The sequence below is a fragment of the Centroberyx gerrardi genome, chromosome 10 (genome assembly GCF_048128805.1).
Source record: "Centroberyx gerrardi isolate f3 chromosome 10, fCenGer3.hap1.cur.20231027, whole genome shotgun sequence".
Lineage (NCBI taxonomy): Eukaryota > Metazoa > Chordata > Actinopteri > Beryciformes > Berycidae > Centroberyx > Centroberyx gerrardi.
This window is the reverse complement of record NC_136006.1, coordinates 4,467,437-4,532,813: the sequence shown is the minus strand read 5'-3', so window position 1 is coordinate 4,532,813 and position 65,377 is coordinate 4,467,437. Positions and strand designations below refer to the sequence as shown.

General features: G+C 43.5%; 5 protein-coding genes and 1 long non-coding RNA gene across 7 annotated transcripts in view; 3 read left to right on the top strand and 3 right to left on the bottom strand.

Moving 5' to 3' along the window:
* Positions 1-4,750: 4,750 nt before the first annotated feature.
* On the bottom strand, positions 4,751-9,141 carry popdc2 (popeye domain cAMP effector 2). The gene is made up of 3 exons (XM_071904080.2): positions 8,645-9,141; positions 5,947-6,055; positions 4,751-5,332 (listed from the first exon to the last, which is right to left on the bottom strand). The coding sequence occupies exons 1-3, from the start codon at positions 9,139-9,141 to the stop codon at positions 4,751-4,753; spliced, it is 1,188 nt and encodes a 395-aa protein (XP_071760181.2).
* A 4,515-nt stretch (positions 9,142-13,656) lies between these two features.
* Positions 13,657-15,859, bottom strand: cox17 (cytochrome c oxidase copper chaperone COX17). Its single transcript, XM_071904079.2, has 4 exons — positions 15,788-15,859; positions 14,920-15,052; positions 14,668-14,782; positions 13,657-13,865 (listed from the first exon to the last, which is right to left on the bottom strand). The coding sequence occupies exons 2-3, from the start codon at positions 15,036-15,038 to the stop codon at positions 14,698-14,700; spliced, it is 204 nt and encodes a 67-aa protein (XP_071760180.1). The 5' UTR covers positions 15,039-15,052; positions 15,788-15,859; the 3' UTR covers positions 13,657-13,865; positions 14,668-14,697.
* An 11,573-nt stretch (positions 15,860-27,432) lies between these two features.
* Positions 27,433-35,988, top strand: hcn5 (hyperpolarization activated cyclic nucleotide-gated potassium channel 5). The gene is made up of 10 exons (XM_071904066.2): positions 27,433-27,617; positions 28,409-28,598; positions 29,252-29,356; positions 29,664-29,801; positions 30,980-31,141; positions 31,680-31,773; positions 31,909-32,036; positions 33,040-33,186; positions 34,491-34,728; positions 35,810-35,988. The coding sequence occupies exons 1-10, from the start codon at positions 27,433-27,435 to the stop codon at positions 35,986-35,988; spliced, it is 1,566 nt and encodes a 521-aa protein (XP_071760167.1).
* Positions 35,989-46,127: 10,139 nt separating this feature from the next.
* On the top strand, positions 46,128-53,890 carry ska3 (spindle and kinetochore associated complex subunit 3). Its single transcript, XM_071904075.2, has 11 exons — positions 46,128-46,297; positions 46,392-46,453; positions 47,096-47,267; positions 47,718-48,171; positions 48,303-48,364; positions 48,881-49,080; positions 49,671-49,874; positions 50,942-51,130; positions 51,371-51,447; positions 51,985-52,115; positions 53,733-53,890. Exons 1-11 carry the CDS (start codon positions 46,186-46,188, stop codon positions 53,888-53,890), a joined length of 1,821 nt encoding a protein of 606 aa, XP_071760176.2. The 5' UTR covers positions 46,128-46,185.
* Positions 53,891-54,571: 681 nt separating this feature from the next.
* Positions 54,572-57,155, bottom strand: LOC139915429 (uncharacterized). The gene is made up of 4 exons (XR_013505139.1): positions 57,021-57,155; positions 56,213-56,320; positions 55,729-55,854; positions 54,572-55,339 (listed from the first exon to the last, which is right to left on the bottom strand). It is a non-coding gene; the product is annotated as an uncharacterized LOC139915429 (long non-coding RNA).
* Positions 57,156-65,375: 8,220 nt separating this feature from the next.
* Positions 65,376-65,377, top strand: part of lats2 (large tumor suppressor kinase 2) — a 33,260-nt gene continuing 33,258 nt past the window's right edge. For both annotated transcript variants that reach the window (XM_071904069.2, XM_078286003.1), the window contains exon 1: positions 65,376-65,377. This exon is cut by the window's right edge and continues 168 nt beyond it. The gene's annotated coding sequence lies outside the window, so the exon portion shown is untranslated.

Below are 65,377 nucleotides of genomic sequence, written 5' to 3'. Positions count from 1 at the left end.
TAAACATTGTCAAGTTTAACGCTGAATCGAACCGTGTGAAGTCCGAGTCCAAATCATATGATAATAGTTCCAACATCAAGTACGGGTGAGATAAAAACAGACATTTCAGATCAGTGTTGTAATAGTAAGTTACACGGTGGAGGTCGGGGTGCTGTCCCTCTTTCCTCAGTGTTTCAGTGCTACAAGGTGGTGGATAAATATGATTTAAATTAGGGTTCGACTGATACTGGCCTTTTATTAAATATCAGATATCGGCCGGTCAGTGTCGTCCTCCTCTATTATGATGGAGGTTCCTCCTGATCACAGATACAGAAAAACCTGACTTTTAACCTAAATTTTACTTTCTTTGCACATTTTATTCATTTATTCAATTGTTCAAAATATATTTTAAAGTAATTCTTCATTTAAAGGCAGTAATTTATCCCAGAGTTTCTCTACCATTGAATAGGTGTGGTGGGTCCCTCTGCCTTAAAGAGCTGCTGACACTAAAAGAATTTCATCAGTCTGGGTTTCAGTGGAGAGTTTTAGTGTCCCATGATGCTCTGAATGCTGTTTCAGAAGAAGAAAATTCTGCTTGTATCGCCGGATCCTTGTAATGTTTTAGCATAAAAATTGTCAAATTTAAAGGTATTGAGCATTAGCACAAAATACCAGCAATTGGCGACTTCCGTCTAAAAGTATCGGTGCCTTCAAAAACCCATCGATCAAACTGTAAGTGAAATAGAAAAAAGAAGGTATACTCCATGTAGTTGTGAAGACTCTCAAGTAACTCTAATTAGGGCCGGGCGATAATTCAATATTATTGTTTATTGTCTTTCAGCGGAATAATATTCTGATGATAAAGTGATTTTGGGATATCGTGACGCACAATTTTGCTGTCGCAGCTGATGACAACAAGCTAATTTTATTGTTAAAAACTGACAAAATGAGGCCTTTTTAATGCCTATTATTTGAAAATTTCAGTTTTGTTTGACATCTCACCTAACATTACCATTCAGTTCAGTGGGATGAAGATAAATTTGATTATTTAACGTGTGATTTTGCACACGAGTCATATCGTGATATATATCGATATCGAAAAAAATCCTTATAAATATCGTGATACTGATTTCAACCATATCGCCCGGCCCTAACCCTCATGTTTCAGACGTAAGAGGAAGTGAGGAGAGGTGAGAACTAGGAGAAAGAAGCAGGAGGAGACAGTGACATCACAGCCAGTCAGGCCTGCTGTTTCCTCCATTCTGACTGTCTGGAACCGTCATTCTGTCTCCTCCTGGGGTGAGAGAGAGAGAGACGGAGGTGTAGATGTGTCAGTGTGGGACTCTTAATGGAAAGACCTGCTGCAGATTAAATTAAAAGAAGTGTTTGTCAGTCTGTTGCTCCAGCAGAGACGGTTCTCACAGTCTGGGGGTGTCAGTGGGAGCCAGCGGAGCTCGGCCCCTCTGGAACCGAGGAGGAACACTCCCAGCACTACCGCCTCCTGTGGAGACAACATGGAAAACTATTAGGAAGAAGAAGAAGAAGAAACTTTATTAGTATAGCACTTTTCATGCAGATATTGTAGCCCAAAGTGCTTCAGATAATAATAAACAAAATAATAAAGGAAATGAAATAAACCAGAGTTGCAAGCAGTAAAATAGTTGATGCAAAATAAAAGAGTAAAACAGATTATTAAGACTAAAAGAATGAGAAAAAAGAGGAATATGAACATAAAATACATAGAATGTACATAGAATAACCTTAATTATATGTCTTTAACTTAATGCCATGATCACAAAGAAAACATTTTTAAAACAACCGGGACAGTTTCTTTTAGATGTTCAGTTTTTCAAGTTGTTCTCTGAAGCAGCGGCTTTTTCTACACCGGACGTCCTGATAACATGTTTAAGGAAAACCTCTGAAATCTTTACAAATGCCACCATTCAGTGCTGCTGTGCCACACCAGACTACATTACATTTTCTCATGTGAAACAGATACAGATCTGAATACAGATGTAAGAATCACAAAAAAGTTCAGTTTTTATACTTTTTCTGCACTGCGGCTGCACTGTCTCTCCTCCACCAAGAAGAAGTGTTAGCTGTGCTATACCCAAAAATTAAACTTGTCTGCAAAATTGAGCAAAAACTGGATAATTTACCAATTCCTGCCTATGTACTTTTGAAATTTTACAACGCACCATCAATGGGTTTGACAAAGGGTCATGAGAGAAACAATGGTCAGTTGTCAATAACAGTGAAATATAAATGGTAAAACTGGAGGTCCAGAATTTCTGCAAGACACTGATATGCGATCCGATGATATATGATACGATATATAACACAATATGTTCTCAGAAAACCCAATCCCATATATCAGCATGCCTGATAGACCAACTGCACAACAGGTGGAGTCGGACACAGCACTCCAGTCAGGCTTTTAACATTTAAAGGGGTAAATCTGCAAGCTCCATGTTTTTATTCAGTCTCCATCTTTGTCCCTCAGCCTCACTGTGGTGTTTCTGCACTGCACTTCCCACAGATCACCTGTCAATCAAACAGTGTGGGCGGAGCTTGGATTTTCTGTTGATGCAGTTTGAGTTTCTCTTTTCTCTGTCTGTTCAGCCATGGCGGCTATCACTGCTCATGCTAACTACCCAGTTCTTCTTCTTCTGTTTATTCCAAACAAACCGGAAACGTAAAACGCATCACTTCCTGTGCAGCAGAGGATTTTTCCCAGGAAAGAGCTACCAGACTCCGGCTGTTTAGAACAGACAGTGGAGAAGATTTATGAACTGGATATAGGCTGGATCACTGTTGGGTTAGAGCAATTGGTGAAAGAGAGCAACAAAACAAACATTTATTTATATGAAAATGTCACAGACTATTACTTTAAAGGAAAAATCCTCCCTCAGATCCTCTAACAATTTTAGATATCATCAATCTGTGACTGTGGTTGAATTCCAGAAGTTATTTTGTGATGAAGTATTGTCATTTACTTTTTTGTTCCCACAGTACCCACTTTCCCTCTTGATTTCGTTTCCCAGAATGCTTTACAACATCCCCTAGAAAACGGACCTGAACTTGTTGTATTCAGTATAGTGTGGGTAGAGACAGCAATAGCATAGTAAGTTTTTCCAGTCTCACCCCTTACTCAAAACACAACATTGCATTCTGGTCTCTCTCCTGCTCCTGTGGTGGAGAAACCGGTCTCTCTCCTCTTCTACGATGGATTTCTCCCTGTATGATTGTTGAACGTCTCTCGGTGCAAAATGGCGGCTCTAGAAAGAAGAAGCCCTCGCTCTTTGATTCTGAGGGACTGACGCCAAAACCTGACGTTTACCGCTGATGTTTTACATCCTGAAACATTTTCTCCAAAAACTCTATTGTAGCTACACTGCACATATCACAATGTGACGTCATATCGTCTATGATTGGCCAGTTATCTACATGAAGAAGAAAAAATACACCAAAATGGACCCAGAAATGCAAGGTACCAATGGCTGATTTTAACAGTATTAAAGTGTTGTAGGGTGGATTTTTCCTTTAAGGGTGGATTTTTCCGAGGATTTTTCCGGGAAATAGTTGGCATGTTGCACAGATCTCTGATTGCTTGAGCGCGAGCTAAGCTTGTCTTTCTCCCTGTTGTCCAATCTCAGCCGCTCGCCACCCGAAAGGCTGAACTCTGAAGGTCAGCTTGTACTGATGTGATAGATACGGCCCGCCGGCCCGCAGACGGCCTGGAATCCAAACCCCGCTCCGACCTCCCCAAAGCTGAAATGTGATCCTCCACCTGTGATTGGCCGAGGGCTGCTCATGGCGGCGGATGAGCAGACGGACAGCAGAGGGGCGGGCCCGCTGGATTAATAGCATGGCACTGGATTTTTTTGGATATCCCCTAAGTTTCCAAGCTCTAATCCTCATCAGACACAAACACACAGCTGCTGCCCAGCCGACCTCACCGCTGCTCTCTCACCAGTCTCACTGTAGAAACCCCCCGCTGCCACACACACACACACACACACACACACACACACACACACACACACATACACACAGACGCAGGGCCCAATCAACACTGAGCACACACTGCGCTCATTTGCTGATAAAGTGTTTTCACTGAGCAGAATATGTCTTTCATGTGTGGAAGCCCGAGTGCAGCCGGATAAAATTCACTAACAAACTAAATTCAGCTACTGTACCAAAGAAGAGTGTAAGCTGCTGACCAGCAGGCGAGTCGGGCACTAATGCAGAGCATTAGGCTGGGAGGGAATTTTAATCTCAGTGTAGAAAATATGGATTGAAAATAGGATGATAATCCAGATATCACCACAGCTGAGAAGGCTAGCAGGATGAACGCTGGCTGGCAGTCAGTGCTGATCCATCCAGACAAATATCTTGCTGCAGTGCAGTCACAAGTCTGATTGAACTTGGAAATGGGCAATATCAGTGTTTCTTTTCTTTGAAGTGCAAAAGATGAAGCAGCCAGAGTGTGACATCACAAGATAAATGGAATAAGAGCACAAGAGTCAAAAATAAAGATAAAACAAAACATTAAAGAACAAATGACAGTATTAATCTGGTTGCTCCTCACTAAACAGAGTCTCAGTCCAAAGCCAGGTTAGTAAGAATTGTGGACCGCACGCTATCCATGCACACACACCCACCCCACACACACACACACACCCTCCACCCCCCCACTCCCCGCCCAGGTGAGGTACTTACATGTATCTTAAGTGGTGACCCAGTGTGTTAGCTCCAGCACCCCGCCCCTCTACCTCAAATAACCCGTCTCACTCCCATAATCCATCAGTGAGCCCGCCACGTCAGCAAAGTCCTCCAGGACCAGGCTGGTGGAGTCCTCACCGGAGGGCAGCTCCGCGTCCGGCGCCCAGGGGTGCTGGTAGCGCTCGTGCCCGCCGGGTGCCCGGGGCTCGGCCGGGGGAGGGGGGGTCTTCCTCGGTGCCTGCTGAGGGGGCTGAGGCCGGGCCTGGTCGGACGTCCTGTAGGCCGGCGCTGGGTCTTCGCCCGCCGAGCCCCGCTGCTGGTTCTGCTGCTCCCCCGCGGCGCCCGGCTCCTTGGCGTTCCCGCCGCTACCGCTCCCGCTCCCGCTCCCGGCCTCGCTGCCCTGCGAGGCGGGGGCGAGCACGTGGTACAGGCTGGGCAGGCGGATGTCCAGGCGCACGCCGCTCTTGATGTACAGCTTGTCGTTGAGGGAGTAGAGTTTCTCGGCGATGTCGTAGCCCAGCATGACGGAGAAGAGGCGGGCGATGTAGCGCTCCCTCGACAGCAGCAGGTAGAGGCGGCGGCGGCGCCACGAGATGTAGCGCGAGTCTTCCTCCGCCGTCAGCGTCACCTGGGGATTCATCAAGAAACACCTGAATCTCTGTCAGCTCTCCTCATGGAATTGCAAACCCTTATAAACTAGAATATGTACAGGAAAATCTGTTATGTTGTCACTGTGTGTTGAGGTCTTATGGTGTATGATGTATTTATTAAGTAAGTAGTAATTGTTCAGCTCTAATTTAGACTACTGCAATTCCCATAGTATGTGAGTGTGATTTGCTTCCCAGAGTTTGATCCATGCTTTCCTGTTTGAACCCCCTGTAGCTTCTAGTTATGACTGAAGATGAAACCTGAATATCCAACATGACCTCCGGCCTTTGTTTGACTTTAGCTAAACTAATCTGAAGCAACAGGATAGGTGAAAGGCAAGAGGACAACTGTTTTCCCCTGTTCACTTTATCAGTCAGATGCCGAGTCGGATAAGAGGCAACAAAAGGCAACTGGATATCCATCCTCGGTTTCTCCTTCCAAATCCTTCAATTGCAGCTCTTTGAATTAGCTTAACAGTTTACTGCCGCACTTAGGACTTCCTTCCTCGTATCCAGTCATTTTATCTAGTTTGATTTGAAGTGGAAAATGCATCAGCGTCTACTGAAGTAAACCAACAGAGAAGAAGTCCTGTACCTGGAACTTCCCCTCCTCGTTGGGCCGGAGGGACTCCCACTCTGGAGAGTCCAGAAACTGGTGGCGGTGGATGTAATGCAGGAACTGGCCCTCCAAAGACACGTTGATCCTGAGACACGGGGTTAAAGAGAGAGAGAGGGATTAGGAAGTGATAATGATAGAGGAGAGAGAGCTGGAGGTCACTTTGCAGCCCAATGTAGGGCCTGGAAGTTAGTGTGAATATCTGCTATGGACAGAGTGAACAGTATATACGACTTTCTATATACAAAGCAAAAAATGGCAAGTCCAGTGATTTTATCTTGTCTCCAGACCTATCAAGCTCATTTCATGATATTTTCAGTCAGATTATCTCACTGCTCTGGCAGATAATCTTGCTGGTTTCAATTAATTTCACTTGATCCAATAAGCCAATATGACTTCTTTCAAGAAATCGTCATAAAACAATGAAGAACATCTTGAAACAAGAAACTTTCTCTAAGACAATTTCAATTTCACCAAGTAAATGTCCTGAAACAAGTTACATTCTCCTGGAAAAAAGTCAAATTTGTTGAAACCGGTAAAATGATCTGCCAGTGCAGTAAGATGATTTCACTAAAAAATGATAAGTCTGGATACAAGAGAAAGTAACTTAACAATTTGTCAGTTTTCCAGTTAAAGGATAACACCAGTGTTTTTTTAAGTTTGTGCCAATCGTCTCAGTTTCCCCTCTCCTTTATTTTCTTCCTGGTTTTTCTGCACACAGTCAGCATAGTTGCAGATATCAGTGCTTCTTTTCCTCCTTCAGAAGAAGTCGTTTAGCCATTTATTTATTCCAGTATGAAAAACAAACTTCCACAGAGCGAGAGAATCCATCACAGGAAACATGAAGCCAAACGTTCTGTTTTCTCCTCATTTCATTGAGCTGAGTCGAGTGTTTTCATCTCAGCGCTGCGTTACGCTCCGCTCTGCTTCCTGTCAGTCAGCTGACACCACAGGAAGAGATGGAGTCTCCTCCAGGAAGTAATCCTCAAAACACTTTACTGTCACATCCACCGCTTTTTATTTAAGGGGTGATGAAATGGACAGAAAATGCCTTTGGAGTTATGGGTGGTAACTTGATGATGGATGAATGTAAAATACCCACTAGCACCACATCATTTCGGCAATATTTTTTACACCGCTACTTGGCGTCAAAAAGCTGGGATTTGCACATAAAATCCAGGAAAACTATTGTTTAGATTACAAGGATCTTTTTTCAGCTGTTAATCAGGCTGAACATTGATTAACAGCTGGAAAAAGAGAGCTCATCTCCCTTTTAGGGCGTCTTTGTTAGCCGGGACAGCAGTTTATTTCAAGCTAGGTTTTACACCGCAAAGTTGCAGTTTAAAATCAATCAAAACGAGTAAATGTTAAATAGTCTTAATTGCATATGCCAATCATTGCAAAAATTAGTGGGTAAAGGTAAACTAGACTTAGACAATAAATGGGCTGAAACTCTAAAAGACGACGGTGTTCTCCTTTAATAAGTATTGATTTTTCAGTGACAATTGAATGAATGAAGCTTTGTTCGCTCATAGAGCTGATGTGGCTCTGTGGCGGCTGTTCAAATCTATCTAAAAAATAATCTAAAATCTAAAACTGTTAAATTAACTCTGATGGATGTGTGAGTTGATTTTTACATGATTTTTATAGCGATTTTGCTGTGTATCATGACATTAAGTCTGCGAGGCCCTAATTCTGCCAGGTTATGTGTTCCCACTGGGCCTCCCATGCTGTAAATGTATGCACTCACAGCACTGCTACTGCGCTGTGGATTATAGAGGCATATGTCATGTAATACCTAATAGGAGACTATCTATGAATTGAGTTTTCTGGCCTCTATCTGACTCAAACTGAAATAAAATCCATTAGGCTAATCCACTAAAAATTAATGATGATTACGTAAGAGTAATATGCTAATCTTTAGACTTGGAACAATTTACCTAGGGCAGCCTGTCAGACGGTTACATAAGGATGAACCAGAATCTAACATGTCAGACATGTCCAAACGGCCACCGCTTCAGATTTGTGAAAAATCATTATCACATGAAGCTGTTTGTGTTCTAAATTTGTCCCGTACGCTCAGATCTGTCGACGCTGTGAGGAGAGAGCGGCAGTTCACAATGTCAGGGTCCACTCCTGTCCCAAGTATAAAGATATCACTTAGCCAGTTGGCACCCTGCAGAGGGACGGCACGTGGTGAGTCACTGACAGAAATACTCTGTTTACAACATTTCTCTTTGAAGTCTGTGAGATCTAATGCAACTCTGCTTTTATTGAACAACTAACAGAAGATCTTTAGATGAAGAGATTTCCTGTGGAGGCAACATGCTGCCAACAGACGGAAGAAACAGAAGTAGGAGTTTTGTTTCTGGAAGACCTCATGGAAACGTATACTGATTTCTTCATAACAACTGTTATTAGTATTTTTTACATCATTATAACTGGCATCCCAACAATATAGCTATATATATATTTGGTCACACTGTGCTACAGCTCTGTGAAAGCCGTCTCTTTTGGTCTTGGGTGTGAATTCAGTGATCAAATGGAGTAGGCTACTATTATCTAAGAGAAATAAAGGAAATATTATATAAATAGGAAAATGTAGAGGTTTCTGGTCACGAAATTCCCTTGGAAACAATACCAGACACACACACACACACACACACACACTCCCCACCTCCCGGACAGCAGGAAGGAGAGCTGGTCGATGGGCGTCTTGCCCTCCACAGCGTACGTCTCCCCGGCCTTCAGCTCCACCACCTTGCTCTCGAAGGCGCCTGCGATCTCCTTGAAGACGTGGACGGGCACGCCGAGCGGCAGGTAGACCGCCTGGTACAGGCCGCTCAGCTCCTCGCCGGCCAGGCCCTCCCGGTGCAGCCGGTAGACCAGGTGGCAGATCTGAGCCAGGCACAGCAGCAGCAGCAGCAGGTTCCAGGTGAAGACGTCCAGGCCGCACACGGTCAGCCAGCCCCACAGCGTCAGGCACAGGAAGGACGGGGCCATGAAGCCGAAGATGAACAGGCACCCGTACGCCCCGCTGCCGCCCATGTAGCCCAGGAACAGGATGGTGTTGCCCAGGTGGTAGATGGCTCCCTCGGTGTTGTTGGTCCAGCCGTCGCACATCGGCCGGCCGTACAGCACGCTCTCCAGCACGGTGGCATTGTCTGCGCTCATGACGGAAACTCTTCAAATAACAGTTCAGGAGAAAGTTTTGATGGACAATACCTAAAAAAGACCAAAGGAACCGAATGCTTTGCTGCAAAAACAACTTATCCACTCCAATGTGTTATTACTGTCCCATCTGAAGAGGGTCAACTAGATTCTCTGTATGGAAACACACAGCTAATACTGGCCAAAAAAAAAAAAGTCCAGAGGAAAGTTTTGTTCCCTTGGTGTGCAGCTGAAGGTTCTTCAATGTGAAGAAGTTCTCACGGCTCTGGAAAAGCAGCTGGAATGGGTTTCGCCTCTTCCTCTCTCCTCCGGCCTCTCGCCCCGTCTCTCCCCTCTGTGTCTTCCTGTTGTCTTGTCTCTTGCTTTTCTGTCGGTTCCTCTCACCCACTGGCCTGCTCCGGAGAGCTAACAGCTGGCAACTCAGGGACAGAAAGAGAGAGAGAGAGAGAGAGAGAGAGGCAGGGGGGAGAGAGAGGGATGCGGGGGGTTGATAGAGCCCTAGAAGGATAACCATGTTTGGAATTGAAACCCAAGGAGGAGAGAGTCGCAGACAGAAAGCAGGCCCGCTACTTAACATAACAGAAAGAGGGAGGGAGGGAGGGAGGGAGGGATGATAACGAGTAACAGAGGGAGTAAGAGTGACTGCACCCCCCAGAATGTCACAGAAAAAAAAAGAAATCCCATTTCCTCCAGAGCTTCAACACAGGATCTCCTAAACAAAATGGACACCCAAACTTCACCGGCCCACTCTGCTGCCAAGAGAGGGGCTTTGCCTGAGCATATTTAGAGACACTGAAGGAGGTAGAATGACAGAGCAGGTCAGGTTTCAGACATGAACTGCCTACCCCCCCCCCCCCCCCCCCTCCCCACCCCACCCCACCCCACCCCACACACACACACACACACACACACACACACCCAGTGGCACTCAGCAGAGGTGGGCACATGACTTGGACTCAACTCACAACTTTAATTGCTTGAGACTTGACTTGCTGCATGAAGAGAAGACTTGAGACTTGACTTGACTTGAGATCTTGTGTTTGTGTAAATGACTCAGATTGAAAGTGATGAGATTTGTTCCAGCGGACGACTGAATTTAAATTCTGTGTTCTGAATTTGTATGGAATGATTGAATTTATTGAAGTTGAAACTGATTATAGAAATCAAACTCATGATGCTCTTACCAAGTTTTTATCCTATTAAAACCATATTGCATTGAAAAGTCCGAGATATTTAGTTTTCTTTAAGATATTAAATTGAAACTGGACTCTTGATTTGTTCCGACTTGACTTGCTGTTCTACATTTAGACTTGAGACTTGACTTGAGACTTGGGACTCTTCCTTGCTGACTGACTGTGCACTGTGAATGGATCCACAATTTGTCAGTTTACGTTGATCCAGTTTCTGCTGATGGAAAGACACAAAATCTGTTCTGTAATGGATGGGATTTAAAATGTAGCGCAATACTTCTGTAAAAATGTACTCAAATAAAAGTAAAATTACTGACTTAAAAAAAATACTCAAAGTACAAGTACACAAAAAAGCTGCTCAATTACAGTAACGTGAGTAAATGTAATTAGTGACTTCCACTCTTATATATAATAACTTACACTCCTGGACCCTTGTCCATGTGTCTTGTCCTGTGCACACACATATTGGCAATAATGCTGGTCAGAGGTGAGTCTGTCCATGGAACAAACAGTCAGATAAACCCCCTCGTTGCTTTTTTTGTAACTGCATATTACAATAATATGACAGTAAGTGAAACGATGCGTCTTCCACAAGGCTGACACAAAGCTAGATCCTCAGTTTGAATGATTTACGGTATTTGTGCAAACCTCCATGACGACCTTCAAATACTTTATCCTGCTATCATGAAGAGAGATAGATCATGGCCTCTAGTACTGGAACATGCCAAATATAAAATATTCTTCTGTTATTCTCAGAAATAAACTCTGTTTACATGGACAGCAATAATCTGATATTAACCCGATTAAGACAACAGTCTGAATAAGAAACTGCCTGGAAACAACAGCATGTTCTGATTACCTTAACCTGAATAAGGTCACAGTTGGAGCCAAAGTGCGTCAGTGGTAAGCCAATATAATAAAGGCTTTTTAATAAATATTTTTCACTGCTTTGGTATTATTTTTTATTCTTGATTTCCAATACTAGAGGCCATGATCTATCTCTTCATGCTCTAACTTCCTGGTTTCTAAGAGCACCTTTTTCATTCTTTCATTCATTTTTTACAGACAGTGCAGCGCTCTTTCTCCCGTGTCTGTGTGCAGAGATAACACAGCAACCAGAAGCAGCACTCGGATACTCGTGGAGAGGTGTGAAAGGTCACAGAACCGTCATCACAACCATACAAGGATCTGGACCAGACTAAACCAACACCGTGGATATGAATTAACCAGAACATTCCTTCACAGCAGACGGGAGGTGAAGCATCCTCACCTCTCCAGACAGTTTCATTTCAACTGAGAAACGTCCCTTTGCCACACTTAAAGCAGCAATGAGCGGCATACACAAAGAATAAACTAGTCTATTTAATTTGTGAAAAACACTAGCGCTCGATCATTGTAATCTAGGGTTTGAGTTGGGTTTTTCGCAGTGGAGTTTGAGGTTTTATGAAAGCGTTTAACTAGCCGTTCACTGCCAGGCTCCCTTCAGAAACAGTGGCACACTACAGAGGGAAGAATGCAGATATGTGAAGTATTGACTGTAGCGGGGGCAGAAGTTATTTTAAGCCTAAGTGCATACCGACCGGACAGCAACTGTGGCAAGCAACGCCTTTTCACAGGGAGAAGAAAGGACCTTCAATCCAGGAGGCTTTTAACACCATTATCGACTCCGTTTACATGGACAGCAAGAATCTGATATGAACCCGATTAAGACAAGAGTCTGAATAAGAAACTGCCATGTAAACAGCATGTTCTGATTACCTTAACCCGAATAGGGTCGCAGTCGGAGTAAGCAGAACAGCATTAATACAAGTGGAGTATTCTGATTTTAGTCGCATTATTGAATTGATTTTAGACATTTTACACTACCAGTAAAAAGTCTGGACACACCTGATTGAATGTACTATGTTTTTCATTCTCTTAAAGGATAAGGCCGGTGTTTTTTAATGCATTGCTTACCGTCAACAAATCCTATGAAAATAACAAAATCAACAATGCGTTTGCTCTACTCCCGTTACTTTCTGACTTCCCATGTACCGTTTTTAGCCGTCAACCCGGAAGTCATTGGCTCCAATTGTAAGCTAAAAACCTTTAAATACAGCTCACAAAGACATAGTTTCCATTTTAAAAATCGCTAACTGTTACCATGAAAAGTCAGGCTGTTGTAGTTATTACCAAATCAAATGGGAACAAATTCTTCAGGGGGCTATTTTCGGTGCTACGGAACTACTTTCCTGAGATTGCAAAGTGTTTACAGCCGACTTATTAAGTTGTTTGAGGAAAAAGTCGGCCGGCCCGGTGCATCGTGATGATGAAATATGTTGCCCAGAGCAACGGCATGGCTCTGTGACGGGTTTTTTTTTTTTTTTTTTTAATACAATGGAGGTCAATGGCTGCTGAGACATGGGGCGGCATTGGGCACCGGCTACATGGACAAGACTTGTTGGCAAAACAAAATCATTGCTGATTTTGTTATTTTCATAGTTGACGGTAAGCAATGCATTAAAAAACACCAGCCTTATCCTTTTAAGCCATTTTGATCTAAAGGCTTCTGCTTAAATGCTTGAAATTAGTTTCTAATAAATATAAATAGTGAAGTTGATCCTATGTATGAATTTCTTTCCAAAGCCTTTGCCTTTCCATCAAGGCAAAGGGCGGCTGCTTTAAAGAATCTAAAATATAAGATAGTTTTGATTTAACACTTTTTTGGTCGCTGCATAATTCCATTTGTGTTATTTCATAGTTTTGATGTTTTGACGATTATTCTAAAATGTGGAAAATAGTAAAAACAAATGTGGTGTATGCAAACTTTTTACTGGTAGCGTATGCACCTTAATCCAACTATCTCTCCATCGGAGGATGTGCAGCTTCTGACTGCTTGGCGACGCTCGCTCTGCCTTCCAGCGGTTTGCAAACTTGTTTCCAGAGGAAAAAGACACTGACAGCAGAAAAAAAGGAAACTGAAACTGTCAGCATGCTCAGGATTTAGAGGGAAATGGATATCATGAAGTTTTCGAAAACTGTCCGTGTCTCCAGTGATTCTCTTTTGTCCTGTTGATCGGACTTTGCTCCGCAGCATGTAAACAGGAATATGAATGGAATAGTTCTATAAGAAACACATGGAAACAGCTTAATCAGGATATTGTCTTATTTACGCTAAGGCCAAACCTCAGGTTATTGCTGTCCATGTAAACTTACTCATCGAGATGAACACACTTGTCAATAAACTATTCCATAACTCTTATATAAGGCCGTTTCAAGTCCCATAAATACAAAAGTTTTACCCACTCACTAAAACAGTTTTATTCTGAGAATTACAAAGACGTGTGAATCTTATTGCATAGGCTTTTTATTTAATTCCAATCAGCATTTTAAGATATTCACATATTTCTCAAATTCTACAGACAAACATTTTCCACTCAGCATCAACTACCAGTGTCAGACGCATTTCCATTGAGGTTAAAGGTATAAATAAAAATACACAAAAAAAGAAAAAAAATATATTCAGGATCCTCTTCCACTCTTTCAGACAGCAACACACTGCAAGAGGAGAGATCAGAAAACACAATGAGGCTTTCACACTGCGACAAGCAGACTGTGACTGACACACACAGCATTTAAAACATTTAAGACTGAACACTTTAATTCTCTTCTGCAATACTTTCTGGGTCAATTCAAAATCACAATACCCCACACTCAGAAACAAGACCAGGATGGTGGAGCTGCACCCGTCCCCCCCCCCCCCAACCACCCCCACTGTCTCCCATTACATGATGTTCTCGTCTGGTAATGCAGCCAGCACACAACAATGGATGAATCAACAGCAGCCAGGGGATACAGATGACCCAGCATGAGCGAGTTTAGGCTGGAAAGCAGCAGTTCTAAACTGTGTTGGCTTGTGAGCCCTGAAACAAAGTGATGCCTCCTCCTGACCCCGTTTACAGGCATCATTATGCAGCCGAACAGTGCAACCAAAAAAACATTTTCCCTTTTCCAGGTTGTTTCATCTCATTAATTTCCAGAGGAGGCCTAGAGGCTTAAAACTACTCAATATTTCACAAGAAAAAAACAAAAAATTACAGAAAAAAATAGCCATAATAATGAATTTGCATACTAGAAATGTTTTTTTCCTCTACCATAAATCATTAATCATCACCCGACCCCTTTAAAATGATCTCGCGACCCCCTGGGAGGTCTCGGCCCCCAGGTTGAGAGCCACTGCTGTAAACAATCTTATACAACTAAAAAGAAGATGACCAGTGTGAGTGGGTGTGCATGCGATGTGGGTGTGCATGTGATGTGGGTGTGCATGTGATGTGTATCATTAGGAGCTGATACTTACCAAACATGAACACACACACAAATGAAGCAGTTAAATCTTGAATCCAAGCGCCCTCATACAATCTTTATGAGCCTCAATTAAGTCTGTGCAATTTTCTTCTCCCTTTTCAATGATGCTGGGGGGGAAAAAACAAAAACATGGTGCATCATTAAACATTGAAGCTCAGTGTCGACACATGGCACACCTACTGCCCTTCAGCCATTCATCAGTCTGTCAGGAGGAGAGTGTCTGTTGCCCCAGCCCGGTCCTTACCAGGCGTCCCTGACTTTCTTGGTGTCGGGACAGGCGCAGCAGGGCTTCAGCGGCTTCTTCTGCTCGCAGCCCTCGATGGCAGCAGCCGGCTCCACGCTGGCAGCAGATATGGTGGACATGTTCAGGCTTGAAGCTGAATATGAGGAGAAACACAGAAGAAGAGAAGAGGTCATGAGCAGCAGCACTGGTCGGATGAGAGGGGCTGTCACCATGCAACACTACAGATCACACACTGAACAAGACAGTTTACTCTTAACTAATGAGTCTTCAACTATGGCAGCTAAAGCAGCAATCAATTAAAAGAAGCGGTGGCGATTGGAAAAGCAGTAAATTGAATTATTTAAATTGCTTGTGAATAAATAAATGCCATGGCGACAGAATGCAATAAGATGATTTGTAAAGAATTTAATTTATAATTCCATCACTATGTAATCATTTAATTTGGTAGTGTTGAAACACTTCAATATTTAAATTTAATCTTAAGCCTGTTTGATGCAACATTTATATGATTTATATTTTATTCAATCCACCATTTAATCTAATAGCCATTTAATCACTTTAGTGTTTAATTTATTATTTTTCTTACTTCCCACCCCTTATATTCAGCATGTTAAAGTAACGAAATGTTTAAGGCTTTAACAAAATCTACCCACCATGTGTTTCACTCTGCTGGAGCTAGCTAACGCTGTTACACAACGTCCTTGCTAACTACCGTAGCTAAGTTAGCTAACCTTGCTCACATTAGCCCCTGCAGCTTCTCTGTAAAGCTGGTTAAACCCGTGCTATAATGCCACATAAACAAACCGATGAAACAAAAGAGAGAAAACCAGCAGCTAGGAAGCGGAGCAGCTCACATTATGTAACTTACTTGTATGGAGGCCGGCTAACGTTAGCTGCTGCTGCGGCTTCAAGATCAACACGGGGAGAAGTGACTCACATGGACGCTTCCTTATATTATGCTCACGTGATCAGAAAAGTACACGGAGATTTCTGGGAAATGTAGTCTTTTTTTATATAATAATTTCGTCTTTTCATTTCAAGGTCATGAAACAATGAATAACGTAGGGAACAAATAAGGTAGACGAATAAGAAAGAGAGCATAGGGTTTACATTATAAATATACACCATATGTTTCAAAATGAACAAGCATTGGACAAAAAATTGACCTGTACATATAGATGACATTCATTTGAAATACGTTATATTTTTTTTTATTTCCTATGTGCATTATATAGCCAACTTGCAGGTATCAAGCCTTACTGATATTTTGGCCACTCATATGCAGTGAGTATGTAAGAATGTAAGCTTGTTAAAATCATATAAGAAACTCAATTAAAGTTTTTGTACTTCTTACAGTTAAATACTTGTGATGCACTTATTTTTCTCAATCATTGGTGGGGGTTTTTTTAATCGATTTAAATCAGTTACATTAGAAAATAGGCTCTATCAATATTTCAGTCATACAAACAAAATACGACACAATGTACAAAGGTCTATTACTCTATAATAAATTCAAAATGTGTCACCAAAGATAATCTCCACTTAGCTTTCTTATGAATAACAAATTTCACACCATCAAAACTTTAAAGTTGGGCTTTACATCACACATTTCATTTGGTGAATGTAGTATTTTCCAAAGAACAAAAATAGGCTAATAATGAACATTTAATCTCATAAAATCACCTTCAGACATACAAAGACACATATTTACATTAGGTTTCTCATTCTAAAACATTACCAACTCATGCCAAAATACAGATGTGTAAGGACATTCAAAAACAAGGGGGTTCAATAGTGATAAGTAGTAACTTATATGTAAGTATAAATGATGACATTTAATGAATTATAATTATTTTTTTCCTCAATAATAACGCTTTTGATCAAAAGCTAGCTGCTACCCATCATGGCTGGAACAGAGAGAAAACAGTTTGGAACTTCTGGTTGCTAGGTAGACTGGCGGTTTCAGTTTAATTTTTATCAAAGAGCAAGCTAGCTAATTAGAAAATCAGCTAACTGTAGGTAGGTTGGAAAACGGACTAGCTAGAGGGCTATCCACCAACAGCAGTTAACATGGAAAAGGATTAGAGCTCCAACAGGTAGTAACGGGTGTAGGGAGGAAGGCCCTAGTTCTGATAACGTTAACGAGGAGTCGTTGTATCCGGCAGAGAGGCAGCTGAACGGGACGGGAGTCTGGGTGATTCATCCCCTGAGCGAATTAAGGTAACGGTAACGGCAGTTTACCGGTTTTCTTTTGCTAGCAACCGAGGTAGCTAAAGCAGTAACTAGATAACATAAAACCGCCATGCAGCTAAAGCAACTAACTGTTAGTTAACTTACCGCTAGCTAACGTCTCTTTTGAGTGTTCAGTTATCATTGGCATGAACACTTAGCCTAGTTACTGATGATGACCTATGTTGCAGACACACAGGACCATCTTTTTATAGAGTATTTCAAAAATATTTAAGATATAACATTAGCAAGATATGGTAAGATATATAGGAGATAAGATAAAATGTATTGTAACGTTATTGCAAGGTGTTGATGGATTGAGAGTTTAAGTCATCAAAAGCAAGTTGATGTAAAATTAAAAGCAAAAATGGGAGTAAGTAGCCAGGTGAAGTGTGACTCACCCATCAACAGTTGAAATGTAATTTATACTTGCTACCAGTTGATAATTACAAATTGCCACTTTATCCTAAACTCACAACAGCTAAATGTGACATCAAACTATTTTCTTGTGCTGACTGTTATTGGTGGTAAAGTGTTCATCCACAGACAATACTACTTAATATTCATGGTCTTCATCACATTTGAGAATCTCATACAAATTCCTCTGGAAATTGGCTTTACCCAAGATCAACTCAATGAACCTGGCTGTATGATGGGCTTCAGCATCTTCTCAGAAGTCATGATCCTCATTGACATTTGGATGAACTTTTTTTTTTTCACCTTTATTTATTCTGGGGGAGTTTCACTGAGAGCAGTGCTCTCTTTTTCAGGAACGCCCAGATCACATTCACACCTGGAAGCTGACCAGTACAACCACAGTCTGATCTGCTGCCACTGAGCAGCTCCACTGGAGCGGTTGGGGTTAAGGGCCTTGCTCAAGGGCACCTCAGTGGTGGTAATGAGGGAGGGGCAAGCGCTGCTTTTTTTTCACTTTTCCCACCCAGATATCCTGCCGGTCCGGGGGATTGAACCGACGATCTTCCGGTCACAAGCTCGCTTCTCTAACCTTTAGGCCACCACTGCCCAACTTCAGAATGGGCATGCTGAGTGACGACAGCGAGGTGAGATGTTTGCTGTAGCAGTGGTTCATTTTGATATGGGTTTATTGGTGCTTCTAATGACATAAACCCATACATTTGCATTTCATTTGTAACATGTACTAATCTACAGGATCTAATGTAACTATCTCTTGTGCTATTTTGGAGTGAGCACCTATGTAGAAACCTAGCTTTGATGTTAGAGGAAAGGCAGGTGGGTGAGAGATCACAGATGTTTTAATTAGGCCCATGGCGGTAAGAAATGGTAAATTTTTTATGGTGTTGACTGAATCTGTCTCCATCAGTTTGTCCATTTGTTTGATTGTTCAGTGACTGTCATCTGCAATATCTCCGTTTCAACAGTTCAACAGTTTTTATGAAACTTGAGGGAGTGGCGCACCTTGTCACTTACTTCCGGCATTTACGAAATTGCACTGGTTGGCCCGAGGGGAGCCCAACATCATCTGTTCGTTCGTCCATCATGTGCAATATTTCAGCCACCGCTGGTCTGATTTTGACAGAGAATGGGAAAATTATACAAAATTTACAGAAAGATACTGATTGGCCAAAGGGGGGCACTACAATTACATGTCAAAATAAAAAAAACAATAGAAAGATATATCTCTCACATAGAAGATCGATTGATGTGAAATTTGGTGCATACCCAGCTATTCTTGCTTTCCAGATTTGCCCCTTGGACCAACAATATATGTCATATTGGATTTCATGAAAAAAAAAAATTCTACTAATATTTTTTCATTTTTGACCTATGAACACCAAACTGGATACTGTATACACATATGTATACCATTAAGGGGGTTTAATAATGCTGCTTGATTATAATAGTTACTGATTGAAATCATGCGGATCCTGATGTTTGTGCGTATCATCAGTTTGATCCGTCTACTCCGAGTCTCCAGGCTTGTGAGGTTCTTCAGTGTTTTACAGAGGGTAAGCTTGAAGTGACTACGCAGGCACATTAATTTTTTAGGGTTATCACTCATGAAAGGGGTGAAAGGCAAATGACAGATCTTGCAGTCTCAGGTCAGTTCAAGTCAGATTTTACAACAGTATTACGTGGCTCTCAGGTGAAAACCAAGAATATATACATAAGGACAATTATAAAATATACTGTTGTTACTAGGCTACATACCGTTGATACTCCACATTCTGCTGCACAGTACATTCCTCTATCATTCATGGTTGTTCATTGTTTTACCTTTTGGTTTTATTGTAACACTAAACACAAATGTAACGTCATTCTTATTCCTTCCAGGTGTCAAATGCCGACCTGGAGGTTTTGCATGTGTTCTACAGAATCGTACATCTTGTGCTGATGATGTTCCTCCTGTGCCCCTGGAACGGCTGCCTCCAGGTCTTTGTCCCCATGGTGCAGGACTTCCCAGAAGACTGCTGGGTCCAGACCGAAAACCTGCTGGTAAAGCGCAAGCCATCAACAATGACATAATCAGCCCCAGTGGTTTCTGTTGAGCTGTGATGACCACACAGTTGCAAAATTGCCGTCTGAGCTAGAAAATGTAATTACAGTGGAAATTCATCATGTTATTGCTCAAAATCGAAGTTGCAATTAGAGCAGCCTTTTATCATAAGCATGTGTCAAAGGGCTTAACATATCATATCTATATATCATATGTATCATATATACATACTACATCACTATATACCATACTACATCATACACATACTACAAATATGTCATATACATCATATAGGCCTACATACTACATGTAAGTCATATACTACATCATATACATACTATACATGTCATACTACATCATATACATACTACACATATGTCTTACTACATCATATACATACTACATATATGTCATACTACAGCATATACACACTACATGTCATCAACTACTTCATATAGTTATCCATATATCATGATATAAAAATCAGAATAAGAGCCATTCTTCCTATTGGAACTTCTATTGGAATGGACCCAGGAGTGTAGCAGGGTTTATATCCAGAAACTGGCGGCACAGAAAAACAGTTGACTGTACACAGATTATAGAAAACCCTCACTCTTTATTTCACAAACACTGTCATCAGGACTAATGCTACCCCCCTAGATTTCAATAACTATATCTGTTTGGCATCCTCTGATTTTGAATTATTTTTCAAATTAAACTTTATATCTGCATTTTCCCTTCACTTTCCTCTCAGATGAAATTGAGATATGGGTCACCATTAGCAGCGTGGTCTCTGGAGCCGTGGTGTTCACTCTGCTGGTAGCCAACTTTTCAGGCCATGATGGCTGAAGCCGACGTGTCGGTCAAAGCCTACAAGAGCAAGGTGGGAGGGCGGATGAAGTAAAGAGTGCATGGGCTAATTTTGGGTTCAGTATTCATATTAAGTGGGGTTTGAGTAGCTCTCTAAAATGAGGTATCCACCATTTGTAAAGTGAAACCTGCTCTTACAAAATGATTGAGAGCATCATTAAAACAAATGATTTTGAAAGGATAGTAGGTAACTTAAATCTTTGGTTAACAAAATGATAGCAGACTTAACAGACTTAATCCATTATGTTTTTTGAGACACTGACTGGTGAACAAAATGTATATATAGCATTTTAGAATAGAACTGATATTCTTACATATGCTGCTTGGTGGAGGCTATTATCCAAAGCAGCTCACAGCACTGTGAGAGCTTACATTTTCTGTGTGGGTGTCCCCAGTAGGACCTGAACCCCTACTACTGGCAGTGTGATGCTGTAGACCAGTTCAGTTCACAACCCCCCTAAACCAAAGTGATGCCTACTTGCAACCCCTTGTTGTAGGTGTGAATTTGCCACCAAACGATGATGATGACTTTTATTTTGCCCTCTTTTTACCTGAATAATTAAGGAAACTTTTTTTTTTATAATAAATATTAAATACCTTTATAATAAATTTGCATACTGAAGATTTACTTTTTCAGATTTCATGAATCATCTTACGAAGGCCTGGGGGTTCTGACCTCCGGCTGAAAACCACTGCTTTACCCGATGAGCAACACGCTCTAGAGATCACTGCATCCTCTCTCAGTTTCAAGAGATCACTCCAACTCAGAGTTAATTTGCTGCTTTAGTGGTTTACCAGTCTGATATCCTGACAGGCTGTCTTCCTGTTCTTGTCTTTTGGGCTACAGGTGGATCAGGTGGAAGCCTGGATGTCGTACAGGAAGCTTCCCAAGGACCTGCGCCATCGCATCAGAGAATACTACCAGACATGCTATGGGGGAAAGTGGTTTGATGAGAAGAGCATACTCAGTATGATCTCCAAGCCTCTGAGAAAGGTAAAAGTGCAACAGTGTTATGAATAGGGATGGGACGATATGCTTCTCTCACGATACGATTCGTTACCCGATATGGGGTTCAGGATTCAATACAACCACGATAAGATGTTATAAATAAAGGTTCAGTGACAACAAAGTCTGACTGTGCAGAATTATATGTATTTCCGAGTCACAGATCTTTCTAGCGATGGCATTGGCTGCTAGAATATAAACAACAATTTAAAAATGTCATTACAAAGTGACAATAATATAATTTGGATGCAGAGCCATCCAAATATCACCATTCATTTTTCTCCCCCATGATACGTATTGTCACATTTTTGTATTGCGATGTATTGAATTGCGATATATCGTCCCATCCCCAGTTCTAAATGTTGACACAACCTCGCGGTATGATTACCACGCAAATGTAAACCCACTTTTATTTTTTCTACGATTCTGTTTTCTGGGAAATTGTCACGGCCTTTTGCAGCAACGTGCCCATGTTCCAGAATCAAGACATCAGCTTCATCAGCGCCGTCCTCGTCAAGCTGAAGTACGAGCTTTTTCAGCAGGGTGACATCATCGTCTGGCAGTACGCGCCGGGCTCCCTCTGTTCTTCCAGAGGGAGCTGTGTGACGGAGACTACTTTGGAGGTGGGATGTAAAATTTGCATCACTGAACCGTTCAGCCCTTATTTTCCATGTCTTAACCTCTTTATTAATTAATGCAAGCACAGAACAATGCTGTGTCAGTATTACATAATGTACGTTCAAGGGCGTAACAGCAAACGTAGCAACAAAAATACATGCTATTATGTTTGTACATTTTGTGCTTCCATTGTGTTGTTAAACCCATTTAGGTATCTCATGTATTAGGGAGATTTTCACTAAGTATATCACAGTATTATTATGTACTTACAATACTTTTCCTTTGGTTAATACACAAATACCTGTACAATCCCAGAATGTGTGCATGTATGTGTGCTTATACTGTGTGTATAAATATATTAAAATGCAAAATATATATATATATATATGTGTGTGTTAACACCAGCCACCAAGCAAATGCTGGTAAATTTGTATGTTGCTGAGTTTCTGTGCTCTACAAACTACTTTGGAGGTCCTATTCTATTCTAAAAAAAAATCTAGTTGTTAGGTAGAATAGTCACAATAGTGGCTTGGGAGTTTGGGATGTGAAAAAAGTTAGTTTCCTGCCCTACAGTACTTGGGGTATGTGTGTGTTTTTACATGTGTACAAGCTCTCCTGTGCGTCAGCACAGCAAAGCAGTGCGTATGCGGTAATGCTGAGTCATTTATTTTAGTTTCAGGGCCAGCTGTGTGCTAGATAAATGAGCAAGTAAGCATGTTATTTTTTTGCTCTCTATGATAGATATCCACCTGCATTTGAAACACAATCCTTGCTGCAGTCTTTGCTGTGCTTTCTACAGGATTAGAATCCATACAACCCGGCCCTTAAAAACAACTAATGCCAGATACACAAGATGCATTGAAAGTCTTTCTTCCTTTCTCCTGTTGTCCCCTGTAGAGATCTGCCTCCTGAAGGGGGGGAGCGTACAGCCACAGTACCAGCCCTGACCGGCTGCCAGGTCTTCTCCCTGCCTGCAGACAGCTTCCACCAGGTCATGCAGAGCTTCCCGCATGTGAGGAAGGAGGTAGAGACGACTGCCCAGAGGCGTCTAGAAGAGCTGCAGCGTAAGCTGTCTGTCTAGCTGTCTAGCTCTCTGTCTAGCTGTCTGTCTAGCTCTCTGTCTAGCTGTCTGTCTAGCTCTCTGTCTAGCTGTCTGTCTAGCTGTCTGTCTAGCTCTCTGTCTAGCTGTCTGTCTAGCTCTCTGTCTAGCTCTCTGTCTAGCTGTCTGTCTAGCTGTCTGTCTAGCTCTCTGTCTAGCTGTCTGTCTAGCTGTCTGTCTAGCTCTCTGTCTAGCTGTCTGTCTAGCTCTCTGTCTAGCTCTCTGTCTAGCTCTCTGTCTAGCTCTCTGTCTAGCTGTCTGTCTAGCTCTCTGTCTAGCTCTCTGTCTAGCTCTCTGTCTAGCTGTCTGTCTAGCTCTCTGTCTAGCTGTCTGTCTAGCTCTCTGTCTAGCTGTCTGTCTAGCTCTCTGTCTAGCTGTCTAGCTCTCTGTCTAGCTCTGTCTAGCTCTCTGTCTAGCTGTCTGTCTAGCTGTCTGTCTAGCTGTCTGTCTAGCTCTCTGTCTAGCTGTCTGTCTAGCTGTCTGTCTAGCTCTCTGTCTAGCTCTCTGTCTAGCTCTCTGTCTAGCTCTCTGTCTAGCTCTCTGTCTAGCTGTCTGTCTAGCTCTCTGTCTAGCTGTCTGTCTAGCTCTGTCTAGCTGTCTGTCTAGCTCTCTGTCTAGCTGTCTGTCTAGCTCTCTGTCTAGCTCTCTGTCTAGCTGTCTGTCTAGCTCTGTCTAGCTCTCTGTCTAGCTCTCTGTCTAGCTGTCTGTCTAGCTCTGTCTAGCTCTCTGTCTAGCTCTGTCTAGCTGTCTGTCTAGCTCTCTGTCTAGCTCTCTGTCTAGCTGTCTGTCTAGCTCTCTGTCTAGCTCTCTGTCTAGCTCTCTGTCTAGCTCTCTGTCTAGCTCTCTGTCTAGCTCTCTGTCTAGCTGTCTGTCTAGCTCTCTGTCTAGCTGTCTGTCTAGCTCTCTGTCTAGCTGTCTGTCTAGCTCTCTGTCTAGCTGTCTGTCTAGCTGTCTGTCTAGCTGTCTGTCTAGCTGTCTGTCTAGCTCTCTGTCTAGCTGTCTGTCTAGCTGTCTGTCTAGCTGTCTGTCTAGCTCTCTCTCTAGCTGTCTGTCTAGCTCTCTGTCTAGCTGTCTGTCTAGCTGTCTGTCTAGCTGTCTGTCTAGCTGTCTGTCTAGCTCTGTCTAGCTCTCTGTCTAGCTGTCTGTCTAGCTGTCTGTCTAGCTGTCTGTCTAGCTCTCTGTCTAGCTCTCTGTCTAGCTGTCTGTCTAGCTCTCTGTCTAGCTCTCTGTCTAGCTGTCTGTCTAGCTCTCTGTCTAGCTGTCTGTCTAGCTCTCTGTCTAGCTCTCTGTCTAGCTGTCTGTCTAGCTCTCTGTCTAGCTCTCTGTCTAGCTCTGTCTAGCTCTCTGTCTAGCTCTCTGTCTAGCTCTGTCTAGCTCTCTGTCTAGCTCTCTGTCTAGCTCTGTCTAGCTCTCTGTCTAGCTCTGTCTAGCTTTCTGTCTAGCTCTCTGTCTAGCTCCCTCCTATGTGTCTTCGATGTGTGAGATGGTGAGCTGCAGGGTTATAATGATGCCAGGTCAAGGGGCAGCAGAAGCCTAGAGGTTTAAGAGGCGGGCTTGTGAACGGTAGGGCCGAGATAATCTGGGCCCGGACGGTCCAGGGTACTCAACACAATTCCAATTCCCCAATTCAAACTTTGTCCCACTAAGGGAAATTAGGTTTGCAGCTACGGTAAACCGAGCGGTCCACAACCACATCAATCAAAAAAACAACAATAAGAAAGAATACAGTACAAGATCTTGTCAGGAGGATTCCTCACAGGAACCTCTGTACAATAAAGAGCAAGACAATAGAGCCCCATGTTGCTCCAGTGCAGCTGCAGCAGCCAACAACACTGTGGCAGACTGGCTGTGCTGGGCTGAAGAAGAGCATGCATGCTTAGCCGATGTTCCCGGGGTAAATAGAGGTTAGAAAACATTCATTAGTCATCCCTGGAATCACACAGATTCAGAAATTATAACAGGTTAGTGGAAAGCCTAATTTTGTCAGCATTTTTCTGCTGTTGATAAAATGTACATATGTTTATAGAGATTAAAAGGTTTGTGTAATTTGCTTTTGGCTTAAATGAAAAAAATGCAGTACACATAACAAAAAAATAAAATTAAATAAACTGAAACTCAAATTTTCATATACTATACACCCCATTTTCCCCTTTCTCCTTCTCTTGTGTCTTTGTGACACAATGTGTGATTGGGAAAATATATTTCCCTGAATGACTTGTCATCACTAAACCCTTATTTCTGACTTTATCATAAGCTTAGTCAAGTAAAATGACACAACACAATATATAATTTGTTACTGCTCTTGGACGAGTCATATGATCATCACAGTTCATGAAAAGATACAGCAATACAGTTGACTTGCCAAAAGAGAATTAAGAAAAAAAGCAGCTATTCATTTCATGTTTTTAGGCTTTTAGTGGACACTAGAAAACGCTTCAGTTCCGAGATCACCAACATTACAAACAAACAGCTATATAATCAGAGTTGGGTTTGTGGTGTTGATGATGAGTGTACAAATATAGTGTCAGCAGATGGAGCAAAATATTGAGCATGCGCATATTCAAGTATAGTAGGAAGATATATCAGGGTGATTCAGGGGTGAGAGGAGAACATAGAGGAAGCAGTTTGATGGATTTCCATATTTCGCACCAAAGCTGGAGATGCAGCGCATGTCGTGCTAGTTAGTTAAACCTGCTAGTATGCAAATATTTTTCACCAGAAAGCTGTAAGGATAAACGTTGACTTGTCTGTGTCTCCTCTACTAACTGTCACATCCTGCCCTCCTCTCTTTTCTTAGATATTTCTAATCCCTTTCTGCTTCATGAGACAGGACAAGACAGATGCAGTATGGAAAACTATCACCATCCACCAGCCAAATGCTGGAAAATTTTGTCTGTGGCTGGTAAGTTTGTCCTCTAGCAGCCACTTTGGCAGGTAGGAAGGATCATTTCCATTCCAAAAGTCAATTTGGCTGGCAAAGCACTAAAAGTGGATGATGAATTTTGGAATTCACCAGCTGCTGTGGCCATTGGACGCCGTGTCCTCTCTAATTCTTATCAGTTTCAATTTAATCAATTGCTTTCAGAGAAACCCCACAGTTGTCAGGATCTTCTCATCCACATCTAGAAGCCTAATCAACTCAGTAGTTCATCCATAACCAGCGTACTGTAAGTGTAAACAAATGTGTCTTCTTGCATCTTTAGAAATGTACATGATGGAGCATCCTGGTGGCTCAGTGGGTGAAGCATGTAACCGCTTTGTCCTCCAAATCCCTCATCCCCCTCTCTCTCCTCCAGTCTTTCCTGTCCCTTTCTACTGTGACCCACTGTATCTAACAAAAGCAAAAATGGCCAAAAAAAGATCCTCTCACATAATTTCCCTCATTTAATGTGCCACCAGGCACTGAGCTGGCAGCAGCTCACCTTGCCTACTGACATGACCCCTCAGTTAATCCCACCTCGCTGCTACATCCTGTAGTCTCATTTCTATTTTTCATCATACCAGCCTTCTAAGAAAAAAGAAAAGAGCCAATTGAACAAATCCCAATCCTTCATTTTGTAATATACCAAAATGAAACATCTCAGCCCCCTTTTTCATTTCGTTTTTGTTGTGAAATGTAGGAACAGCCGAGGAGGCGGCTCAGCGCTCGGAGCATATGTACAGTATCAGGTAACACAGTACAGTGTTTAATTACATCCCCGGTATAGATGGCCCAGACTGAACTTGTCCCGGTACACCCTGCCAGATGTCTAGTTCAGATGACAATAATTGTGATATTCAACCCCCCTCACACACCCGCCCCCATTGTGTTCAGTATTAATGTGAGCCGGCCCCTACCCCTTTGACACAGCTTGATTCATGTGGGGATGAGACAGAGATACTGAATAGTTGATGAGCTGGGAGAAAGAGAAAAGAGAGGAGGGGTGGGGGCAGAAATAGAGAGAGACAGACCAAGGAGGGAGGGAGGGAGCGAGCGGAACGAGCGGTATCCACTCGCCTCCCCCTCCACACCGCTTCAATAAGCTCCGGCGCTGGGAGCCGTGATGGAAAATTACCTTGTGACCAAGAGGGGAGGTCAGGACTGGCAGCACAGAGCAAAGTCAGACTCCGCTCGCCCACAGCAGCAGCAGCAGCAGCAGCAGCAGCAGCAGCAGCAGCAGAGCAGTGGGGGGATGGCCTGCGCGTTCGGCTGATCGGAGGGGAGCGAGGTCGGGCATGGAGAGGCTGAAAGGTACCGCCGGGGGATGCACCACGGCCACCTGTGGATGGAGATCGCTGCTTCTCCCCCAGCTGAACCGGCAGTCCCTGTACGTCTACGGCAGCGAGGTGGCCGTGGAGAAGGAGTGCGTCCGCCAGCTACAGAGCGGAGTCTTGGTCATTCACCCCTTCAGCCTCATAAGGTATTTAATAGATTTGATAGATTCAGGCCAGTCCCGCACTGTGCCACCCCTCTGCTTTCAGCTTCACTGCTGAATAAGAAGTTACCTAGATTCTGCAAGTTTCTGGAATCGTTCTTCTCTCCATATTGCATTACTAACCATCATATAGTCATTTCCAAGTGATATAATAATCATAATCATCGCGACTCGTGTTGCACTTTACAAAACACAGTCACAAAGCGCTTTGCAAAGGACTAAGTAAAAACAAAAGATATAATAAGCAGTAAAAAAAAATTAAAGAGCAAAAAAAAAACATAAAAGCAAAATGACAAACCTAAAAGGAAAGACAATGCAAAAATCAAGGTGGTCAAGAACAGTTAATTTTGCCTAAAAGGCTAAAACAGCATGGGGACTCTCACAGTTGAACTGAGGATAGCTACACAGACAGCTGGATTTCCATCATCCTTGCATGATGATCATTATTATCAGTTAGTAAGTTGATAAAATAGGGTGAAAACAGAGATGGAATTAAACAATTGGGATCACAGACAGAGTTATTTGAGACTGGCAATTGAACCCTAGCCAAGGAGATGTGCAGTTACAGTATCAGAGTATTTAGTGTGCATAAATCAGCTTGCCTTACCGGCTGCAGCACACACCGGGGCATCGCTGTCTAATGAGTCCCTCTGGCAAATGGACTTTCCACTCAGAAGCTACAGGAAAACAAGATCTCAAACTCAAAACTCTTACATATCTTGAAAGTGGTAATATGTCTCTAAGCCTTTGTTTTTTGTGATTTTCCCCTCCTGCAGGAGTTACTACATTATGTGCATGATGGCTATCACATTTCTGAACCTGATTGGGATTCCAATGGAGATAGCGTTTCTGGACGCTGGAGACAGCGGGCTGGGCTGGGAAGGCTTCAACGTGTTTTCAGACACGCTGTTCCTGATAGACGTGGCTCTGAATTTTCGGATGGGCATCATACCAGAGGACAGCGAGGTGAGAGTGGCTGTACTCTATTTTCAGACGCAATCTGGAAGACTATAATCCCTGCGTGGACGAGCGCGTACAATCCATCTCTGCTCCATCTGTAATCTACTCAATACACGAAGGGCTAGATTAACAAATCCCCCCCCCACCCCGTCTCATGGACATGGGCAAAATTGGCACCTGTTATTTGATTTTGCAACAGGGATTATGATGTATTGGGTAAATTACAAATACTCAGAAGTATAAAATTTCCAATTAAGCATTATGTAAATTATATCCTGTTTGTTTTCATGTGTTCTTGCTTTGTGAGATTTTCTCGTGCCAATGACAAATGACCCATCTGTGGTGTTTGTCCGCTGTCTGGTGTTTACTGACGACCATATGAGCATCTGCTGTTGCCAGATTTACTCTAAATCCATTTCAGCCTGAGCAGAGCCAGTCTGAAATGTATATATTTCAGCAACCATTCAACGACGCTGTCAGATTAATGTTGATATTCTCTGAAAACACTCCAGGTATTAGCTGACATCGCTGTCTCCCCTAATTTTGGACAAACTCCCAAAATATTGTGGTTCAGTTGCAGTGATAAATTATTCATGTGATCGGGGCACGTCTTTATCCATCAGCTCAGCCCGTCTCACTCTGTCTCCTCCTCTTCACAGGTGGCCATTCTGGATATCAAGCAGATCCGTGTGAGCTACCTGAGGTCTTGGTTCATACCGGACGTGATAGCAGCTTTCCCAATCGGCTACATACTCTTCTTTGCGGTAATAAATGAACAGACTATTGAAGCATTTATCAACTAATAATGTACTGCAGTGTTTTCTTAGGTCACAGTAGAAGTATGTACATAATTTAATATAAAATGTGCTAAAATATAAAGTGCTTTATAGACAATAAAACCGTAATGAATAAAAGCCAAAAAGATAAACAATAAAAATATATAAAAATTTAAAAAAACTATAAGAGAAGAATAAAAAAGGTAAATACAATGCGATTTCAATAGGTAAACCCAGTAAAATACCTGTTATTGAATATTTAGAATTCATTGCAGTCTATATTTTATTGTTGCAGGACTTACAGTACCACAACGATGACAACCCCTCCAAGACCAACAGGATGATGAGAATACTGATGTTTGTGCGGATCCTCAGCCTGATCCGGCTGGTGCGAGTGTCCAGGCTGGTCAGGTTCTTCAACGAAGTGGAGAAAGTAAGTTCACAAGTGGGGCGGTCTTTTCAAAGCCTCGTCTTTGAAATTCAATCAACCTTTCTTCTTCTACCTGCAGATACCTTTACCACACCTGGCTCAAATGACCACCTGACTGTGATCACCAGCAAGGGCATTTTTACAATAAGGGTGAAAACAGAAAACATGGCTGCTGGATTTGAGTGCACCTGAATCCACACATGCATTTATATCATCTTCTAAAGTCTGATGTGGATTTATGATTGTGATTCTAATCGATTTTTAACATATGCTCACATTGTTGCTGATGGGTTAGTTAGTCAGTTATGAGGTAGTTAGGGTTTGTATTTTGCCTTTTTTCCAATCTCACATAGTCACACCTCCGGTTCAGATGACAGAAGTCTGGAGATTTAAAGGGATAAAACACCCTGAATTGAACTTTTTTCAGCTGTTAATCAATCAATCTTATAATTAAATATCTGGTCATAATCTTGACATTGTAGTTCTGGATTTTGTGTGAGAATCCAGGCTTTGTATCGCCAGCTAGTGGTTGAAATGACTTTATTTGAATGTTGACGTTTTGGTGGTGCGGCGATTTTGAAACATCATACGTCATACAAACGTCATACTATCTCCCTACTGTTCCCTCAAAGCCCAGGTGTGTGTGCTCATGTTCCGCCAACTCCCCCCGCCACCGCTTCCCACACCCATTTCTTCTGGATTTAGGCAGAGAAACCCTAAAACTAGGTGTGTCTTGTCCCTTTAAACACAATAGTTGGTTAGAGAAGAGACGGCGGCGACGCTGTGGGCTGTCTTCATCATTAAAACCAGTCAAATTTCACGAGAGCGGAGCATGTCACCTGGTGCTCGCTTGTTTACTATCGCTGGAACAACAATGTTTCTACAGTTACAGTTGTAGCTAAACTTGTTCTACCCGGGCAGAAGAAACAAAGCTGCCATTTCCTTGTGCAAGAATCCTATTTCAAACTCGGAGCCAACCAATCAATGCCGCCTTTGGCTGAAGTGGCTGGTGAATTTTTAAAAACAAGCCATTGTAGTTGGTGAACAAAGAAACTGTGCTTCCTGCCCTGATTACAAGAGGTGTTTGTTGCTGCTGGTGTTACCGATGAGTCAGAGTGTATATAATTTGCCCAGTGAATATCACATCATCTCCTGTGTGTTTCCTCTTCCCTCCTCGACAGGTTTCAAATGCGAACTTGGAGGTGGTGCGCCTGTTCTTCCGCATCTTGTCTCTGTTCATGATGATTTTCCTCCTGTGCCACTGGAACGGCTGCATCCAATACTTTGTCCCCATGCTGGAGGAGTTTCCCTCCGACTGCTGGGTCAGGAAGGAAAATCTGATGGTAAAACAAACTTCATGGATGAGCATGAATGTATGATGGATGATGCCTGAGTATTTGGTTTGTTAAAGGAGAAAAACAACCTCAGATACTGTTGCACTGTGAGATATCATTGATTCATAATTAATTTGTGATGTTCAGTGCATTCCATGAGATGGAGTGTTGTAATTTACTTTTTTGGTGAACCCACTTTCCCTCAACCTGCTTCCACTAGTTCTGCTTCAGTTAGTGATTTCCTACGTTTCCCAGAAGCCTTTCTGAATGAATGCCTTCCCAGACGTCATATTGTCTACATTTGGTCCACCAAACAACAAAATGGGCCCAGAAATGCATGATACATCACCAATAGCTGTTATTTAACAGTGTGAAAATGTTTTAGGGTAGATTCTTTCTGTAAGAAATTAGAAAGAAACATGGTGTACTGTAGATTTATGTGAAAATTGTTGTGAAGCTCCAGAACTGTTAATTTTCTGTGATCATTGTTAAAAAATGTCACTAAAGAGTGACAATGAAAATTAAAAAGACACTAAATATCTTCCAGAATGCCACAGTGAGCGTGAAGTACTCTTGGGGAGTTTTCCGCGCTCTCTCCCAGATGATCGCTCTGTCCTACGGCTCCATGGACGCTCCGACCAGTGAGCATCATCGATTTTCTTCTTCCATCGCTGACATTGACAAAAGCACAGGTGTATCACATTCACTCTGAGCTATAAATAACCCACAGTTTCACATGAAGCATGTATCTGTGTATCTGGTGTCTTGCTTCCTAGATTATGTTGAACTGTGGATCGTCATGGTCAGCATGGTGTCCGGCTGTCTGATGTACACGGTCCTGGTGGCCAACGCTACGACCATGATCGCCAACACAGACCCGACGGCCAAGGAGTACAAGAGCAAGGTCCTCATGGGTGACACTTCATGATTACTATCCTTCATCAGCAAATATCACTCATTAGTAAACCACTGACTGTTCAGTATCTCCATTAGAAAGGCACTGATAAATGATGAGTAGATATTTGTTGTGCATCATACTGTTATTTTAGCACATTGTAGTGCTATCTGATGTTTTGGTGCGATTGGTCTTCAGAAATAGTGTGGCATGTAGGAAGGCCCATGGCACAAGGTCCTGCACAATTGTGGCTAAAATTATATTTATTTTGCCAGATATTTAGATCACAATTATTAATTACGATTATTAGCCTTGTTGATATGAGGAACACCAGTGTTTATGATATAATGTTAATATTTGGGCGGCCTGCACAGGTAAATGAACAACACACCAAATACATTTTTGCTTTGGATTCACTCTCGGTGCTGTGATGCGTGAAGCTGGCGGTTCTCGTCGATGTCGTTTTAAAACAATCCAGATTTAATTCTGTCAAGCGTGAACTACTATGTGAACTACTATGTGAACTACTATCACCATAATTCATTGCATCTATGACGGACATCTGCACTCCTTCAAGTCATGGTGTGCCTGTGCCGACACAAACTGAATGGAAACACAATTTGAAATGTAGCCTCGATAATCAGATGGAAGTATAATATTCAGTTAATGTTGCAATGCCATTATCTTATAGTGGATTGAGAAACTTTAGTTCCTGAAAAAATAGCAGTTACTGGGCTCACTAAATGAAACGTCAACTGAACAAACTGACAACCTGTGGGAAACACTGAACACAATTATGTTACAAGCACTTTTTGCCTCTTATATCAACATCTGGCCTATTTTCAACCACAGCAGAAGTTCTGAATTAAATGAAATGTTCCAATGTTGCCAGTTCCACAACTGTGGGAACTAAAGCTGTGATTTGCGATTATGCATGGTTAAGTGTGCGGCCCTGCTAGAGCTTGGCGTCCACACTGTCAGGGTTGCATGACAGCCTTGTGCCTCTCCACAGATGAGCCGTTTGGAGCACTACATGGCCTTCATGAAGCTTCCACCTGAGCTGCAGCTTCGCATCAGCAACTACTACCAGGCCCGCTACGGAGGGAAATGGTTTGATGAGAGGGACGTCATTAACAACGTCTCCTCGGCGCTGAAAGAGGTACAGCAGCGGCTCATGTACGGCACTCAGTGGTGCTGCTGGGAATTCTGGGACAAAATGTGACACAGTGTGCCGCCCCAGTGTGGACGAAGGCCTTTGTGTCCGACTCCAAACTGCTGCTCTTAGCTGAGTTTTTTGGATGACTGTTCATGTTTATTTGAGGATGTAACCCAGATCTGATACCGATATGAACTGACGCCGATGTTGAAAAGACACACATGTGCAGAGTAACGAGAACAAAAGACTTTACATCCATTTTCTTACCTACACACCCGCTTGTTTCAAACACATTTCGGTTACAGCGTGAACCTTTGACTGAACTGAGTCTCCCCAAATACCGATCAAGTCATCTAATCGACTTCCTTTATTTGTTGTGTCTCCTCAAAATTTTGACAAGTGTCTCAGGTGATTTACTTATTGTCACGGCAACGCTGGTAAATTCCAATTTGAGCGTTCAAATACAAGTCACATGTAGGTCTCATGCCTCGGGATCTGATTTCATTCCACAAATCCATGCGGACCAGAATTGAAGAAATGCGACTCGCATTGCTGCAGTGTGCATGTAGCCTAACTTCATGCAGCAGCACCTCACCTCTCTAAACTGCACTTACTTACAGATGCAGCTGTTGTACAAGCTTCACTTTGTACTGCATGTTCGCTGCATCTCTCCCCAAGGAGAAACTGAATGCAAAATACTCAGTTTGTTAAATGCCAATGTAGGACAGATGCAGGGTTTGGGATTTCTACACTGGCTGCAGCTGTATTACTGTACAGGCTTTTTTAGTTGTCTTTTGAACAATGGGGAGTAAATGAAAATGCTTTTGCTGTATCAGTTGCTGTAACAGTTACAGTATTAATGTGCAAATCACCTTTTTACTTTACACTTAGGGAAATGCTTTTCCAGGCTTTCTCAGAATTTCAGTATTTTTTGGACATGGCACTCAGAGATTCTTTGTTTTCCTCATTTTCTTCTATTACATCTTGCCTCATTTTGTTGTCCTGATCACATCCATGTTCCATATGTATATTTGCTTATGGCTTATTTGTGTGAAGCGTTATTTTTTGTTTTTCTCCTTGCTGTGTTTTGTTGTCACTTTGTTCCTATTGGCCAGGTTTGCCTTTTGTTGTGTGTGTTTGTGTGTGAGGTGAGATGGTTTTATAATCCTTTTGTGGTTTTTATCTCAAATTAAAACATGCTTCACAGTGTTTTATGACTTCACCCCTGTGCAAATAAACTAAGCTTGTGCCTGTGTGTGTGTGTGTGTGTGTGTGTGTGTGTGTGTGTGTGTTTGTGTGTTTTTCAGCAAATCCTGACGGCGATGTGCGGCCGGCTGCTGAAGAAGGTTCCCATGTTCCAGGACAGAGACATCAACTTCATCAACGCCGTCCTGCTCAAACTGGAGTACGATGTTTTCCAGGAGGGTGACGTCATCGTCCGGCAGTACGCGCCGGGGGACCGCATGTTCTTCATCGACCACGGCCAGGTGATGGTGGAGACCGAGTCCTGCCAGAGGGAGCTGTGTGACGGAGACTACTTTGGAGGTGAGCTGGACAGGGTTCGTCTCGTAACTTTAAAGTGCCCTTTAATGTGTTAACCTATAGAAACGTATACTGTAAGTACTCAACAATGCGGTGTCAGTATTACAGAATGTACTTACAAGGGCCTAACAAAAAAATAAAAGCTATTATTGTGCTATTATTGTTCTTCCATTGTGTTGTTACACCCATTTAGGTACATAATCCATTAGGGAGATTTTCATTGAGTAGTATCACAGTATTAAAATGTACTTACAATACTTTTCCATTCGTTAATATACAGGTTAATACACTGGAATAAGATCACTGTTAAATCCCAGGATGTGTACATAAATGTGTTCATATGTAAATAACTTTAAAAATGAATCATGAATACATGTTTGTGCAGGATGGGAATATTTCAGTCTTTTTACCTCTGTTTTAACCTATGGAAAAGTACTGTAAGTGCACAATAATGTAATTTCAGAAGTATATAATGTACTTACAAGGGTGTAACAACAGTTTTGTTTTGTTTTTACAAGGGGCTTGCACAGTTTAAGACAAGAAAAAAATAAGTTTTATTAATTCCCGTGTGGAGATTTGGTATATCAATTAATTTACACTTATTGTATTATGATTTATTGATAATTATTTGAATGTTAGTGTTACAATCTAGCTGGTTCAGATGAGTTTCCAATTCTAGTTCATCACTCATTGCTCAAGCATGCTATGCTTTTTCTGCACACACACACACACACCTACACCTATACACACACACACATGCATTAACACACGGGCTGTATCTGCAAGCCTCTGTTCCTCTTCCCAGGTGAGGGAGAAGCATTTAAAAATCACAGTCTAGCCAAAGCAAATAAATCTTATCTTTTCCAATTTGGGGGATTTTTTTAATCCCAGGGCTTTGGGCGGAGTCGGTCTTAATCAATTTGGCAGCCAGCGCTAAGCAGGCTTCCCCAACTGGTATCCAAAAAAAAAAAAAAAAAATCCACAGAGTCTGGTTATTTAATTTAGGATTAATTGTCGGATCTCTCCATCATTAAGGGTTTACTCGCTCATTAACCATGCCGCTGTGCTTCACTGGTTTCCCCAGAGACGTGCGTGCTGACCAAGGGCAAACATCTGGCCACAGTGAAGGCGCTGACCGACTGCCAGTGCTTCTCTCTGTCCTGGGACGGCTTCCACGCGGCGCTGCGGGGCTTCCCAGATGTCAGGAAGGACGTGGAGAAACTGATTCAGCTCAACTCGGACGACAGACTTAACGTTGTGTAACACGGCAACCTGGACTCTTATCTGTCGCTCTGCGGGAAATGGACGGGAACTTTTATCCGCAAGACCGTGGATATTCCCCTCGGGGCGTTTCATGCGACGGACAGTAATGGACAATATCTGGACATTACATGGACATTTATTTATTAATTGTATGAGATGGACAGTTTTGGAGTGTTGACGATTTTCACTCTAACTGGGCATTACTCTATTTTCTGATATATCACTTAAATAAGCAATAATAATCAAGACCTCAACAGTACAGACGGGTCAAACGTTCTATCTCAGCTTCCTCATAGATGTTGCGGTTTAGCACCAAATTGTCTCTCATATTCGGACAATCACTTATGCATATATTGGAAATAAAACATAACAATTCAGCAAGCCTAAAAGGAAGGTATAAAAAAAACCAACTCAAATGTATGTCGTTTGACAGTTTTTCTCTAAAATGACATTTATTTTGAAGGAATATTACTTAAGACAAGTTAATGCCACTGTGAAAGTGATGGAAATAAAGCAGATAATGAGACAGTTTGAGCTGGTTATGAAACACGGGCGCCTCAGGGAGCGGAGGAGGTGCATTCATGTGTGTTGGAGAACAGCAGGGTCGAACCTAGGGGCGTAGCTTCCCCCACTCTCTCTCTCTCTCTCTCTCTCTCTCTCTCTCTCTCTCTCTCTCTCACTCTCCCTCCCTCTCTCTCTCTCCCCCCTCTCCCTCCCCCTCTCTCTCCTATCCGAACACGCACACGGTTCCTGAGGCCAGCCGGTGTTTGTATTCGTAGAGGTAGTAGGAGGCCTGGGGGAAGTTGCACTTCATCTCCATGCGGCCCGGCACGACGTGCACGGCCACGCCGGCCCCCAGCCCCTCCTGCAGCTTCTTCAGCATGCGCGAGGCCAGGTAGCGCCGCGCCCTGCCCGGGTCTTCCTCGATGGCGGCGTACACCTCGGGCGGCGGGTTGGGGATCTTCCACTCCAGGTCCACGATCAGCTGATGGATGCGGGTCTTGTCCAGCGAGGTGGGCGCGTCGCGGTAGCACGCCACCACGTGAGGGCAGGGCGCTTCGGACGCCACGGACAAGAAGAGGTTGGGCTGCCGCTCCGCCGGCACGCCCTCGTCTTCGTCCTCCGCTTCCCCGTCCTTCTCCTCGTCCTCCGCCGGCCCCACGGCGGGGTGCAGCATCACCGCCCAGCGCAGCCAGTCGTAGTTCTTCTCCAGGGTCTTCAGGATGCCGGCCGCCGCCTCCTCGGGGGGCGCGCGGTTCTGCACGGCCCCCTGGAGCTGCTGCCGCACGTCCTCCTGCGCCTGCTCCAGGAAGTAGCCCGAGCAGCGCCCCCCCGTGGTCTTCATCTTCCTGTAGAGGGCGCCCATGCGGTCGGACCAGGTCTTCATCAGCAGCGCCTGGTCGCGGCCCGTCAGAGAAGCCTGGGTGAACAGGCACAGCAGACCGGTGCCCAGGACAAAGTTGATCTGCAGGGAGGAAGAGGAGGAAGAGGAGGGAAGCAGGTTACAGCCAGACCTGTTCAAACAGGACCTGAACAGACCTGAACAGAATGCTCAGCCTGTGTTTCAGCCTGCAGACGACAAGTCAGATGGTGTCAGGTACAACTAAAGCTGCACTAGGCAACTTTAACTGTAACTGTTAACCTTTAGGAAACTTGAGGAAAAGATCTAACGCTGGTGAGTCCAGATTTCTCTGCTGCTGGTTAGGAGACAGTTTGGATTTCACTCTGAAGTTTGGATTCCTCACTTGCTGTGGGAGGAGAAGGGACCAAACCCACACCAGAATTTAATTTGGGCAAAAAACGATGAATCTGCAGCATGGAGAGTGGACGATCTTCTCTGTTGCAGCCCCACTTTGGGATTTAGGCTGACAAGACAGGTGGATTTTTACATCAAAATGTCGCCTACTGCAGCTTTAAATAGTAGTTACAAATAATTCTTAGCCTGTGTTTCATCCAGCAGGGAGGGAGTACCAGATGGGTTGTGTTTACCACATGAAGACAAATTCACATAGTGTCAAGTACAGGTCAATCACAAAAGCATCCGAAATTGACTTTCAGATACTTTGCTGTAATCGTCTAAACTTTGACACTTACTATATTGTCCTGAGCAGTAAATCCCGCCCATCTGGGATCTAAGTAGACGACAACAAACAGCAAGTATTTCCAGATCTCATCGTTAGCAGCAGAACGGAGGCTCGCTGGGATATTTCAGCTCAATCCATTAAACAGGAGCGCACACTTCCTCCTGAGACTGTCCAAGCTCCGCCCTTTTCTCTAAATAGACCATGCAGATGTCACCAACTCTTTTTACAAAACAAAGAGAACTTATGGTATCTGCAGTTATACAAGGTTAGGGCTTTTCTTTTGATAGAAGCATTTGGAAGTTACTGAGGATAGTAGGAGGAGGCTAGAGGATAGTCAGAGAGATAGTAGAGTTAAAACCTACAGTAACTACAAATTTGACTTGTAAAGTACATAGTAATAAGCACATTCATCTGGTTTCTATGAAAATGAATGAATGGTTATTTTATTTTTGTGCTATGCAACATACATTAAGTGAGCTTTCGTGTGTGTGTGTGTGTGTGTGTGTGTTCTTGTGCCAGCAGGAGAGGAAAACCCAGCGAGACGCATAAACTTATCGGCTGCATTGTGTTTATACATGATAAGTTCTTCAAGGTTAACTAAACTAACGGTGGCTGTGTGGCTGCAGAAGGTCGGGCTCTCCTCATGTTGTAATGGTCGCTACAGTTGGACTCGACGTTGCTGCCCTTCTCTCTCAGTACAACCTCGTGCTGGACGGCAGCAGAGAGGCTGGTGCCAAGCTGTAGTGCAAAGTCTCACTTTGGTTACATGAAATTCAGTTATATTTCTTTTATCGGATTGTTTATTGGATTATTCAAGGCCCGAACCATAAAATGTCAACTCTCTGGCTTTAGTTTTTGTCTGTCTTTATGTTTCAGGCCTTTAGCTGACAGTAAGTCAGCAAACAGAGACTGAGGTCCAGATTGCACAGCGAGGGCAATTTGTGCAATTTTTTGCGCCTCGGTTGCTTGAGCAAAGAGAGTTTTCATCTTATTCACTAAGACATTTATGCAGATCAAGTTGTGGTGCAAACAAGTCCTTGCATAAACAACTGCATAAACAAACAGCCTCTTTATCTCCAATTTGGTGGCTCAGCTTTAAGACTAATCCAGCAGGACTGGCACCCTCACACCTAAAGCCCCTTTAGAACTGGAGCTTCCTCTGGTCTGATCTGAGACTCCAGGATGAGACTCTCTCTCTCTCTCTCTCTCTCTCTCTCTCTCTCTCTCTCTCTCTCTCGCTCCCTGTCTTGCAGCGATGACAGCAGCGCTCTGAACGGACAAGTCAAACACAAAGTCTTCACGCCGCCTTTCAAAGGATCTTAGATGCACTGCAGTAATTTGGGGGAGTGGATGTTGTTGAATTGGGTGCAACCGCGATTTGCGAGGCCTCGCCTACAAGTAACTATCGGGAAAAATAATGAGATTTACATATAATGTACATGACACTGACCGGCTCAAAGTCATTCATGTTTGACACTGTTACGGTTTGTGAAAAGCACTTTTCCCCGAACAAATCTTTAGTGAATGTCAGCTCAGGGACTCGTCAACAGGACAGACGGCTGTTGATGGACACACATTGGCTTTGTTTTTGTTTTTTTCAAAAGGAGAGAGGGCAGTCCACTCACTTTAGTATTTTTAGGGGAAACACAGCACAGAAAGCTGTATGCGATCCTCCTCCAGTGGGGAAATATGTTGCAGATGCAGAGACTCAACACACTCCACTCTCTCTGAACACACGCTGGCTTTTGTGGGGGTCAAACCTGTGACACTTCAGTGACAGGACGGCCTCTCTAACGACCGGGCCACCCAGTGTGTAACTTGTTTTCATAGAGAATGTGACATTTCTCAGGATGCGGCGCCGCTGGGAGAATTTGAACGAGCTCGGGGAGACGAGCCCGCTGGGGTTTGAAGGCCTGATCCGCTCTGCTGTTCCTCCTAATAGAAACTTCTGCTGCTCCGCCAGCCGCCAGGCGCTGCCCTTAAAAGGGAATTTGCCGACTCAGCACACCAGAAAGGCAACAGAAGGTCACAGCTCTGCTGAATTAAATATTCAGTTTATTTTCATACCGAGAAGATAGATGCAGCGCGGTTTATTTCCCTCAGGACCTTGATGCTTTTCTGTCGCATTTATCACCTTGGTCTGGAAACTGAATATTTAATCCTGTACAGCTGTGCTCTTCAGTGTTTTGTTTCATGTACACTTATCGTCAGGCAGACTGGGTGTGTTTGCTCCATTATTATGGAATACTATCTGACATAGCTTCATAATTCTTGGATCTGATGTGATGAAAAATACACATTGGGAGCAATTAGGTCCCGTACAGTGGAGAGGCTTTGCACTTATTTTCTGTCTGTGTGAATTCTCTCTGTTTCTCTTTGTCCTCTCCTCCTCCTCTGAGTTTGTCTGTATGTGTGTGTGTGTGTGTGTGTGTGTGTGTGTGTGTTTGCATGCGTTCATACATGTAAATGTGTGTGAGTGTGTGTGTTTGAAGGCTCCGCCCCTGTCTAGCATGAGTGATTCATCCAAAGCTAACAAGGTGACATTGCTGTTTCACCTCAGGCTCGCGTTCCTCCGTATAATAACTTGTAAAATAAGAGAGGATGAAACTTTAATGATCCCTTTAGGGAAATTGGGTTTGAACAAAGGGAAGCTCTAGCTCCCCCCCCCGCCCCCCCCCACCCCACCCTCCCTCCCCCCTCTCCCCTTCACCCACCTTGACGCAGAACTCCCTCATCTCCCAGCGCTTGGGCTTACGGCTCAGCACCAGCTCCTCCAGCAGCGTGGGCTGGTCGGTCAGCGCCGACACGCCCATCAGCCGGTTGTGGAGCGCCGTCAGCTGGCGCTCCAGCCGGTAGTCCTGCACGTACTGCAGGAACACCTCCGTCTCCCGCTTGGTGAACTCCGGCTGGGCCCTCACCTGAGAAAAAACACAAGGTGGGGGGGGGGGGGGATGTTAGAGGAAGGGGTCCAACATTTTGGCTGGAGGTTATCTTTTGGATGCACCACTTCCTGTCCCAGTGACAGCAAATCCCATGCACCCTCCATCACCTCCCCCACCCACCCCCATGCAGAGATACGCAAGGCGATACACTTTTTTTTTTGATTGATTTAACATTTTGGGGGGATGTTTTTCTTAGACGCACCGCTCCCATTCGCAGCAAATGAGGTGCTAGTTTTCCCATTTATTACAAATATGAAACCCACTCATTTATTGTACTTGGGGGAAATGATTCTGATTCCAATTCGAAAACCAGAAGAAGTGTGACTCTCTCCAGGAATGTGAGTAGGACCCGGCAAGAGTCTTCGTCCTTCCTCATCGTCCACCAACCGCAGCAGCTGCACGGTAAACTCCACAAAAAACGACAAACGACGGTTGGTATCGGAGTGGAGAAACTCACCAGCCACAGGGGAAATGTAACCTGCGTTTAGCTTTTGGTAATCTCTCATCCTGCTCTTAATCATGATGGATGTGAATTTTCCAGTCCTTTTTCCAGGATGTCATCTTTTTTTTTCACTCACATTCCCTTATGCTGATAAAGACTCTTATTCCTGCTGCAGACACACACTACACAGAGAAAGAGCTTGGTGACAAACACAACTGTGTAAACTGAGTGAGTTCAATTCACTCTCGATTCAACTAATCCAGGAAGGGGATTCTTTTTCAAAATTAAGAGTGAATTCTCTCTTATAAAGGAAAAGAGTAACTAACGCTTTCTTTTTACATTTCGAAATGATTAAATTGAAAATGAGCTGCCCTAAAGCCACAGCGTGCCACTAATCAGATACACATGAATCCTACATCTGGACAGTGGCTGTGTGCCGATAGAGTCAAAGGTCACACATCTACATTTACATAATATAATTAGTGCAATGAAGCGACCGAAACTGTCGCTGTAGCTGAAGGAACTGTCAGGCAAAGCTACAGTGTTGACCCTCTGCTTTCTGCCATACACACCTATCAGCCTGACTGCCAGGGAGCAGCTGTGGTTACTTAAATTTCTGGTGTAAAAATCTACTGCAGTAAAAGTAAAAAGTGTCTGATTTAAAATGTCCTCAGAGTGAAAGTTCCTGAGTTCCTCTTTAGAAAAGAGAACGTTGTCAGCTGTGATCTTTTCCATGTGATTCTAACAGGAGAGAGGTCAGAGTTCAGACTGGATTCTTTTAACTGGAAACATTAGAAACGACAAAATAAAGTGCAGAAACAAAGTAAAGTCAGATTCCTCTTCTCACTGTGAATGGATCCACAGTTTGTCAGTTTACGTCGATCCAGTTTCTGCTGCTGATGGAGAGACACACAATCTGTTCTGTGATGGATGGGATTTAAAATGGACTAAAAGGACAAAACTTCAGTAAAAATGTACTTAAAGTAGAAGTACACAAACAAGCTACTCAGTTACAGTAACTTGAGTAATCAGTTACTTCACCCTTCACAGTAGATCCACCTCTTTAACTCTATCACTGCTGCCAAATCCTTTGCCCTTTGTTCCAGGAAGCTGATCTCTGGTCTGTTGAAGGGCGGGTTCACCTCAGACAGCTCAAGGTCAAACCGGTGACCGGAGGTGGATTTGATACGAACCCGACCCACCGTTTATATGTTTTAAAGAGAAACCATAAAACCTCCTTCAGATGAATCTAACTGTACAGACTGCCCTCTAAAGGTTAAACACTGCTACTGCAACCTGAAGATCCAAAATATGCCACACCCAGAGTTCACTTTGTGTGTGTGTGTGTGTGTGTGCACCCCTAGCCCCACCCCTAGGCTTTTCTCTTTCTTTGGGTCTTGTGGTTTACTCTTTTAATAACTTAATAAAGTATCAGTAAAGTATCATATTATTCTTATTGAGTACAAATAAGTGTCTCTCCTCAGCATGTCTGTATATACAGTGTGTTACACTGTGAGGAAAGTGATTTCTAACAGTCATGATGCCAAATCGTGGCTAAAATCAGCTTAAAAGTCATGTACACTGCAAGGTTATTATCGTTAACGAAAATTAACGAAATAACGAAAACTAGGTGTGAAAAAACATTTTCGTTAACTGAAATAACAATAAAAATGAGGCTTTACAAGAAAACGATAACTAACTGAAACTGTATTGTGTGTTTACAAAACTAACTAAAATAAACTAAAATTATAGAGAAAATGTCTTTAGTTTTCATCTTTGTCAATTTATTTCATACATAAGCCGAGTATTTTGGGTGGATATGAAATCTATCTTCCAATTTGTTTTTTTTCAATTTTTTTTGACCTTTTTGAATTTCGCCCCTGACAAATACCCCATATTACAAAAAAAGACTAAAACTAACACTGAAACTAATAAAAACTAAACTAAAACTAAGCATTTAAAAAAAATAAAAACTAAACTAAACTAGCAAACCTGCTTTAAAAACTAATTAAAACTAAACTGAAATTGAAAACAAAAAGTCAAAATGAAATAAAAATAAAAACTAATGAAAAATGCAAAACTATAATAACCTTGGTACACTGTAAATACTCCAGTGTTAATACTCTCACAACATTCTGCTGTGTGAGAAGCGAACATGACGTTTTCAGACATTTCAGAGTTTTCTGTTAGGCTGATGGGTGAGAATAATCCAAATACCTTCAAACACTCACAGAAAGTACACCTGGTACACCTGCATATCGCTGTTGTCATGTGAAAAAACTCCAATGTTGCTGATTTTCATGTTTTAACTTCAGTTGGAGGATCACATTCTCCGACCTGCTGGGTTTATGAAACTCTCAAAACACCACAAATTCCAAAAATACGTGGTAGAAAAGCTGAAATCAACTCTGTTCTTCTTAGTTTCTGAGACATTTTTGGGGATACAGCAACAATATTCTCTGAATCGAGGTTCGGCTGAAGGCGGATCTGAGCGGTCGGAGCTGAAGGGCGACTCCTCCCTCTGGGGCTCTGACCTTCAACAAAACTAACGAAGCAGCTGGTGAGATACTGAGGAGAAGTCGATACTACCATTTTATAGTTGTCAGTAGCTCTTAGGCTAGGACTGCAACAGCGATTATTTTCATTATCGATTAATCATTTAGTCGGTAAAATGTCAAAAATAATGACAAATGCCCATCACAAGTCACCAGAGCCCAAAGTGACTCTTCAAATTACTCCGTCTGACCAGCAGCCAAAAAACCCAAAGCAGCCTATTCATTTTCTAATGATATGAAACAGAGAAAAGCAGCAAATCTTTGCATTTGTGAAGCTGGAACCAGAGAAATGTTTGGTATTTTTACTGATAAATGAGTAAAACGATTAATCGATTATCAAAATTATCATTGATTAATTTTGAGGATTGACCAATGGATTAAGATAAGATTGCACTTTTTTTTTTTTTTATCCCCTGGGTGAAACTTGGGTGCCACAGCAGCAATTGGTGGAACAGTGCCAAGGACGTACAGGAAAGCTAATAAAAATAATACAGGAAAGGTAATAAGAAAGGTAATATAAAAAATAGAAACTATAAATGATAGTGCAGAAGTTCTGTGCAATAAATGGACTTTGTGCAGGAGGTGCGTAATATCTACAGTATGTGGAACATGGTCAAGTTTTAAGTTCTATGTTAAGTAGTCAAAGATTTAATCGACTAATCGTTTCAGCACGACATGAGGCTGATGTCACTGCAAACACCCAGAGAAACAGCTGATTCTGCTCAGTTTATCTTCATTAAGGAGATTTGTAGTTGTCAGTGTTAAAGATAACCTTCCTCTGAGGACTCCCCCCCCCCCCCCCCCCTCACCGCGGTGCCCAGCTGGTAGTACACGGTGGCGAGGTCGTCCTCCAGCTGGTGGACGTCCCGGTCGCTCAGCAGGCCGCAGCCCGACGCTCCCAGCTCCTGGTCGATGGAGTCCAGGTTCTTCCTGGCCTGCTCCGTCTCCTCCGACGTGCCGCCGCCGCCCAGGTAGGAGCAGATCCCCTGCACCACCACCCTGACACCAACACACACACACACACACACACACACACACACACACACACACACCACAGCCCGTCTCAGCAGGGGGTTTCAAGCAATGACAGTGTGTGGAACATACATTTGTTACATAAAGACAACATTTTCTCATTTTATTTAACCTTTATTTAACCAGGAAGTCCCATTGAGATTAAAAACCTCTTTTTCAAGGGATTGCCTGGCCAAAATCAGCAGCAGCACTGATAAAAATAGTTTGAGACAGACTACAATAAAAACAAATACAGGAACATAACAGACTAAAAGGAAAAAGTTCAGTCCTCTTGCTCAACAGTTAGAGGAAAGCACCAAAAAGGTTAGAGGTCAAATGTCCCACTATGGCCAGCGGGGATACAATGTGTGCAGTCATGTCAGCCTTCACCAATCAGCATTATGATTTAGGTTAGATTAAAGTCACATTGTTGATATAAAGGGGAAAGAGTCACACAAAACCCTCACCTCATGGTCTGCATGTAGCCCACCGGCTCCAGAACCTTTCCAAACATCGCCATGGCTCGAGCGCTGCGGACCGACGGATCAGCTGGGAGGCAAGGCAGCAGGTTACCACAAACACCTGAGAACTGGTGTCAAAATATTAGAAATTGGTGTGAATTTGTTTATTGATTGTTTACTGACCTGTTACCTGAGTAATGTTGGAGGCTGTGGAGAAACTCACCTCAGTTGTTCTTTGTCCAGGTTTGTGGTGACCTTCACTGTTTCTCCAATATTTATACACTCTCCAGAATAATCAGCGTGTCTGATAAGATGTCTCCACCTCCAGCTCCCTCTGAACTTGAGTTCATGATGCAAGTATAATAGGAAAAAAGCTGCAAGTCAGGAGAAAATTTGTAGCTGGCTTTATTCTTCTATATGATGAGAGATTTTATCATTGTTTTATCAGTATTTGTTGTGAAGTATCCATCCACAGCTGCCTGCTCCTGTGGCTTGTCCTGTCTCCTGTAATACACTCCAGTATCACTAGGTGGCAGCACGGCTTAGCATGCCAACATAAAAACACACGAGTGAGAACTACTTCCGATTGAACGCGGAAGTGGCGCCAAAATCGAAAAGTCGCAACACCGTCCGTCTGTATACGTTTAGGAATTAGCTGTTACTCGGATTTAATGTTTGATAATTTGCCGCTGTTATCTGAAAATGGACCCGACGGCACGGTTCTTTACCAAGCTGAAGAAGATGGCGGTAACTCTGGAGACAGAAACGGCCAAGCTTCAGCTCGCGTATCAAAACAGAAACGACGACGACGGCGGTGAGTGACAGCGAGGTGTAAACCGGTGACCCTGCTAGCAAACTTGACACAACATGCTAAAGTCGTTTATTTACGTACAATTTTATTATTACAGAAAACGCCGAGAGAGCTATGCGAGCATATCACGAGCTGAACGCTGAGGTCAGGGATCTCAAGGTAAGTTGACATGAGTGACATGATCTATCTCAGATACGTTAGGTGTCGATCTTTCGGATGGTGAGAACGTCACGCCAAACTCCATTCAAAGTCTTGCATTTTAATCTCGCTTTGCTTAACCTACCTGTTAGAAAAAAAACGTAAGACCTTTTTTAGAGTCATTAAGAGCCACTCTTCAGTTCGGCATAGAACCAATACACCAAGCAGCGCTTACTTCAGTACAATGTCAACTTTTAATGTTGTTCGGCTGGTAATCCTACAATATTCAACCGTCAAAATACACAGGAGGGTGGTAGCAAACGGTGTCAACCAGTTCTATAACTTGAGATTTTATTGAAATTAAGTGCAGCTTAGTGGACTATCGATGTGCCGAATCTACAAGAAGATCCTGATGATTCCTAAAAACAAGTCATGTTCTACCAGCTATGTACGATCACCGGTAAACGAGGAAACATTAAACTGCCAGATTTTTGAACGGAGTTTGGCTTGACGTTCAGAGTTACATCCTGCATATAGAAACATAAGAAACTGCTAATAGAACAAGCTAAACAACACATTTCCAACCAGTTTAAGTGCGTTTACCATGTACTACATCCGTTTTTACATCTGAAAGGGGCGTGTTGATCGACTGTTTTCCTGTAGGGGCAGGTCCAGGATCAGCTGGCCCAGCAGAGAGCGAAGGAGGACGAGGTGGGCTGCTTCATAAAGGCCTGCATGGTGATGGAGCAGAGGTTCACTGAGGACATCCAGAGGCTGAGCGGACACAGTCAGAAATATGGATACCAGGCTCCCCAAGACACCCACAGACCAACCAGTAAGTAATGACAGGAGCTGAGTATGGGTGAAAGACAGACAGTATAGACTTAAATACGTGGTGTAATCAATCAATATGTATATTTTTGGATTTCATATTGTTAGACATCTCTGTAGATATATTTATGAGCATACTGTGTCTCTGCTGTGTCTTCTTGAATAGCAGCTATTGCTCCTTCTCCATGATAACAAGGATTTTCTGTTATTTATATAATATATAAGGACATATATGGACATAAGGGAACAATCTACCCCAGTGAACTGAAACATTTTTTTTAAAGACAGATAAGACTATTTATTTTTATATTTGAAAGCCATGTTACACTGTAGATGTATCAACAACAACAACAAAAAACACCCTAATGTTCACTGCATGTCCTGAAATTAAACCTTAGGACTGCAGATATCAAGATAAACTGAGATATGAGCTGACTTTAATTCATTCACACAGAGGTCAAAGGTCAGGGGTCAGAGGCCACAGATGAAGAAGAGGAGGGGGATGAAGCCAGGCCAGCGGGGGGAGAGGAGGGGCAGCGGGGTGAGGCCGGAGCCGACCCCTCTCCCGTCTCACCTCCGCAGGTGGGACCGCCCCCCGCCGACCCGCTGCGAACCCCGAAGCTGTCCGACTTCGGCCTGTCGGAGGTGCTGCTGAAGCGAGCGCTGGGCAGGGCGGAGCCGTGCCTCGAGGCTCCGCCCATGCCCGAGATGAGCCTGCCTCACCCCTCGCTCCACATGCCGGTGCAGCCGCCCATGCCCGTGACGCCCAAGTGCATGCTGCGCATGGAGGAGGAGGACGAGCCGCAGATGCCCCAGCTGCACCACTTCGGCATCACCGAGCACACCACGTGCTTCAACAACGACTTCACCATGGACCTGCACCGCAAGAACGTCGAGAAGACCCAGAGGTAGAGCGTCGTTGGTATTGATCCACAGCCTTATCAACCCCCCTGCAGATATACTATGGTCATTTTGTGCTATGGGACAGTGAAACTCTTACTTATTGCCCTTTAACAGCGTCCTCTGTTTTGTCTTACAGACCGCCACACGTCCTCCCCGTACCGCCGGTGAACTCTGTGATGGACGGCTTACAGACAAATGGTATGAGACTGTTGCACCTTCTTTTCATCCTGCGCTGGCTCCCCTGAATGTCAGCAGCAGGGTCACATAGAGAGAGAAAGAGTCTTATAAGACCTGGGTTCAAGCCTGTCCAGCTTGTCACACAGTTGGAAACTAGCAATATCTATCATCTCTGTATGCAGAACATCAGTTGCATCAACTTGTTTGTAACTAGTTGAAGTGGCACTATGTTAATTTGTATTGTCCCTATCAAATAAACTATATAAATAAATAAATATAAAATGGAAGAATATTCCAAAGGAAGGAATGATCTTATTACTAATACTTAATGCTTTTTAGGAAAAACAGGCCTTGATATATGACTGAATATGAAATAATACTACTAATAACATCGCATTTTTCCTAAACATCACCATCCACTTTGCAGTAAAAAATGAGAGAAATCATTAAAATTGTATGAAAACCTGCTCTGCTCTCCCTCTAGCTACAGTAGAGCCACTAGCTGACGCTGTGCTCTACTGTCTCTGTTTCCCTCAGCAGACAGCATGGAGTCTCCTGAGCCGCCGGTGTTCTGCACCCTGGGGTTTAAGATCACCAAGTCGAGCGGTCGCACCACTCCGCCTGCGCTGGGGGACGGCGACCCAGAATCCCCCGGTTGCCCCGGCAACCAGCCCACCACCCCCGAGGTCCCAGCTTTTCAAACGCCATACTTGAGCACACTGTTCAGCACCAGGAAGGTACAGATATATGTGTGTGTGTGTGACAGAGAGAGAGAGAGAGGGAGAGAGAGAACAGAGAAAGAAAAAATAAAAGAAAGGGGAAAAAGAGGAGGAAGAATGAGAGGAATAGGGAGGAGAGAGAAAGATAAAGAAATGGTTGTGGGTTTAGTACCTTGTGGCATCCAAATGTCCCCACAACAAATGTGTGTGTTTGAGAGAGAGGGAGAGAAAGAAAAACAAGGAAAAAACAAAAGAGAAAGGAAAAAGAAAAGGAGGAGAAAAAGTGAGAGGGGAAAAAAAGAGAGAATTAGAAGAAGAGGGGGGGGGGGGAAGAGGAAGAAATAAAAAAAAAGAGAGAAAAATAAAGTCATGATTTTAGTACCTTGTGGTGTCCAAATGTCCCCACAAGAATAGAAAACCTGGGTAATATTAGTCTATTTATGTGACACTCTTTTGATCCCCCTGATAGAGAAATTCATGTTTTCTCTTCTTTTGTGCACCAGACTTTATGCGTCCTGATCTGACTGGATGATAAAAGTCACAAAGATGTGTCTTAAGACAGAGGATTCCCTCTAAGACTGTGTGACTGTTTTGCTTTTTGTTCGCAGGGCGCAGGAGAGCTCGAGCCCGCCGACACGCGAGCCGGCGATGAAAACCCCGCCTTCCATCTGCCGTCGCCCCGCAACGGAGCGGCCGGCTCCCAGCGGAGCTGGGAATACGATGTTCCAGAGATGTCGATCGGCGGCGGCGAGGACACGCAGATGCCGCAGATGCCGAACCTGGAGTCGATTCTGGGGAGCTCTCTGCTAAATGTAAGACCGAGGCAGGAAACTCGCCTTTTCACACTCTGGCTGCTGTATCCCAGAAATCCCCAGCCTGCATCATCCTACACAAGCCTGGACACTCTGAAAGTGTATGGTAAAAGAATTTGGTGATTTACAGGTCTTAAAGTCTGGAAATTGCACAAAATGTTTGGAAAAGTATGGAAAAAATATTGTATTGTCCCAATATACATACATACTCATCTCACATGTTCTGATATATGTTGCTGTGAAGAATAAATCTTCATCTGTAGAGTCAGTAGGAGCAAGACGACAGACTGAACACCAACCAAAATCTTCAAATACAAATGAAGGTCTGGAAAAAGTCTGTGATTTTGCATTATTTTCACCAGGCATCTATATTTTTGGAATAGGAGAGACCCTCCAAATGATGGCTGGTTAAGACTAAAGTCTTACCAGTCACTGCCAAAATTTACCTGCATTTGAGTGGCAGTAATGGTCGTTTCCTCCACTAACAAGTCACCAGCTCAACTGTGGTTAAATGTGGTTTACTGATTTAAAGCTGTTATTTTCCTCAAGGTGATTTTTAATTGAGATATTCTGGTTTATTGATTTATTGATTTTTTAACATTTACTGTGCAGGCGATGCTGCTCTGCTTCAGTCCCACTTACAGTCATATAAGGGGGCAATGAGCTGAAGTCAGTCTTTTTTGCAGTCTAATAGAGATTTCATATTAAAAGATGAAGGCAAGAGAAGACCAGCTGTTGCTTATTTGCTTCTTATTGTCTTCCACGTTAAAAAAGATCGCAGTTAAAACAAAAACCAACTTCAGCTCATTGTCCCATTTTTACTCTTTCTGCAAAGATTGGCTTCAACTATGTATAAATCAACCATAAATCCATCTGACAACGGTCCGACACGTCAGTCAGGAGAGTGGGTCGTTGACTCTGCATTTTTGTTGTTGTTTATTTAGACCATAAGAAAGTAGAGAAGGGGTGATATAGGAGAGACGCTTATTTTTTTTCCGAGCACCAAAGACAATTCTTTTGCAGAAATATGCTGTCTATTGTATGTTTATCTGTCTTTCTGCCCGTAGAGGAGTGCAGGAGTGACGAAGCAGCCGGGTGAGGCTGAGGAGCGCTGTGTCCCCAGGCTGGACCTGGACGGTCCCACCCAGGAGTTCAGCCTGGGGACGCCCCGGGTCAGAGGGGGCTACAGAGAGCCCAGCACCCCGGAGATGCCGGAGATGCCAGACCTCAGCTCCGTGACACAGGACATCTGTAAAGTAAGTCTGTTGGTGAACTTACAAATTAAGTGATGAGAACACAGACAACAAAATCAGGTTCAAATCTCTGTAACAGCAGATGTGTCCGTCTGCAGCCGCATGTCCTGTCAAAGTGCCCTCTCCCTAAAATCAATCAAATCAACAGTCAATACCTGAAATTTTATATCTTTGGGGAACAGCAAAGTATATTCCCACTCTGCATGTTATGTGCTTTTTCACTTTTTCACTTTGGTTTTGTAGCTTGTGTCCCAGACTCAGTTGAAGAAGTCCATGGCAGTTGTGCCCCCACATCCCAGACCTGCAGGGAAAGAAAACAGGTAAACACACTCAAAAAACAGCTTACCTCTGTGTCACTGGTCATTAATCTACTTTACAGAAATGGTTTACACATACACAGATTGGAGCAGCAATAGCTTCACCAAGTTAGAGTGTTGGCAAAATGTCAGTTTGACATATGTAATTATATTAAAACTCTTCCAGTCTCAGTGGCGACTGAAATCGGACTTGGATGCTTTACTAGCCCGGTTGCCCATGGCTAGTATGACTGGGTTAGTGCAAAGTTGTCCTTAACAGCTAGAATTCGTATGGGATCTCATGGCGATGGTATGAAAATGGCTGCCAAAATCCTTCCGGAAGTCATTTTGCACCCAGTTTGAGTTTCTCTCCACCTACTGCATGATTTTGAAAAAGATTTTGGGGTTTTTGCATTTGTGCCTCCCATTCATTTCTAATAAAGGCTCGTGTTTTTTTTCCTCCCATGTTTTGTTGTATTAGTGTTGTCCTGATCACACTCCTGCATCTAGTTCTTATCCAGATTTGAGTTGTAACTTCTTCTTCTTCTGTTCTCCTCCCAGAGCCGTGAGTATGTCTGCGGTGTCAGAGAGTGACTTCCAGAGTTTACCCAGCTACCTGAGGCAGATGACGCTGTCCAGCCTCAACCAGGCCGTCCACAAGATCAACAGCGCCACCGCAGACCAGGGCCACGGTCAGTCAGACGTTTCTCCACTTTCAGTACAGCATGTGCCGTTTTAGACAGTTTTAGAATGGGTGGCTCGAGTAGAAACTGAATCCCTCATCATGGCATTAAAGGGGAACTATTATAGGAATTCAAGTATTCCTCTATTTATATACATATATGACCAAAGATGTTGAATGAAGACATTGTTACAATTTGATTTTGTTTGAACGGTTAATTTTAAAGTTATTATATATTCAAAATCCATCCTTTTTTTACAAGCAGTCGTGGACTAACTGGACTTGGTCCTGATTGGCTTCACTGAAGAATTACTGAAATCCTTCAGCATGCATTTGAACTGGAAAGCCTCCACTCAGCAGGTTTACCTTATTTGAATTAGCGGAGCTGCCGTTGCCACTCGATGTTGAAGCCCGGCTCAAACTGTAAGCCCTCCGCTCACCAGCCATGAACCATGAAATACACACACAGTATCTCATCCAGTTCATTACCTGAAAAGGATCAAGTGGCGACGCAGGACTATTAATTTACACCAAGAGGCTATATTACATGGTATCAGCGATATCACACTCGCCCCTATAAACTGCCTGCAGTCTTTAATGTGACCCCAACTCCGCTAGCAGGGTCCAAACACACAATCTGGTCAACAAACACTACTGTAACCAGTCAACACTCTACCAACAGATATCAAAACCTATATATTTAACTTAGCTTTTAATTAACAATGCCTTTTACCCTTTACAGTGTTATTTAGTCTTCTGTTTTATTGTTTGCTTGTCATTTTATGAGTTGATCATTTTAGAATTGCTGTTGTCATCAGCAAAGAGGGTCATTCCTATGCTGGAGTATTTTGGATTTTTCCAATTTTAATATAATGGTTTTAATCCATTTACTGTTTTTAATCAATTTATTAAATCTGTTTTATGTAAAGCACTGCACACTCTTATGTATGAATGGTGCTATATAAATATACTTATTATCATTATCATCACGGTCGCTGGCAGCCGTGTAACATGCAGCTCTTGCCCTCAGCCCGGCTCGAACCTTTGACCTTCACTCTCTCTCCCGCCGGCACGTGACGCAAAAGTGGAATATGCAGCGTATTATCTGACCCGCCGCCGGTAAAAGATCCAGCTCAAGTGGCACAGTCATTTCACCTTGGGAGTTGGTTTACAGCAACAAACGACCACAGTGTGATGCGAGCAGAACGGTCTGGATGTAGCATGTTGAAACTCTTCATGTAGCGTGTTGTAGTTTTTCCACAAACTGCACGTTACAGTATACAGCACGGTTACATTTTAGGCATTCGGCTGATACTCTTACACACACGCAGATTGAGATTCAATTCCTAAATCGCTGACATTACAAGCAACCAAGACTGAGGAATGCAAGGGTCAGAGGTCACAGTGGCCTGATAATATTCCTGTGACCCTACAACGATCATATGAGAGAAACGGTAGGAAAAGAAATAACAAAATGGGAGACAAGACGAGAGGTAGAACATTTTTTATTATAAACGATATGGTTAAAATGTATAGTCTCTATAGTGTTGGGATTGTGTAGGAGCCGTTTTTGGGCTCAGCAGCTGTCTGATGTCTCCTCTCTGCTGTTGTGCGGCGCCCCCTGCAGGAGGACAGGCGGAGTTTGCGATGGAGGAGCTGAGGAGGATCACCGGCGTGGGAACCAAGGCTCCCATATACTTCCTGTGTCTGACCGAGCTCAAGAGGCTGGAGCACGTCCACGGCGTCGGGATCAGCTCCGTCTACAAACTCATCTCACACAGCTGAACGTCACCCGACAGCTAGGAATCACACCAGCCACCTGAACACAAACCTAGTCCCACAAGAACCTGCTTGGACCTACAAGTCACAGTTTAAGAAACACCAGCCATCACTCGGGCTTCCATTTAAAACATCACTTGAGAGAAACTTGTGGCTAATCAACTTTCCACTGAGTTAGCCAAATCTAGGCCTGAAGACTTCTGTATCTTAGACCAGTGGTTCTCAACCTGTGGGTCACAAGATAATTTATGGGATAGGAAAAAAAACATTTCTACTGTACAAATTTATTATGTGTAATTTTTCTCTAACTTTTGCTTTTTTCTCCCTTGTGAAATGCCAATTAGTTTTCAGCCTCCAGGCCTCCTCTGATAATTAATTAATTAATTAAATGAAACAACCTGACAAAATGGAAAATCATTCTTCTTCAGGTTAAACTGTTCACTCACAAACCAACAGGGTTGAGAACCGCTGTCTCAGACAATTGTAAATAGTTCTAATGCATGAGTAGTCAATAATTTGCACTTTTATAGCTTTATACTTTTAGATGTAAACTGTCCTGTATATAATAAAAGCATCACATGTTATTGCATACAGAGCTGATTTGAGCTCTCTCAAGACTGATCTTAATTTAGTGGACATCTAACTATAAAGCGAGGAATCTGTCTGTGAGTGTGTGTGTGTGTGTGTCCGTCGCATATCTCGAGAATCGTTCGTCCGATCGACTTCACACTTGGCGGGTGTATTGCTGGGGACCCAAGGACGTGCAGTGTCGGATTTGGTGCAATTTGGACACGCGACACGTTCAATATTACTAAACTTTGAATAAACAAGCGGACAGCGCTCTGTGCAGCAGCGGGGCTCAAGCGGTACGGGCACGAGCGGTTCTCGAGAAAGCTGCAAGCGGCAATCGGCCCGTTCCGGACAGGCACGTTTTGAACGGGCACTGCACTAGTTTAAGTAATGTTAAAAACCTTCTTACATCTCAAAATAAACAGAACACAGAAACAAAGACAATTCCATTTAAATGTATGATTTGAACTCTTATTTTACAGCATGAATGGCAAAAAAAACAAGAAAGGCTTTCGATCCGCGGCCCTGATGTAATATTCCATTACTTTTCATAATTAAGGCAGAAAGGCTTAAATTTAGAACCTGTAGATCCCCTGCAGTATGATTTTGCAAGGATGGGATCTGTAAAAACAAAACAGGAAATAATCTGGCAGGAAAACAGGACTCTTCATTAGAGATGAATGGGAACTGTGTGTGTGTGTGTGTGTGTGTGTAGAAAAAAAAATACAAATAAAAAACAGAGCAAACATTTCCAGGTCAGCAGGGTTTCATGCGGCCCTGCAGTGGAGCCGCGCTGATGGAAACATCTGAAACACTGAGACTGTCGTGTGATTTGAATCGTCCGCTCCTTCCCGACCCGACGCTGTGTTGCTGCTGTCTTCCACTCTGAAACATACAAGAAAGCCCAATCACAACAATTTCTTAAACCAGTATTATTCACTTGTGCCACAGATCTGTGTTAAAGCCCTCAACTCAAGTGGAAAAGAAAAGGCGATAAAGCCACAGTGTACATGTTTTATGAATGTAATTTTGTTTTATTTAGGATAAAACTGAAACACTTTATGATCACCCCTATGAACATTTTATTTTTACATTCAGCATTTTTTGTTTTGACGAACATCCAGATAAACGAATGTAAATGTTTTGGTCATGGATGGTATGTTTTTCTACTCTTCCAAACACTTTGGTACATAAAAAAAATATACAGCTAGCAAAATGGTGAACATGGCTGATAAAATTTGGGATCTGCAGAAGAAGTTTCCCACCCTGATTACCTGTAGCCTCGTCTTTTAGGTTCTGGGTCGACTAACGGCGAAGCTGAAGTCGAACTTCTGCTGGAGAAGAACTTCAGGATTCACGTGTTTCACCAGACTTGTCAGCTCTTTCAAAGCTTTTTCATCCTGTGAGAAAATAACATGGATAGGCAAAAATAGATTTGGCAGGTGATAAATCATCGCAATCAAAGAATCTCACAAGAACCGCACAGGGCCCACATGCATAAAACCTGTGAGAATGGGAGTTATTTTAACAAGCAGCCTATATATCCAGACAGGAGAGCATATATAAGCAACATTAAGATTTATGACTAGACCACTGATCATATTAGTACTCAGATTCTGATCAATTTTACTAATGTGGACCCTGCTCAGTATCAGTAAATCCCAAGAGTTGGCCCAGTTGCTAAATGGACTGGTCTATCTGTGTCTCAGAATAAAGTGACTATTTGCTGATGTATTGCTTTAGGATCCATTGTCTTACCAGGTGTAAATCTGAAGCTCTGTAGCTGGATCGTTCCCCCCGGCCAGCTTATCCATCCTGTGATGCCGGCCATCGCTGGAGGTCAAGACCCTCAACAGACCGGCCGGGCTGTGGGACCAACAGATCAGACAAGGCAGGGAAATGCAGAAAAACTGTAATATCCTTTAAAAATGAGTGGGGGGGAAAATGGAAACCCCTCATTTTGAAGCCCTGGCATTCCTCCTTTCCCCATTCACTAAACTTAATTTGGTCTATTCCCTTAATTAGATTAGATTAGATTAGAAAATAAAACCTTTATTATCTACACGTGGAGATTTGCCTTTGGCTACCCGTGGCATATAAAAACACATAACAGGCATAAGACATAAAACACATAGGCATCGTGTAATTACAGTCATTCAGGATCATCAGAACCAGGCTTTTCTCTGGTATTAATGCCTTCAATACGCATATACAGTGTGTTTATTGTTTTTTGTTGTCTTTTGGGCTGAGCAATAAGGCCAGAAGATGAATTTAGCTTGTGTTTACATTTTTCCAGCTCTGTGTGTGTGTGTGTGTGTGTGTGTGTGTGTGTGTGTGTGTGTGTGTGTGTGTGGCTAAATTCCAACACCATTACATTTCCAACACTCACGCTGTGGTGAGCAATCCCTTGACTGCTCACAAGCATATAAAGCATACTGTTAAGTCGAAAAACAGACAACTGGTAAAATATGGGATATGAAATGTCAAGCTAATTCATGTTTACACTGTTAGCATCGAGCAAAACAAACCGAGAGCTAGCGTCAACTTAGCTAGCAACTGCTCTAACCTTTTCTCCGTCCGCTGGGTTTTCTGCTTCTTTCTTTCTTCCCTCTTGTGCCACTCTTGATCCCACAGCCATACCTTAAAAAAAACGAAAATCTGACTGAATTTAACGATAGCTACAACGTCTTTATCCCCTGGGGGCCGTTAGCAGCAGCAGCAGCAGCAGCACAACTTCAAGTCGCGTGCCGATGACGTCGCGCTAAGAATATCGGCGATGCCCAATCAGATCACTGAAGGCAAACAGCCGTGGATGACGGTACCGAAGTCGGGGAGCTTTTTTCCCGTCTGGCCAGCCACCATTTTGGGAGTCAAAACAGCCAACAAACAGCAGCACACGCACCTCCACGCCTCTCCGTGGCCTTACTATGGTTCACACCTGTGTGGTGGCCGGCTGCAGGAACAGAAGGACGCCGGGCACCGCGTTGTCTTTCTACCGGTTCCCCCGGGACCCCGAGAGGAAGCAGCGCTGGATCGCCGCCGTGAACCGGGAGGGATGGGTGCCGAACGACGGCAGCCGGCTCTGTAGTACTCACTTCATCTCAGGTAACGTCAATGCAGTCAAACTTGTCAATGAAACAATGGGTGAATGCGGTCCGCGTGTCCGTTCACTCACCACAAGTCCATCATTATGAACTCAATTCTGACGAGTGAAAAGAAGCTCATGTGTTAACTTTTATTCCAACTCTGAAATAAATTTACAAAAGTAGACTATGTTTTATTTGCACAGCAGATGAATGACAATATGTTTATCTCACGATACGATTCGATATGCGAAATGGGCTTCACGATGCGATACAACCATGATGATGTAATGAATAAAAGTTCAATGACAACAAATTATGACTGTGCAGAATTACGTTTATTTCTGAGCCACAAATCTTTCTAGCGATGGCATTGGCTTGCTAGAATGTAAACAACAATTTAAAAATGTCATTACAAAGTGTAAATAATGGGATGGAGAGCTTGTGAAATTGTGATGGTCAAGCGTCTCATTTGTGATTACTACAGCAGAATAAATATGATATTTTGATATAATATGATATTTTTGTATTGCGATATATTGAATTTCGATATATTGTCCCATCCCTAATGAGGCATAAAGACATTTTTATATGTTTTCTTTTTTACTCCTCCTCCTTACCACCTCCCTGTTTCCCTCCTTCCCACATCCAGGTAAACAGGTGAAGAACCCGCGGTCGCCAGATTATGTCCCGTCTGTGTTCACCGCCGCTCCCTTATCCCCGGAGATGAAGGAACCGGGTGCCTTAGAGCTCCTGGACAAGCAGGAGGCACAAGTGGAGGCGGCCAATGCCTTGCTGTTCCTGCAGGGTCAGGGCAGGTGTGTGGTGGGGGAGCGGGGGCAGGCGCCGCCCCCCGAGGAGGAGGAGGGGGAGGAGGAGAGCACGTCATCCTCCCTGAGCAGCGATGATGACGATGAAGACGACGACGATGATGATGATGATGACCCAGAATCTGCGAGCGACAGCAAAAAAGGAAGGTTCACGCAGAAGTCTGACACGGCGGTTAACTTTGACGACATCCTGAAAGCCCTGAAGAAGGAGAACCAGGCGCTCAGGGAGTCTGTGGAGAAAATGTCGCTGTCTGAAACGTCTCTGAAGAACGACGCGGAGAAGGTGAAGTTCTACACCGGCTTACCCAACTACTTTGTGTTGGAGACGGTCATGTGGCTCCTGGCGCCGCACATGGACGGGATCAAGAACGTGAAGCTCTCCAAGTTCCAGCAGCTGCTGCTGACTCTGATGCGGCTCCGCCTGGACCTCCGCAACCAGGACCTCGCCTACCGCTTCGGCGTGAAAGTCGGCACGGTGACCAGAACGGTGCACCGGATGGTGAACATCATGTCCTCCACCCTGGTGCCGACGGCGGTCTTCTGGCCCTCCAGAGCCGAGCTCCGGAAGAACCTGCCGGCGGCCCTGCGCTCCTCGCACCCCGACTGCGCCGTCATCATAGACTGCTTCACGGTGCCGTTCGAGGAGCCGGTTTCTCGCGGCGGCCAGCAGCAGCAGCGGGCGGCGCCGAGCTCTCAGTCTCCTCAGGGGGCGGGGACTAGCAGTAACGAGTTGAAGTATCTGATCGGCGTGGCTCCGCAGGGCGTGGTCACCTTCGTCTCCAGGGGCGTGCTGGGGAACGTCAGCGACAAGAACCTGGCGGAGGGCTGCGGCTTCCTGTGCAAGCTCCTCCCGGGCGACGTGGTGTTGGCGAGCCGCGACCTCGACATCGGCGAGTCGGTGGCCGCCCGCGGGGCCTTGTTTAAAACTGCCGGCGCCTACCGCGACGGAGAGGAAGCGTACGGGGGCTCGGGGGGCTCGGGGGGCTCGGGGGGGCCGGGGGGCTCCCCGCCGGCCGATGCCTCCTCCGAGACACTGAGCGTGCACAGGCACGTGGAGAAGGTGATCTCCATGGTGAAGCAGCGGTACGCCATGCTGACCGGCCCCGTGGAAAGCCCCTTCACCACGGCCTCGGAGCGCACGTCCAACCTCTCCACCTTCGATAAGATCGTGCAGGTCGCCTGTGCCTTAAACAACCTGTGCATCTCTGCTGCTCCGCTCGAGTGACTCGTACAGAAAAGAAACTTGAGTCCCTTTACCGCTTCGGACCCGATCCCCTGTTCTCCCGCTACGCCCCTGAGTCAACACCACATGTTTACTACAGGAAATTTGGTTTTACAACTCATCCGCTTCAATTTACACACTCACATACGTGATTCCCTCTGACCTAGGACAGATCAGTTCGTACCTGGGAACAGGAACAACTTTCCCAAAGCCAGAACCCGCTTTACTAAGATGTGATGTCATTCAGTTATGCAACCAACGGGAGACTTCAGCCTCAGAGAATGCTTTTTTGCCGCTTTTCCACCGCATGGTACCGGCTCAACTCGACTCGACTCTACTCGCCTTTTTTGGTTTTCCATTGGGCAAGTACCAGGTACCATATTACCTGGTACCTGGTACTTTTTTTGGTGGCACATTGAGGGGGTACTATCTGCAGTGGAAAACCAAGTGGTACGACCAAAAGCGAGTAGAGTCGAGTCGAGGCGAGTTGAGCCGGTACCATGCGGTGGAAAAGCGGCTTTAGATTTGATTTTTGTTTTACACCTAAATGAGTAAAACGAACCCACATCCCCAGTTTAAATTCAACATAATTAGCCATTTTGTACGTATTGAGATGTACACATTGGAATTTGGGGGGTACAATCAATCAAGGAAACTCTACAGCAGCTGATTTCATAGAAACTTCTGACGTTTAATGGAGGTTTTGATGGATCAGTGGCAGGAAACTTACTGTTATGCCTAAAGATCACGGTTTCAGCCATTTCCACACTCTCATCAGCCAACTAGATATTTTAAAAATAGAACAGGCCCTCTTCAGGATGATTGGCTACCTGTCAAAGCGGCTGTTAGTGCAGACAAACCTACCACCCACAGACTAAATTCACCAGCGTTTGCCTGGTGGCTGGAGTTAATTTACCCACCCTGCTCGCTCAGCTCATTTCCAGGGTTTTTTGACAATAGCTGTTGCACAAGAGCACATCAGGGAGCGGTAGATGTCCACTTCGACAGGAGACTGGCACCAATTACTTTGCACACATTGCACAGTCCTCTCTACAGGGACTCGCACCGCCGAGTGGAAAAATCATTGAAATGGACCGAATAGAATAAATCTACATCTAAAATTTTTTTGCAGGGTTTGTCTGTAAAAGTATTGCAGCACCGTGTTCATTCCAAAATTATGAAGCCTCCTAAAAAGTAAGTCAAGATTTCTAAAAAAGTCTTTGTGTTGCTGCAGGCAGGAAAGGTCAGTCTCATTTCTCATCTTTTCCACTTCATTCTCAGGAGATAAACATCGGTCTGACATCACAGATTTGCAGTTAGGACAAACTCTCGTCCCACTTCTGCCCATAACTGTCCACCGATAATAAAAAAACTGAACTGTCCTAGACCACAGGCAAACATCTGAGTAGTGAAATTCAGCGGTATTCTCCTTTACATGCTTCTGCAGTTCTTCACATGGTCTCACTGGATAAAAGCGTCATTAGAAGCTTGTTGAGAGGGATTTCTGTCCCGAAGGCAGTCTCTTCTCTCAACTCAGACTTTGCTCTTCACTGACAGTGAAGAGTTTGAGGAGGCGGAGGTCACGCCTCGCCGAGTCGAGCTCATCGCCAGCTTTGGCACTCGGAGAATGTACGTTTTGATTTGTGATGGATGAGTCTCGTCGGCTTTGTTTTGATGTGTTCTTTGCTTGCTCTAATCGATTGTAACCGTTCTGGACCATGATTGTATATCGCAGAGACGTTTGTGTTCGTCACGACTTGGAACCGGAGGCTGTTTCAACAAGTAGGATTACCCAGCGAGCGAGGTGAAGTGTGAAAAAGAGCGATTTAATTATGGATGTTTTGAATAGTTTGTCAGATTAAACTTGGATATGGGTTTTCAATGGTTGTTATCAGGGTTGGAGCCATTCATGAACTGAGCTGAGAACTCATGGTAAACTCCAGTTGAGCTCCTGCAGTGTGAGTGTGAAAGTCTCCCAGCTGTAAGGAAACAGAGTGTGAACTGAATCGGAACGACAGGAAACAGAACTGAAACTGAATCCCATGAAATTCCAGGAAATCCCACTTCTAAGAGAGTTTGTCTCGACTCGCTGAACATTATAAATCAAAACATTATGAATCAAATAAAAGACAGTTCAACAAATCAAACACATTCAATCATAATGTATGGATTACCATTACATGTTCTTCAATCAGATACCAGCTGAAAGGAACCTTTAACATTTCATGATATTCAGTATTGATCATATATAACACTATGTGGAATCTCAGATATGTGGGAAGAAAAAAACAAAACAAAACAAAACATGGACTTGCACAGAATTTCATTGAATTAATTTCAACTTCCTAAAATTCCAGTTCAATTCCAATTCTGTATCCTGTAGGTTTTTTCAGTTAATTCATGAATTGACCCCAACTCTGGTTATGCAGCCACTCCAACTGATAATCTCTCTTTTTGCACAATATCCCATGATGACTCCAGAGTGAATAAGTTCCCCTGCTTCTTGAAACGCTCAGTGTCGTCCTCCATTGCCGGTGCCTTAGTTTGTAAAGCTGGTACTGCTGTTGCAAAACGGCCCTCATTTTCTACAGATATTTATTTTTGCATCATACAGAATGCTTCTAGATCCTTCCTTGGTTTTGTTGCGATGGTAAGCGCGTAAACCCAGTTAGCACTAAAGTGTAAAGCGTCTTATTTTTTTGTTATTTGAATGTTTTCCCTTTGGCACTATTCGCTGACGAACGCGTGTAAACTAAGAAATGTTCCTCTTTCTCATATTATTCCCCCCTCTGCTATCTAATGTGTACAGATTCCAAATGATGTCAAGTTATTATACATATAGTTCCTTTTATAATCTTGTATGGGAGATGTTGGGGCGGGTGTGTGTGGGGGGGGGGGGGGCGGTAACAGAACAACAGTGGTTCTTCAGCTTTGGCTCGGGACCCAAAATGAGCGGTGAGTCTGTTTGTCGTAGGCTTGGGCCATATCCAAAATTTAATATCGCGGTGCTGTCCCGCCAAAATATCGCGATATACAATATTATCGCCATTCGCTGGGAATTGCAGGAATTTTTTTTTTTTCTTCCCAGGTTTTTGTTTTGTTTGTATTTTATTTTATTTCTTCTAAATTACAATAGCCTAGAAACTTGATCTTACTATTCAGGCATTGGAGGAAACAATGGCTATTAGGTGTAATTTGCTCATTCCTGCTATTTCCAGGAAAACAGGCTGATTGTGGAAAAGGGAACAAACTTGAGAGAAAATGGGCGATATTCGATACTGCAGAAAATATTAATATTCATATAATCGCGGTATTCGATATTAGCAAATATCGGCCCGAGCCTAGTCTGTAGTGTGTTTCCACAGGATGAGCAACAAACCACATCTCAGACTCGGTTCGGGTCCCGGGCCTCAAACAGGTGAAGAGCCCCTGCTGGTTGATATGCAGTGTTGGTTCAGAGAGGCATGCCATGGTAGCACACAGTGAAATGTGCCTTCTGTTCTCTGGACCCGGGTTTCCTCTGTCATGGACGGCTGTGTGTCTGTCATCTCATCTGCTCCTTATGAACCATGTTGGGTTTCCTCAAAAACACCCTGAAGTGAGATTCTTGTTCAATTCAGTCTCCATCTTTGTCCCTCAGCCTCACTGTGGTGTTTCTGCACTGCACTTCCCACAGATCACCTGTCAATCAAACAGTGTGGGCGGAGCTTGGGTTTTCTGTCGATGCAGTTTGAGTTTCTCTTTTCTTTGTCTGTTCAGTCATGGTGGCTATCGCTGCTCATGCTAACTACCCAGTTCTTCTTCTTCTGTTTATTCCAAACAAACCGGAAACATAATACGCATCACTTCCTGTGCTGCAGAGGATTTTTCCCAGGAAAGAGCGACCAGACACCGGCTTTATTTATATGAAAATGTGGCAGATTATGACTTTAACCCCAGATTGGTCCAGAGACTGGTTGCACTGGGTAAATTAAGGTAAAAAAATACTTGGACACAGAATGAAAAAACTTTTTTTTTTTTGCATGTTTTTTGAAGTATCAAAGTTTCTCCAAAGCGACTGATATTGGTGGTTGACTGTTCATAAACCCCCACACTAAAAAAATAAAAAGTTTCTAACTAAAGGAAATATCATTTTAACATGCTGGACATCTTTGTTCCATTGAGATAAATGGAGAAAATATGTTTGTTCCTTCTCGTTTCGGCTGGTTGATTCGTACAGTCAGGTGTTTTTTGGGGAACCCTAACATCTTCAGCTGAGGTTTCTGTCTCTTCACACACACACACACACACACACACACACACACACACACACACACACACACACACACACTCTTATTGTCATGCTGTTTGCCTGTGCAGTGGCTGTGTGTGCTGAGTGCACGTGTCTCCATGATGTGTACTGTAACGCTTTTAGGTTGTTTTGTTTAGTTTCTCTTCACCATCGCTTATATGACTGAAAAATTAAAAGTTTGGTAAATGCAATGGCCTTTTGACGCTTCCTCAGTGCAACACTGGAGAGTTGTAGTTCATTGTTTCCTCTGTGTGTGTGTGTGTGTGTGTGTGTGTGTGTGTGTGTGTGGGGGGGGTATTTAAAAGTTCCTTGCTGTGGCCCCTCTCTTGGCCATGTGGTAGACAATGTGATAATTCATATTGAAGTTTTTTGGGCCTTTATTTTTGCTTTCAGACTTAATTCACGGCCGTTTGGCTGCTCGGTCCAGATTCTTCCAAGGCCGGAGAGGAGTGACTGAGTAATGTCCTGATAGTTTTTTCATTTATCAAAGGGAGAAATGCATTGCAGGAAGCCCCGCCTAGAATATGTGCGGTCAGAGAGGAGGGAAACGCAAGACCTCTCACTCTGCTCCTGTGTACGAGTGCCGCAAACGTCGTCCGTCATTGTGAAGTGCGGCAGGGAATGGCAAACTTTACTTTATAAAGCACTTTTCTAAAACACAATTTACAAACTGCTTCACAGTATACAAAATGACAAGATAACAAAACAATAACACCACACAACAAATAGTAAATCAAATCACGACTCAATAAATAAGGCATAAAATAGAACTTAAAAACAGCTGCAAAACTATCAGAATCCACCTCAACAAATAAAGAAATGCATAATAGAGGAACCGTTGTAAGTAAAAAATTGTCAATATTCGCATGAGTTAAAGGCCATCACACTTTATTTTCACATTAGACTGAAAGGGGGCGGGATCCAGAATCTATTATTTGGGCCAAAAAATGATGTCACACTTGAGAGGACAAGTAAGATTACAGGAGGAGAGTGCATGTGTTTTGAGGGTGACGCCCACTTTTGTAGTAAAATGAGGTCAAAGTAAAAATGTAACTGAAGATTTAACTTTAACTATACGGCTAAACGTTTTTATGAGGTAAGAAAACATGCTTTGGCATTTTATAACCCAATATTGTTGTAGAAGCAGTGCTTATGTACATGTTTGCTAATAGTTTGGTCGCTAATGTTAGCTAGCAAGCCAGGTAGCCAACCGTTACTGTGTTCTCCATAGAAGAAACCGAGGCAGCGGATCAACTAGGGAGCACGAGAGCTGAGATCACATTCGAATAAACTGATAATTGATCGGTTCAATGTGTTATTGCTACAAAATGCTCCGTGGGACTGTACAGAATCTGGGTACACCGAGTGATTCGTCTTCTGAATAGACGATCTTCGGCGCAGTGCTGACGTGCGTCGGTCCCTCACGTGACCTGTGGAATGTTAACAATGCCGTGAGTGTCCAACTTTGTGCTGCATTTCTGCTCCTGCCTGGAGTCT

What these genes read in the sequence shown, in the direction of transcription:
- popdc2 (XM_071904080.2), bottom strand. Translation starts at nt 9,141, where the DNA reads ATGAGCGCAGACAATGCCACCGTGCTGGAGAGCGTGCTGTACGGCCGG. An exon ending in TCCTTCCTGCTGTCCGGGAG is followed by an intron (nt 6,056 to 8,644) that starts GTGGGGAGTGTG and finishes CCCGTGTCTCAG; the next exon opens with GATCAACGTGTCTTTGGAGG. An exon ending in ACGAGGAGGGGAAGTTCCAG is followed by an intron (nt 5,333 to 5,946) that starts GTACAGGACTTC and finishes ATGAATCCCCAG; the next exon opens with GTGACGCTGACGGCGGAGGA.
- cox17 (XM_071904079.2), bottom strand. Translation starts at nt 15,038, where the DNA reads ATGTCCACCATATCTGCTGCCAGCGTGGAGCCGGCTGCTGCCATCGAG. An exon ending in AAGAAAGTCAGGGACGCCTG is followed by an intron (nt 14,783 to 14,919) that starts GTAAGGACCGGG and finishes TTTCCCCCCCAG; the next exon opens with CATCATTGAAAAGGGAGAAG.
- hcn5 (XM_071904066.2), top strand. Translation starts at nt 27,433, where the DNA reads ATGGAGAGGCTGAAAGGTACCGCCGGGGGATGCACCACGGCCACCTGT. An exon ending in TCTTCAACGAAGTGGAGAAA is followed by an intron (nt 29,802 to 30,979) that starts GTAAGTTCACAA and finishes CCTCCTCGACAG; the next exon opens with GTTTCAAATGCGAACTTGGA. An exon ending in TCAGGAAGGAAAATCTGATG is followed by an intron (nt 31,142 to 31,679) that starts GTAAAACAAACT and finishes AATATCTTCCAG; the next exon opens with AATGCCACAGTGAGCGTGAA.
- ska3 (XM_071904075.2), top strand. Translation starts at nt 46,186, where the DNA reads ATGGACCCGACGGCACGGTTCTTTACCAAGCTGAAGAAGATGGCGGTA. An exon ending in CACTGTTCAGCACCAGGAAG is followed by an intron (nt 49,081 to 49,670) that starts GTACAGATATAT and finishes TTTTGTTCGCAG; the next exon opens with GGCGCAGGAGAGCTCGAGCC. An exon ending in TGACACAGGACATCTGTAAA is followed by an intron (nt 51,131 to 51,370) that starts GTAAGTCTGTTG and finishes TTGGTTTTGTAG; the next exon opens with CTTGTGTCCCAGACTCAGTT.